This window comes from Aotus nancymaae, unplaced genomic scaffold, assembly GCF_030222135.1.
Source record: "Aotus nancymaae isolate 86718 unplaced genomic scaffold, 86718_ANA_hifiasm-v0.15.2.pri h1tg000016l, whole genome shotgun sequence".
Classification (NCBI taxonomy): Eukaryota; Metazoa; Chordata; class Mammalia; order Primates; family Aotidae; genus Aotus; species Aotus nancymaae.
This window is the reverse complement of record NW_026988428.1, coordinates 29,028,477-29,083,634: the sequence shown is the minus strand read 5'-3', so window position 1 is coordinate 29,083,634 and position 55,158 is coordinate 29,028,477. Positions and strand designations below refer to the sequence as shown.

The following is a 55,158-nucleotide window of genomic DNA, read 5'->3' as shown; positions in this document are numbered from 1 at the left end:
CCAGACTGGAGTGCAGTGGCATACTCTCAGCTCACTGCAACATCTGCTTTCTGGGTTCAAGCAATTCTCCTGCCTCAGCCTCCTGAGTACCTGAGACTACAGGCTTGTGCCACTATGCCTGGCTAATTTTTGCATATTTAGTCGAGATGGTGTTTGACCATGTTGGCTAGGTGTAGGGAACCAGCCCTATATCACCCATGGGTACCCCGAGTTTGGTGGCGACAAAGGAATGAGAAAAAGACAGATAAAGAGAGAAAGTAGGACCAGGGGGCTGTCACTTATCACTGGAGGAGACAGTGAAGGCCCTGAGCTCTGATCATGCACACTATTTATTGATTACTATCACTTTGATCTATAGGGTAGGGGTGGAGTGATGGTGGAGTGAATCAGTGAACCGGCACTGGTGTTGATAACAGGATTGATTACAGTGGCGGTTTGGGAGTTTCACAAAACAAGAACATGTGGTTATCTTTAGCTTATTATCTATGTACAGCTGGTGGAACACTGACCTTACAAGGAGCCTACAAGTCTGGCTACGTCATAGTGCTACGAAGGGGTTTTACGTCCTTGAGCACAATGTTTATGGTAACAGAGCCTAGGTCACCCTGCACCAGAACATGAGGCATGGAGAGGCCTTCTTCCTCAGAGGCCTCCTGCAGCCTTCCACAGTTTGTTGTTCCTTGTTTATGTGTTACTCATAACCAATTTGTGTAGGCATTCTGAAAGTCCTTTCTTCTTTGCTGCTTTTCCCAACAGCTAGGCTGGTCTCAAACCTACCTGCCCACCTCGGCCTCCCAAGTGCTGGGATTGCAGGTGTGAGCCACCCCACCTGGCTAAACATATATTTTTAACTGAATGAAAATGAAAATATGCCATGTTGAAATTTATGGATGCAACTAAAACAGTTCACTGAAAATGAGGTTTGAAAAATACTCCTGGGTATATGGAGCATTGTTAAATAAAATTTACTCAAAGCAGCTAGGTGCGGTGGCTCACACCTGTAATCCCAGCGCTTTGGGAGGACGAGGTGGGTGGATCACCTGAGGTCAGGAGTTCGAGACCAGCCTGGCCAACATGGTGAAACCCCGTCTCTAAAAAGAAAAAAAAAAGGAAAGAAATTGGAGAAAGAAAAGCAAATTAAACCCAAAGTAAGCAGGAAGCAGGAAATAATAAACAATAGAAATCCATGAAATTGAGAATTGTAAAATAGTGGAGAAAATCAATGAAACCAAAGTGGACTCTTAGAAAAATATTTAAAATTGATAAATCTCTAACTTGACTGACCAAGAAACTGAAAATACTTACTAGCTAATATCAAGAATAAAAGAGGGAAGATCTCTACAGACCCACAGACACTAAAGGATAATAAGGGAATGCTAAGAACAACTCTAATTAGGACCAGAAGTAGACTTGGGAAAGTCTGTAAAGGAGAAAGAGAGAGGAAGCTGAAGCCAGAGGAATACGGGACTGATAACCCTGAGAATGAAATTAATAGCTATGAATTTGTATTCATGCACAAAATTCAGGTGGCTTAGAAAATTGTTCCAGAAGTTCACTTGAAGGTTGGTGTTTTGTGATGATGCAGTGGAATTATAAGGATATAAGAAAATCAAATGTGTGCATAAGAGTTTAGATACTCAATGCGGAGTCTGAACCTGGTTGTGAAGAGTGTGGGAGTATGAGGCAGCTAGAAGTCAGGGGGATGGAGAGGGACCAAGAGAGGACTGGTGGATGGATTGGGGAGGGAGGCTGTGCTTGGAAGTTCAAGGAAATGGAAGTTTGTACATAAGCCAAAAAATATAGTGAAAATGAAGGTGTAAGAATAATACCTTTAGCCATTTATTTTGCATCTACTGTGTTCCAGTCATTATTCTACACATGGGATATAATGGTAAGCAAGATGAGCAGAGCTTGACGAGTGCAGGAACTTACAGCTTTAGTTCTGATAAATAAGTAATTATAATACTCAATAATACATGCTAGGAAGTACTTAGAAAGGGGTATAGAATAATGGAAAGATTTTGTTTTGTTTTAGAGACAAGGTCTTGCTCTGTCACTCAGGCTGGAGTGCAGTGGCATGATCATAGCTTACTGTGGCCTCAAACTCCTAAGCCCAACTCCCACCTAAACCTTGCAGGTAGTTGAGACTACAGTTGCTCACCTCCATGCCTAGCTGATTTTATTTTTTGTTAAATTTTTGGTAGAGATTGAGGGGGTCTCACTATGTTGCCCAGGCTGGTCTCAAACTCCTGGCCTTAAGTGATCCTCTTGCCTTGGCCTCCCAAAGTGTTGGGATTACAGTGTGAGCTACTGCACTTGGCCTAACAACAGCCAGATTTTAATTAAAACCTTTGCCAAGTAGGAATAAGTAACCAATAGGAGAAGACACTCGAATAAGTGGTACGGAATGCTATATTCTCAGTATATGCTAGTATTAATACTTAAAAACTTCCCATTCAACGGCTATCCCAAAGCTCTCCAATCTCAACATCACAAATCTGTAAGAATCCTCAGCCAAATTATTTTACCAGGGCAAAGCAATTTCTTTATTAAAGAGCATTTTAAAATTCTCTACACTGATTTATTTCTCAAGAAGATGGAAAAGTATAGTCATTTAGGCCCAGCTTAAATGGACAAATATCTCTAGAATTTCCAGTTTCATATGACTACTGGCATCTAGTTTTTTAAAATGGACATACTTCAGACTGACTCAGTGAGACTTACCATTCTGAACTGAAACTTTTTAGTAACTAAAAAATTGCTGTTACACATCCTATTACCAATCATCTCAAACATACACTTCCATCTGATATAATTAGGTAGGCTTCATGCCATGGTTATTTCAAAATACAGTTTCTAAAGGCAAAATAAAATACAAGTGGCCCACCATGTATGTGGATTCTGCACCTGTAGCTTCAACCAACTGAGGATAGAAAATATTCAAGAAAGTAAATGTCTGTACTCAGCATGTACAGACTTTTTTTCTTGTCATTATCCCCTAAACAATGCAGTATAACAACTATTTACATAGCATTTACAATGTATTAGGTATTATAAGTAATCTACATATGATTTAAAGTATACAGAAGGATGTGCATAGGTTATATGCAAATACTACACCATTTTATATAGTAGACTTGAGCATTCATGGATTTCGGTATCCTTGAGGAACTCTGGAACAAACACCCAGGAATACTAAGGAACAACTAACTGTACATATTTACAACTAAACAACATTTTTTGTTTCTTTACTTTCCCTCCCTTTTTGACTCTTGGGATTGTATATTTTTAGTAGAAACTGGTGAAAAGATCTGAGAATATGAATATTGGACTTAAATTCCTTCTTTGACAAACATATGTGAAGTTTCTTGGGAAACTTTTATTTAACGCTTAGGGAAAAATGGCTTGTGAACTATATCTTCTCCCCTCTTCCACCCAAGAGTCATAGAGTTTTGGAATATTCTTGTTTTCTACAACTCAGAAGAAAATCTCCCCATAGTTTCCTTCTTTTTAATGTTGAAGGACACCTAAATTTTGAATTACGCTGGCAGCTTTGAATACATGCTGGCCAACCTGGTAAATTTTATTGAGCTGCTAGTGCCCCTCTGTGGCCACTGACTACAATTACAGCTCAGTTTTTTTGTTCTTTTGTTGTTTTTTGTGTTTTTTTGCCAGTGAGAAGCATTTGAAAGATTGCTTCGGATGTACAAATAGCAGCTTTGGAAGCTGCAGAGGCCAGGCATGGTGGCGTTCACCTGTGATCCCAGCTACTCAGGAGGCTGAGGCAGGAGGATCACTTGAGCCCAGGAATTCTGGACCAGCCTGGACAATATAGTGAGACCCTCATCTCTACTGAAAAAAAAAAAAAAAAAAAAGCTGCAAAGAACCTAGGGGAATGAGACTAGAACTGACCCAAAGCTGTGGGGACCTGGGCTACACCAGGGAGGGTAGATATCTAAGCAGGGACTGGATTCTGTTTGAAAGGACAAAGGGGTGTGCACACTGGGTAGATATTAAACATGGTCACTACACATATCATAATTGTTTCTGTGTTGCCTCCCACACTAGAATATGAACTCCATGACAGCAGAGACATCTTGCCTGGCACTCAACAACAATAGTTGTTAAATGACTGAGCAATAAATAAATAAATTGGATTAATTCATAGAAATTACATATTAATTGATAGCTGTAATTTTTTTTTTTTTTTTTTGGAGACGGAGTCTCATTCTGTTGCCCAGGCTGGAGTGCAGTGGCTCGATCTTGGTTCACTGCAACCTCCATCCCTCAGTTCAAGCGATTTCTCCTGCCTCAGCCTCCCAAGTAGCTGGGATTACAGGCATGCGCCACCAGGCCTGGCGATTTTTGTATTTTTAGTAAAGCCAGGGTTTCACCATATTGGCCAGGCTGGTCTCGAACTCCTGACCAATATGTGATCTGCCCGCCTTGGCCTCCCAAAGAGTTGGAATTACAGGCGTGAGCCTCCGCACCCAGCCACTTTGAGTAAATTTTATTTAACAATGCTCCATATACCCAGGAGTATTTCTCAAACCTCATTTTCAATACACAGGATTTTATAAGCTTGGCTCTACTAATTCCTTTGTTTCAATTAACACTACATTCCAGGAACTAGAGATACAAAAATGTGACAGACACAGTTCTAGCCTGTATCAGACAAAATCCCCGCCTTACTGGCAAACCCCAAATCTCAGCTCCCTCCACTCTGGCAGCTGCAGGAATCATGTTTTGTTTTGTTTTTCTTCAGCTTCCTTTATCTCTCTTGTTGTACCTCTGTTTTTCTACACTTTAGCTCCTAATACTCAATTTATTCTTTTTTCAAATGATGCATATTACAGTGTATTAACCCAAATTTCTTGTACTTGTAGAAAAGTGATATTAAAAAAATGCATCTGTAAGTACTAGAATTTCTCTAAGTAGTTATAAAAGTGGTTTTGAATTCCCCTTTTGTCTCTGAGGAAAAAATCTAATTAGAATAAGAATATATTCTCTGTAACACTTGCTAAAAGGAACCAACGTTCAATGGAGGATTCAAAATGCCTTGGGGATACAAGATAATTCCACATGGAGAAATGAAGCTGAGAAAATACTTAAATTACTATGTGAAAGACATGCATTGATAGTAGTGGCAAAGTTGGAACTAGTTTCTTCGAGCTTTTGAGTTTCTTATTCTTTTACTACTTGTTCAGCCCTTCTCCCTGTTTGCCTCCATAACTTAATATAACCAATGGATTTATAATTATGATGGGCTGTAAAAATATACACACTTCATCAGGCTAACGTAGGGTTTCTTAACCTTGGCACCATTGACATTTTGGGCTGGGGCACTGTCCTGTGCATTGTCAAATGTGTAACTGCATCTCTAGCCTCATGCCACTAAATGTCAATAGGCAAAATATCACCAGACATTACCAAATGTTCCCTGAGGAGCAAAATTACCCCTGGTTAAGAACTAGTAGACTAAATCAACCATCTTTAGTTAAGTTTCTGAGCAAGTTTGTTTCAACTTCTACCACTCAGTTGAAACTGTTCAAATCAAAATTTCTAATTGCTCTCTTACAGCGAAACCAGTAGATATTTAAGACACATAAAGACCATACATATTTAACTTGACCTCTCCAAAACATGTCATGATTCCCTTTTTCTTAAAATGTTCTCTCTTCTTGACATTAACTTCTCCCAGTTTTCCTCTGATTTCTTTGTGGATCCCTTTGCAGCTCCTGTTCCTCTACCCATCTCTTAAAATTCACTGTTCTCAAGTGCTCTGTCCTAGGCCCTCTGACCCTCTCACTTTATACACTCTCCCTGGGTGATCTCCTCTACCCCTGTGGAAGCTATTTCTCTCTGTGCATTGATGATGTCCTTGTTGTTTTCTCAAGCCCAAATCTCTCTCCTAAGTTGTTGGTCCATATAGCCAATTGCCTACAAGATATTTATACTTGAGAATACCCCAGGCACTTCGAAATCAAAATGTACAAAACCAAAGAAGTACAATCAAAAAATGCTTTTTTCTTTCCTCCTGTGTTTTCTATTCCAGTGAAAGTCATCACCATTTACCAGTTGCTTAAATCAAAACTGCAGGATTCATCTTTGATTCCTCCCTATCTCTTTTTCACTTTTCATAACCATTGCTCCTCAAGTCTTGTTAACTCTACCTTCCAGGTTAGTGCTTTACAAACTTTACTATGAGTAAGAATCACAAGGAGGGCTTGTAAAAGAAAAGGTTCTTCTTGGATTCAGTTCCAGAAATTCTGAATTAATGGGGGTGGAGGGGATGGCAGAACTGTATTTCTAACAAGCTTCTAGCTGCTGCTGTTGCTCTGAAGACCATCTTTTATGTCACACTGTCCTAAAATAAACTCATTGTTCCTACAATAAAGCCCAAGCATGACTTTCAAGGTTCTATAGAATCTTATTTACCTCCTTACATTCATCTGTCACCACTCCTCTGACTTGCAATCTGTATTCCAGACTCACCTACTTTTAGTTCTCTCATCTCATCCCTGGTACTTGTCTGCCCTGAAATTTGAAAACCTATCACTTTGCTTGTCTGATTCCTCCTCCTCCTCCAATGTTCAGATCATTTTTTCAATTCTAATGGTCTAGAAATTCAAATATGTGAGTTTTTTTAAAGAAAAATATTTTACTTTCATAAAAATTAAACTTATTGTTTGGTTACTATTCTACTGGGTAATATAAACCAATGTGAGTAATCTTAATAAATTCCGTCTCTTCCACATTTTGCCTGGGTTTTATCTATGTTTGAGGTGACCTATGAAGTTTCAAGATACTAGGTAGTGGGATCTTAGTTATCATCATCCAAATATGCTGGCATCCACCTTCTATCCACAGTCTCATACTCACTTGGCCTTCAAGTGTTGCTGCATCCTTTTTGTCCCACCAGCGAAGTCCATTAACATAGGGTGACCAACCATCCTAGTTTGTCTAGGAATGAGGGTTTTCCTAGGATGTAGGAAATTCAATGTTTAAATCAGGAAAGTCTTGTTTGGCATGTAAGAAACATTTGAAGACTCTCTGTAGTGCTGGCATTGAGGAACTTGTGTAAGCCTATTTCAGGCTTTCTCTCTAGATATTCCATGCAGCCCTCTCTACTCTATGCCTCCTGATCCATATTAGACACAAATGAGCTTCACAAAGCTTGTTACCTTCTTAGACTTCGTTGAGGAAGGGAGAAATATGTTTCCTTTGGTCTTGGATTCCTCAAAACTACTTGAGATGCTATCATTATGAATCTATTGGGCTGCAAATAATAGACAACCCTCCTATAGTAAATTATTATATAAGTTAGGCATTTTCTCCAATACAAAATCTAGAGACAGGCAATGTAGGATTAAGAAGCCAACCCAAGACTATCTTTCTGCTCTACTGTCCTTAGCGTGTGATTTTTATTTCATAGTTGCAATGCAACTGCCATAATTCCAAGGTTATGAATGCAAGTTTTTTTTTTTTTTTTAATTTCTATGGTAGAGAAAGGTAAGGCCGAAGAGTTTGGAATGTTTGAGCAACATACAGTACCTTCCACAAGAACATTAGCGATGTCTAACTGTATTACTTTTCCTATAATTCTCTTTTACTAATACTTATCAGTCAAGTGATGACTCTGATGGCTTATGTATTTAAGTTTTATGTTTTTTTGGTTAAAAAAAAAGGTGGTTTGGGCTTTGGAAAATCAAAATCCAAAAACTAACAGCTAATATCCTATCAGAATCTCTCCCTCTCTTTTTATTTAGAGACAGAGAATTATAGCTCACTGTAACCTTAAACTCCTGGGCTCAAGCAATCCTCCTGCCCCAGCCTCCTGAATCATTGGGATTGCAGGCTTGAGCCACCATGCCTGGCCACAATCTCCCTTGATACATAGGATGCCTCATGGTACACAGATATATTAGGGGCAAATACCCACAGGTTAAAATCTCAAAATATTGTCCCACCACAATTCATGTAACAAAGTTCTTTTAAAAAAATTTGTAGGGTTAAGTTCTCGCTATGTTGCTCAGGCTTGTCTCAAACTCTTGGGCTGAAGCAATCCTCCTGCCTCAGTCTCCCAAAGTGCTACGATTACATGTGTAAACCACCATGCCTGGCCAACAACAAATGTTTATTGAGTGACCATGGTATGCTGGGCACAGTGCTAGGCCCTGAAGACTCAATAGCATACAAGATATCAAAGTATCTAATAGTGCTCATAAACATGCAAACAAATAAATCTTAGGTGTATGATAAAATATGAAGAAATCTAGGTCACTTTAGAAAGTATGCTCAGGGTAATCTCTTTGAGGAAGTGATATTCAAGGTAATATCTGAAGAATATTGAGATTGAGCTAGCCATAAGAAATGCTGAGGGTAGAACATTCCAGATAGAAGGAATCACACTTAGGAGCCCAGAGGTGGAAAAGGACTAGGCACATAAGAGAAACAGAATGGAGGCATGTAAGCCTGGAGCATAGTGATGAAAGGGAAGAGCAGTATGAGATAAAGGAGCAAAGTAGGCAACATCTTGATTATGTGGGGACTTCCTAGGTCATGGTAAGGAATGTGAGTTTTGTTTTTGCTTGTTTTTTCTTATCTCTCTGTCTACTGTTTAAGAGAATAGATTACAGTAGGTGGTGGGGCCAATTGGAGGCAGGGAGATAAGCTGGAAAGCTATTGGAGTAGCCCAGGAAAAAACCTGACAGTGGCTTGGACTAGAGTGGTGACGGAAATGGAGAGTTGAGTTGATGGATTCAAGATCTACTTTGAAAGTAGAATTGACTGGATGTGGGGACATGGTAATAGGATAAGATGTAAGGAATAAGAGAAAACAGGAGTCAAAATCAGTTTCAGTCAGCTAAAATCAGTATATCTGCAGGGCTGAACTCTCTCCAGAGGCTCTAGGGGCTCCTTGTCTTTTCTAGCTCTGGTGGCTGTCAGCATTCCTTGACCTGTGGCTACACTGCTCCATAATCTGCCTCTATGTTCACACTGCCTTCTCCTCTTCTGGGTGTGAAGCATCTCCTTCTGCCTCTCTCTTATAAGGATACCTGTGATTGCATTTAGGGTCCACCCATCTCAAGATCCTTAACTTAATAAAATAAAAAAGACCCGTGTCCCAAACAAGATAACATTTACAGGCTCTAGAGTCTAGGATCTGATATCTTCGGGGGCCATTATCAACCTACCACAATTTACATCTATATTTACCCACTTTGTGCTCAAAAGTATGCCAACCTACTTATTGTAATCCATGAAAACTGGCACTACCACCTTAAATCTCAATGTAAGCTAAATGTGAAAATTTATTTTAACTTCAAAAATTATTTTGGCTGAGTGTGGTGGCTTACACCTGTAATCTCAGCACTTTGGGAAGCTGAGGCTGGAGAATTGCTTGAGCCCAGGAGTTCAAGACCAGCCTGGGCAACATAGTGAAATACCGTCTCTACAAAAAAAAAAATGTTTAAAATTAATCAGGTGTGGTGGCACATACCTGTAGTCCCAGCTGCTCAGGAGGCTGGGGCAGGAGGATTGCTGGAGCCCAGGAGGTTGAGGTTGCAGTGAGCTGTGATTGTGGCACTGCATTTCTGGGCAGTCTGGGCAACAGAGCAAGATCTTCTCTCAAAAGAAATTATTTTGTTTTACAACAAAATTTTTTAATTGCTTTGATTTAGTGATAAATGCAAAGTAATGCATTTAGGTTCTAAGATGACCAAGCTGTTAAATGATCCAAAGCACACCATTTGAAAAGTGGTTGAAAGGACTGGCTGTGTTGAAAAGAAGAAAAGAGAAGGCTTAAAGGAAGAGCATACAGCTTTTTTCATATGTTTATAGAGAAAAGGGATTAGATATATGCTGTATAGATAGAAATAGAAATAATTAATTGCAGGTGAAGAGAGGCAGATTTCAATCCAATAGGAGGAAGTGCTCAGAAAGAACAATGGAAGGTGCCCCCTCAAAATGAAGTTCTTTCCTAGTTCTAGAAGTGTCTATAAATGTGCAACAGCCCTAAGAGGCGGGGAATATGGAGGGGAGAGGTAGAAAATGTATCTTTAGATACAATCATGAGGATATTTTATAAAACGTAAAAGTGTTTTTAATGGTTGGTTCTAAACAAATCTAAAATCTTTCTCCAATTCACTTTTCAAATTATAGCCAGAGTGGTCAAATCTGATTATGTCAGTCCTCTTATTAAAATCTTTCATTTGCTTAACGACCCTTTCAGTATTGATCCCCAGCTTCCTCGTGATCTCTTCTGGAGTTCTTTTTCTCCCTAAATCCTAATCACATTTACAGTTGCTCAACATTAGATGTTCCTTCCTATCTGAAGCTATTGAACACGCTGTTCTCTCTGCCTGCAAAGCTCTCCGGTCCTTCCTGCCTAGGTTACTCTTACCCAGAGATAACTTTCTCCAGGGAAAGCTTCTCTAGCATGCTAAATCAGTTGGGTTGCCGTGTATGTTTGCAAGATACTCTGAATTGTTTCATCAAAATTAAAGGACTTATTGTATAACTGACTATGTCTGTCTCCCCTGATAAACTGTAAGCTCTGTGAAGACAGACATTTTATCTTGTTCAGCACAGTGCCTGGCATATGGTGGGCACGTTTAAATATCTGTTGAATGAATGAACCTACTTTTTTTTTAACCTGGTTTGAAGTGTGGAAGACGTCTGATTTTAAAAAAATATATGTTTACTTGACACCAGGTTTCTAGTTACAAATTTTTCAGAAACACTAGTATGGTTTCTTGGAGGAATATGGTTTCTTGGAGGCAGGCCGGGCATGGTGGCTCACACCTGTAATACCAGCACTTTAGGAGGCCGAAGCAGGTGATCTCTTGAGGTCAGGAGTTCAAGACCAGCCTGGCCAACATGGTGAAACCTCGTCTCCACTAAAAGTACAAAAATTAGTGGGGCCTGGTGGCACGTCCCTGTAATCCCAGCTACTCAGGAGGCTAAGGCAGGAGAATCGCTTGAACCGGAAGGCAGAGGTTGCAGTGAGCCGAGATCACACCACTGCACTCAAGCCTGGGCGACAGAGCAAGACTCCGTCTCAAAAAAAAAAAAAAAAAAAAAATGGGGATGCAGATGAGAAAAAACAAGCAATCATCAAACAAGCCGCTTCAAGGTGGAGTCATCGTGGAATGTCAGAAGCTTCATGAAAGACAGAAAAATTGAAGAACACTTGGGGTTAGGAATTTAAAGGTGGGCAGATCTTATACAGACCTGGCCCTCAACAAACCTACAGCCTAATGAGAGTAGATAAACACTTAGCAAAGTATTAATAATTTCCAAGGAGTGTATAAGCCCTGGTAAAGGAGGTATATTGGTGTTATGAAATACCTAATTTTGTGGGGTGGGGAAATAGAAGGAGCGGAGAAGGATTGGGTGGTCAGAGAAGCGGTTTAAGGTAAGACTTGAAAGATGAGTAGTCGGAGAACTGGGAGAAGCTATGATTTGGGATCCCACAGAGCGAGAGATTCAAGAGCACCTCGGCAGATTTGGTTTACAGCGGCCCCTGGTGAGAGGTCATTAGCTTTGTGAACATCCCCTCGGCAAAAACGGTGAGGTTCTGCACTTCATTTCCCCAGAGCTGAGCTTGCCTCAAATTCCTGGTTCCTTATTCCCGTAGGCTCTCACCAACTGCCGAGCAGAGGTGGCTCGCTGGCGGCGGGGCTTGTAGGCGTTCGATTCACACCCAGCTCCACCCGGAGAGGCCTCAGAGGCCCCGCCCACGCCCTGGCACGTTCTTCTGGGCCAAGTCTCAAGGGCCGCCCGGGCCGCGGCGCTCACGTGACCCGAAGTGTGACGTAGGAGGAAGGAGACGCCATTAGAGGAGGCCGAGAGGCATCGTTTTTCGCCTTTCCTCCGGTTCCTGACGTGGGGGACTGGGCCCTTCATTCTCGGACTTTCTCTCGGCCCTGCCAGACCTCGTTCGAGGAGGGAGTGGGGACAGCGCCCGGGTCGGCGGGACCGGGGCGGTCGGGGCTGAGCCGGCAGTGGTTGTGAAGGCGCCGCCGCGGCTGTGGGGAGGGCGGCGCGACACTCGGGCTCGGGCGGCCGGGAAGCGACGGGATGGCTGCGGCCGGCGGCGGCGGGGCGGTGGCGGCGGCGGCGGGCCGAGCCTACTCGTTCAAGGTGGTGCTGCTGGGGGAAGGCTGCGTGGGGAAGACGTCGCTGGTGCTGCGCTACTGTGAGAACAAGTTTAACGACAAGCACATCACCACTCTCCAGGTGCGGACCTCGTGGAGCGGGAGGGGGCGCCTCGGGGCCCCTAACCCTCCGGGGCTGGGGGAACTTTGCCGCCCGGACTCCTTGATCTAGGCAGGCATATCTCAGGCCTGTCATCTGCGCCTTCGGGTTACCTTTCCGAATTCGCCCCGGGGACTCTCCAGGTCGGGGCCGTCTGTAGACGTGAGGACAGGCTGTTGGGAGGGAAGTGGAAGGGCCCTAAAAAGTCCCCAGTATCCCCCGTGGTGACTGCGCACGTTGTGGTCCCCATCCGTGGGCTAGTTTTTCCCTTTTGCGGCACTTCCGCCTGGGCCCTAGGTGTCTTTAGCGTTGCAGTCTCCAATGTTAGCTCCTTTTCTTTCTTTCGGAATTAGGAACTTAGCTGCGGATTTGATTTTGCGAACTAGGTGATTTGTAACTTCAGCGCTTACTGATGACTAAGTGTTTATGCAAGTTCCATTTTGTCCTGAGTAATAGGAATGGCAAAAGAGCCATCTCTGGAGGTTTTTTGAAATGACCGCTTGCCCAGGCGTGTTACGCAGTTTCATTGCAGCCTGCGTGGGTCTGACTTGTGGGTCAGTCATATTCTGCGAGGTCGATTGACCCACGTTGAAACACCATGTGAATACTGGCCAACAATTGTTCCCCAGACTTTTAAAAGCCGCTGCTGTTAACTGGTTTTCTTTACCTGGAATAAAAGGCCGGCTTTCTTCTGCATGTACATTGGAAAGGTGTTAAAATGTGATCATTTATTGAGAATAAAGCCAGGCCTTTAAGAGAGTTGTACTCACCCCACTCTCCCAAAGAATTCAGTTTTCATGTATTAGAAGAAATTTATCCTACTAATTTGACCTATCAATTTGGTCAAAGGCAGTAAAATCTAGTAGACTTTTGAGCCTGATTGTCCAGGTGCATATCTCACCTCCATCCATTTAGCTAGCTGTGTGATACTGGATAAGTTACTTAACCTGTCTGTGCCTAAGTTTCTTCTGTTAAAATGGCCATAATAGTAGTATCTAGCTCATAGGGTTGTTAGGATAAATATACAGAATATTTTATCCTGGTCCAGTGGACGCTATCTTTAATTACTGTCCCAGTTTGCACAATAGGTCTTAATTAGTAAATGTGTAGTACGTGAGAACATCGATACTACTTAATAGAATGCATAATCTCCTAATTGTTGTGACATTGGATGTTTGATGCTATTATTAAACTACTGAGTCTAGAATTTACAAGATGCTCTGGCTCTGATTCCATGTTCTATTTTTACTCCTCTGTTTTTACTCCTGTGTAAAGCATATCTGAAAAAGTGAGTGTCAGGAAACTGCATTTTAAAACAATCATTGAACCAGAGTACTAACGAAGTTTTAATAGTGGATTGTTATTGTTCAGTGTCATTAGTGAGAGCCTTGTGTTTTAGATCAAAAAAATTCACTGGACAAATACGTACGATCGTTTGGAAGTTTAGAGATTTACTTAGGTAAAGTAGTAAAAATAGCTAACATTTAGTAAGTTCTTACTGTGCTGATTCTTTTGCTTGCTTTCTGTCATTTAATCCTTGTCACACCCTATGAAGTGGATAGTTTAGTGGATAGCCCCATTTTACAGGTGAGGAAACAGGTTTAGTTGAGTAATTTGTTGGCAGTAATATTACCACAAGTCAATAGTGCAGAAGTATCCAAGCTCGAATTTGAACCCCTGTCTGACTTCAGATTTTGAGCAATTAAATCACACTACCTCTGGATATTGGTAAACAACCTATTTAGTGTTTTCCTTTATGCATAGATCTAAGATAAAAGAAAACTGTTGTAATTGAGGTCTTAATGTTTTCTTCAAAAGATAATTTGAGTCTCGTCCTGTCACCCAGGCTGAAGTGCAGTGATCTCCAGTCACTGAAATCTCTACCTCCTGGATTCAAGTGATTCTCTTACATCAGCCTCCCAAGTAACAGGTGTGCACCACCAGGCCTGGCTAATTTTTTTGTGTTTTTTGTAGAGACGGGGTTTCACCATGTTGGCCAGGCAGGTCTCGAGCTGCTGACCTCAGGTGATTTGCCCGCCTTGGCCTCCCAAAGTGCTGAAATTACAGGCGTGAGCCACTGCGCCTGGCCATACCCCTTCAACTTAAAAATTATACTTCCGTTATAAATTTCTCAAACATTCTTGAAGCTAAAAACGGAGTAAAGATTTTTAACTATATGAAAAGCCACTACACTCCTACACAGGGGAGGATGAAGTTACAGAAGATATCCAGTATTAATATCTGAATTATAGAATTTAGGATTTTGTTGTACACCAATTTATATAAACAGCAATGTGTCTAATCTCTTTCAGAGTTATCAGTTCACCTCATCTTAACAGTTTTTCAGAGGAGTTTGATTTATATGATTTGTAAGACACAGCTTTGTATCCTTTTAATTTGCGAATGGAGAAGAAATCATTCCAGAACAGGAGAGGAAGAGTTTACCTTCTTTCTTGTCAACAGACTACCTGTCTCTCTAAACTACTTTGTATTTTATAAAGGGCATTCTTACACATTTCAAAGAATTGCAGGAATTTAAGATAGTTTATGTATGGTTCACTATTTGGGGTTTTTAATAGTTAAATCATGTGATTGTCAATTTTTTTTTAACATCTTGGAAGTGAAATGAACTGGTATTATGGAAAGTGGAAAGGTCACTATGTTCTAAGGTGGCCCATTTCATTTTTTTTTTTTTCTTTTTGAGACGGAGTCTCACTGTCACCCAAACTGGAGTACAGTGGTGTGATCTCAGCTTACTGCAACCTCTGCCTCCTGGATTCAAGTGATTCTGCTGCCTCAGCCTCCTAAGTAGCTGGGCGTATGCCACCATGTCTGGCTAATTTTTGTATGTTTAGTAGAGTTGGGGTTTCGCCATGTTGGCTAGGCTGGTCTTGAACTCTTGACCTCAGGTGATCCACCCACCTCGGCCTCACAAAATGCTGGGATTACAAGGTGTGAGCCACCGCGCCTGGTCCCATTTCACTTATAGATAGGTCTAACTTCTAATAAATTTTTCTGTATATAAAGCCAAAATCTGTTTCCCTGTAGTTTCCAGTCCTAATTCTGCCCTCTGGATCTTGGTGTCTTATATGACATCCCTTTTGATAGTTGAAGATAGCTATCTTGTCTTCTCTTGGGTAAACAGCTCTAGTTCCCTTAACTGGATCTCCAGTGACTGTGACATCATTTTAAATCCTTTCACTTTGTTTTTTTTCTTTTTTTGGAGGCACAGTCTTCTCTTTCTCAGGCTGGAGTGCAGTGGCACTATCATAGCTCCCTGCAACCTCAAACTCCTGGGCTCAAGTAATCCTTCCACCTCAGCCTCCAAGCAGCTGGGACCACAGGTGTGTGCCACCATGCCTGGCTAATTTTTTTTAATTTTTAGTAGAGTTGAGGTTTTGCTATGGTGCCCAGGCTGGTCTAGAACTTCTTAGCTCAAGCAGTCTTCCCGCCTTGGCCTCCTGAAATGCTGGAATTACAGATGTGAGCTACTGTGCCTGGCCCCTGTACTATTTTGATATCTCTTCTAGATACTATTTAATCATTGCCCTTATTAAAGAATGATGCCTTCAGCTGTAGAAATAATTCCAGGTGTGGTGGTTTGAACTGAACAGAGACGTGCAGGCTATTACCTCACCTGTTGAGAATTCTTTTCCAACACTGAAGTAGAAAATTCTGTGAGCTTTCGGGGAAGCTCTCACTTTGATAAATATTGAATTTGCTGTCAACTGAAACATCTTAGTCTTATAAAGCTTCACAGAAAGGGTCATTATTTGTATCTCTCAAATTCTCTTTTCTTTGGTTTGGTAGTTAAGCGTTTTCTTTTGTTTCTAATGTACTTGACCCATTAAAGTTGGCTTTGGTAGATTTGCTTCAGTAGTTAAGCCTGTTAATGTCCTTTTGAATTTTGATTCTGTATTTCATGAAACACTGGACTCCTGTGGGCCAGGCACTGGCTTGGGTCCTGGACATGAAAAGTATAAGGTGTGGAATCTACTCTCTGGATTAGCTACTTTTTAACTTTGTCATCTGAAGGTTTGGTAACAATGCCTTTAATGTTCTCAACAGGTCATTAATAAAGACTGAAAGAAAGCAGGGAGAGAGAAGGCCAAGTACAGAGCTCTGCAGCAAGTCTTCCTGTAGTCCAGTGATGCATGACCAGAAGTGCAATTTTCTGTAGACATATAGAATCTTAGGGAGGGACTTTTTTGGGTCCATGCATGGGCCACAGGCTATCCCCTCCTCCTTCCCTTGAGTGAGAAACAGTTATTAATGGAGTACTGTACATATTAATGATAATGGAAGACTGACCACTATGAACTACTAGTGGACACAAATCCCTTCATACAGTATAAACAGTTACTCCAGCATTGAAGTTCGCCTTTTTGCCCAGGCCACATCTGTCTTGCCCACAAGGTTATCATGAGATGCTTTGTCAAATTCTTGCAGAAGACAAGATATGCTGTGTTTCTGCCATACTCAGAACTATTAGGAGGCCATATAATGTGGTGAAAAGAGAAAGGACTTTGAAGTTAGTCTGGGGTTTGAATTCTAACTCCCACTTCATAGCCATTATGATACTGACAGAATATTCTAATGCCTGTAAGCGAGCTCCTTTACTATAAAATGTGAGTGCCTTACTCGTAGGACTTTATGTGGATTACACAGACAGCCATCATAGGTAAAGCTCCTAGCACAGACCCTGGCACATATTTGTTTAATAAACGTTTGCTGTTAAATGAATAGATGGTGCTGGATTTATGTTTTTCTTTCATGGTAATTCAGTCAAAAAGTAATGGGATTTTCACATGAATTATTTTGAGAGCTCATGCTGTCTCTGAAGGGTCATTACCTTTTAAAATTGCTTATAGATTAGATAAATGTTTTAAAAATAAAACATCCACACTTTTTGTTTTTTTAAATTGTGACATTTGCCATACTTTGGTGTTTTATTATGGCTTTTTCCAGAGCTGCTCCAAGGTTACTGATAGTTATAGAGTAATTCTGTAGGTAAGCTGTCTGAACTTGTATAGAATCCCCAAGCTCCCTCGTGTGATTTCCTCACCGATTTGAGACTTTGATGAACTTGGCAGAAATACGAAAGACAATTGGAGTGAGGGAGTTACTACTGTTTCTCTGGAATTCTGAAGGCAACACTGTTGAATCTATGCAGTTAAATTCAGGAAACATTTATTTTATACTTGGTATATGTCAAACATTGTATTAGCTGGGGAATATAAAGATGAGCAAGGCACTTTATCAGTTACCTTTCTTGACTTTATTCTTAAAGGATTGTGCCATTTTGGTTGTAACCACTTCCTCAATGTGGTGTGTCCTCTTTATATCTGTGCTTCTGGGTTAGGTAACCCTTTTTTTCCCTTATTGAAGGTGCTTATTGAAGATTATACATTCTAATTTAAGTGCCTTATACCACTTTTGACTAATTTCCTCTGTAAAAAGTAACATTGTTTATGATCAGGACCAACAGTTCTCTTTCTTTTTAGAGCCCCCAACTATAGAATTCTGCCTGCCTTCTGAAGTCTAGGATGGGTGACTGGGTGATTATGATTAGCAAAGTAGTGCTGTAAGGTTGGCTGGGCAGGTAGTATCCTGACAGTTTGGGAAATGAGGAAACTAAGACTTGGATTTGGCTGGGTGTGGTGGCTCACACCTATATCCCATGCTTTGTTGGATGAGGTGGAAGGATCACTTGAGGTCACAAGTTCAAGACCAGCATGGGTAACATAGCAAGACTCCATCTCTAGTTAAAAAAAAAAAAAAAATTAGCTGGGCATGGTGATATACACTCATATTCCTAGGTACTCAGGAGGCTGAGGCTGGTGGATCACTTGAGCCTTAGAGGTTGAGGCTGCAGTGAGCTATGATTGTGCCACTGCACTCCAGCTAGGTGACAGACCCTGTCTCCTAAAAAATAGAAAAGCCTTGAATTAAATTTCCAAGGTCCCACAAATAGAAATGGTGTGCCAGGCTGGGCATAGTGGCTCACACCTGTAATCCCAGCACTTTGAGAGATATAGGTGGGAGGATCTTAAGAGTAGGAGGTTAAGACCAACCTGGGCAACATAGTGAGACCTTGTCTTTAAAAAATAAAAATAAAAGGGCCAGGCATGATGACTCACACCTGTAATCAAAGCACTTTGGGAGGCTGAGGTGGGTGGATCACCTGAGATCGGGAGTTCAAGACCAGCCTGGTCAACATGGTGAAATCCCGTCTCTACAAAAACACAAAAATTAACTGGGCGTGATGGTGGGTACCTGAAATCCCAGCTATTCGGGAGGTTAAGGGAGGAGAATCACTTGAACCCAGGAGGCAGAAGTTGCAGTGAACTAATGTGCCATTGCACTCCAGCCTGGGTGAGGCTCTGTCTCAAAAAAGTAAAATAATAAAAAATAAATAAATTTTAAAAATTGAAATGGTGTACCATATTTTTCTTTAGTCTACTACTTTTTAAAAGTAAATTTATTTTATTTTTGTTTTGAGACACTCAGCTTTTACTTATGTTTTAAACACACTTTAACCTGAGCAACACTTGGCATTCAGGTTCTAGAAGTGTTTTTACACTTTGTGTCATAGTCTTAGTCTAGGAATCTTGGTTTCTTTGTACAAAGAATATTTTGAATGTTCAAAATGTTTTCTAAGTATCCTGAAAGCCACATCACTATTGATTTAGGCAATTTATTATAATATCTTTATAATCAATAAAATGATTTATTTTTGAAGTTCTTTTTAGAAATCTTTTCCCCATTCTATATATGTGTATATATTTTTTTGACACAGTCTTAGTCTTGTCACCCAGGCTGGAGAGCAATGGCGCAATCTTGGCTTACTGCAACCTCCATCTTCTGGGTTCAAGTGATTCTCTTGCTTCAGCCTCCTGAGTAGCTGGGATTACAGGTGCCTACCACCATGCCTGGCTAATTTTTTTTGTATTTTTGGTAGAGATGGAGTTTCACCATATTGGCCAGTCTGGTCTCAAACTCCTAACCTGTTGTGAGCCACCATGCCTGGCCTAGCTTAGTTTTCCGATAGCTAATTTTTTGCTAGAGAGGGCTAATTTTATAAATTAACCTGCCTGAATGCTGTCATGTCGTAAATCTGGAAGTGGTAATGCTTTATTCATTTATTTTTTATTTTATTTTAAAAATTGACAAATAATTGTACATTATTCTTTAAATACTTGAGTCTGCACCAGTGTTAGCAACTAGCAAGAATATTTATTTTGCATTCTCTCTCTCTCTCTCTCTCACACACATACACTCCCCCACACCAGGCCCCCAATTAATGAAGTCTTTTGAATTTACTAGATACCAGATTAAGCCAGGAAAGTATTTGTTCACAATGTAGTTACTATGTTGCTTTCAACAGATACCTTATAATTGTAAAATACTACTTTAGGTGGTTTGCTTTGCCAGGAGATTAGTTAGCAAGCACAGCAAATGATTTGGCTAACAAAGAACCAAAAAATTGATTAAACTAGTTATGAAAAGAATTTGACAGATACATTTTTCCCTAATATTTCTTTCTTACAATCCTATTTTGCTTTTTTTAAAAAATTCATTTTTAATTTCTTTCCTCTTCCCTGTGATTACCTGGAGTTTTTTTTTAATAGCGTTTTCTTTTTTTTATTATCCACTATGATTTCCGGTAAGATGTTGGTTAAACAAGAATCAACGTACAAATTACAGATGAGAACCTGAGCTAGTAAGACTGTTAATTTTTTAATACCACTAAAGCATAGAAGATGAAACAATTGGGATTAAAAGAAGTACTCATGCAATAACTCAGGATTTGAAGGACGTGGGGTGGAAAATGTGCCATTACTTAGTGAGATCCTTGCTACTAACACTTTGTGCTTACCCTGAGAATATTTGGAGAGGTTAGGGTCCAGGAACGCTTACTGTCCAAGTGGAGGAGTGCCAAGTTAAGAAATATGTGTATGTTCTAGAATAGTAGCTTTGTGCAATGGAAAAAGCGTTGTGGAGTCAGACAGGCTTCCACCCACTGCAGCACCCAGTTGAGTTGTCTGACCTTCCGTGAGTCACTGTATTTTTTTTTTTTTTTTAAATCAGGTTCACAGCTGTAAAGTAAGACTAATTATCTACTTCACAGTGTTGTTGAAACATTCATTGAAAAAGCCCAAGCACAGTGCTTAGCACATGTGGTGTTTTTCTTACCCCTTCCTATAGTCCTGGAACCTTTTGAATTGCTATCGTTTAATGTCACTCTCCCTCCTTCCCTTTTTAGACTGGGGGTTCTTTACGGAGAAGTTGCCAAGCATTTATAAATCTCTTGGAAGTGCGTGGGAATTGTTTTTAGTATGTACATATGAGCAGTTTTTGGAGGAATGAGTAGGTTCATGGCTTTCTTCATATTCTTAAAGAAGTTTGTAGTTCTCCCATTCTCACTACCATGTAATAGAATTAAGAACCACTGCTCCAGAGTAATTATCATAACTACAGTGGTATCTCAGTAGTCCAGCCAAATTAAGTGTGCCTGGTAGAGGTGATTTAAAAAGACAAATTTCAGCCTTTTGATTGTTTGCTGCTATCTTTTATATAAATTTTTATTTTTATTTCAATAGTTTTTGGGGGACAGGTGGTTTTTTGTTAACATGGATAATTTCTTTAGTGGTGATTTCTAAGATTTTGGTGCACCCATCACCCGAGCTATGTATACCGTATTCAATATGTAAGGCTTTTATCTCATACCCAGCTCCAAACCTTCTTACTCTAGTGCCCAAAGTTGATGATATCATTCTTGTTTTTTTGTTTTTTTTTTTTTTTTTTTTTGAGACGGAGTTTCGCTCTTGATACCCAGGCTGGAGCGCAATGGCGCGATCTCGGCTCACCGCAATCTCCGCCTCCTGGGTTCAGGCAATTCTCCTGCCTCAGCCTCCTGAGTAGCTGGGATTACAGGCACGCGCCACCGTGCCCAGCTAATTTTTTGTATTAGTAGAGACGGGGTTTCACCATGTTGACCAGGACGGTCTCGATCTCTTGACCTCGTGATCCACCCGCCTCGGCCTCCCAAAGTGCTGGGATTACAGGCTTGAGCCACCGCGCCCGGCCTTGTTTTTTTTTTTTTTTTAAACAGAGTCTTGCTCTGTTGCCCAGGCTGGAGTGCGGTGGCACGATTTCTCCTCACTGCAACCTCTGCCTCCTGGGTTCAGGCAATTCTCCTGCCTCAGCCTCCTGAGTAGCTGGGATTACAGGCGCATGCCCCCATGCTGAGCTAATTTTTGTATCTTTTTAGTAGAGATGGGGTTTCACCATGTTGGCCAGGCTGGTCTTGAACTCCTGACTTTGTGATCTGCCCACCGTGGCCTCCCAAAATGCTGGGATTACAGGTATGAGCCACCATGCCTGGCCATTGTATTATTATATATTCCTCATAGCTTAGCTCTTACTTATAACTGAGAACGTATATTTGGTTTTCCGTTCCTGAGCTACTTCACTTAGAAAAATGGCCTCCAGTTCCATCCAAGTTGCTGTAAAAGACATTATTTCATTCCTTTTTATGACTGAGTAGTATTCTATGGTATATATATACCACATTTTCTTTATTCACTTCTTGGTTGATAGACACTCAGGTTGGCTCCATATCTTTGCAGTTGTGAATTGTGCTGCAATAAACATACGTGTGCATGTGTCTTTTTCATATGACTACTTCTTTTCTTTTGGGTAGATACTCAGTAGTGGGATTGCTGGATCAAATGATAGTTCTGTAATACTTTTAATTCTTTAAGTAATCTCCGTACTATTTTTCTTAGTGGTTGTTCTAGTTTATATTCCCACTATTAGTGTAAAAGTGTTCCCCTTTTATCACATCCACACCAACATCTATTATTTTGGCTTTTTAATTTTGGCCATTCTTGCAGGAGTAAAGGGTATCTCATTGTGATTTTAATTTGCATTTCCCTGATAATTAGTCATGTTGAGCATTTTTTCATATGTTTGTTGGCTGTTTGTATATCTTCTTTTGAGAATTGTCTTTTCATATCCTTTGCCCACTTTTTAATGGGATTGTTTATTTTTTTTCTTGCTAATATGTTTGAGTTCCTTGTAGGTTCTGGATATTAGTCTTTTGTTGGATGCTTAGTTTGCAAACATTTTCTCCCACTCTGTGGGTTGTGTATTTACTCTGCTGATTATTTCTTTTGCTGTGCAGAAGCTTTTTAGTTTAATTAGGTCTCATTTATTCATTTTTGTTTTTGTTGCATTTGCTTTTGGGGTATTAGTCATGAATTCTTTGCCTAAGCCAGTGTCCAGAAGAGTTTTTCCAATGTTATCTTCTAAAATTTTTATGGTTTCAGGTCTTAGATTTAAGTCTTTGATCCATCTTGAGTTGATTTTTGTATAAGGTAAGAGATGAGGATTCAGTTTCATTCTTCTACATGTGGCTTGCCAGTTTTCCCAGCATTTATTAAATAGGCCATCTTTTCCCAAATTTCTGTTTTATTTGCTTTGTCAAAGATCAGGTGGGTGTAAGTATTTGGCTTTTTTTCTGGGTTCTCTCTTTTGTTTCATTGGTGTATTATTTTTTTAATTGCACTATTTTTATACCTGTTTGCTGCTTTCTTGATGTTTCAGCTTTCTTCTTAAATATATCAATAATTTTATTCTTTAAAAAATAGTTTTCTAAAGGTTTTTTAAAAACAAAATATTAAAATATTTAATATTTCTTTTTAAAAAGAAAGAATATTAAAGAATATTAAAAATATTAAACAAAAAATATTTTAAAAAAATTAAAAACTTAGAATTCATATAAAATGAGATCATTTACAAAACAGAAGAAATCTTTCCATAGAGCAGGGCTTAAGGTTTTCATTATAAAGGAAAAAAATATTTACTAGAGATCCTTTGATAAGCTTTACTAGTGCATAATATCTCTGAGTTAAAATAATTTGATTAATAAGGAAACTTAGGAGTATATCTCCTACTAAATTGAGTTATACCTGCATTGATTTACCTGGGCACATTGTAGATGTGTTTATCTATAATAACAGCATTTGACTGTCTATTGTGGGCAGGGTACTATGACTTTCCCCTTTTCTTCCACAAGAGAAAAGGTGTTAGAGAGCTCAGATCTCAGTCAGGGAAGTATGGCAGCATAATGGCTGTGATTAATGTCTGGAGCCAAACTGCCTGGAATTTCAAGTGGCACTATATCACTTACTGTGTGACCTTGGGCAAGATATTTACCCTCCTTATGCCTCATTTTCCACATCTGTAATACATGGGTAATAATGATGTCTGACTCATAGAGTGTTATTGGCACCTGAGAATTAAATGAATTAATATTTGAGAAGCTCTTAGAACACTACCCATTTCATTGTAAGCACTGTGAAAACGTTAAATACAAATATATAATCTAGTTAACAGAATACTTATACCCATGAGGAGATAATTTATGCTATAAGATAGTATAAGCTGCAGTAAATGGAGAGTCAATTCCCTAAAATTCTTCACGACAGAAAGATTTAGTGTGCATTGCATGCATGAATATAAGAGAACATGAAAATTCAAGGAAAAAGAGCTGTATTTAGATAGGTAGAATTCAGATAGAGAACAAAGATCAGGCCCAAATTTGAGGGGAATTTTATGAACAGAAGAATTAAATAGGATGTAAAAAAAAGCCAAATAAGATGGAGAATAAGTAAATAAATATTGGAAGCTATCCTAGAAGGTAGATGAGGACGCATTGTGGAAGTCTCTGGATATAAAGATAAGGCTTTGAGACTTTTAATTGTAGATGGGGGCTCCCCAACTTTATAAAGAAGAAGCTTATGAATGATTTTGTGAAAAGTGCGTAGCACAGTACTTGGCAGAAAATAAGCATTTAATAAATGTTAGCTAGTATTAGCAAGAGTAATAGAAATGACTATGTAGTGTTTTACTGCATGGATGGGCTATTTTTTGAATTTTTAACTAATTACCCATTAATGAACACAGATAATTTCATTGATTTTGTTTTTCCATATAATGAATGTTGTGATGTGTACCCTTTCTGTAAAAGTGTTTTTTGTATCCGTGGTTCCTTAGGGGAGACTTAATTCTGTCCTTTAAACTTGCCATGGGAGGGTGTTGGGAAATTTCAGAGGGGATGATAGAAAAGAAATGAGGGAGCTTTACCAGCTGTGATGCACTCCCTTTTGCTGAGAAATCTCTGCAACACTCGTGACATAAAGGTTATGATATTAGCTGTCAGCAGGGATGTTTAAGGATGCTTATTAAAAATGATAACCTATTAGGGAACCCTTCTCTCAGTTAGAAGTTTTGTTTTGTTTTTAACTAGGGAAGCTTTGGGAAGATAATGGCATGCAGAGCAGAGTGTGAGGTGAACCAGAGGTATTTATTTTATGACATAATAAGAAACTGGTGGTCATATACCCCAGAGGAAATATGAAGACAAGGCTTGGTGGAATTTGAAGGTATATGAACTGACAAGGGCTTAAGAAGATACTTCTAAGGTTCTAAACTTCAATGAGAAGGTGAATGTGATCAGAATACTAAAGTCTGATTGAAATCAGAATGAAAATCCAATTTTGGGGAGAAGTTTGGTTCAGTCTTACATGTGTTTGAAAAAGAGGCATTTAAGTTGACCTACCCATTAAATATTTGGATAGGATTCAGATTTACGTTTTTTTTTCCTTATGGCATTGATACTGAAACCATGAAAATGACTGAGTTCAAATAAATTACATAGCTAGTATGTGGCAAAGCTGAGATTCAGATCCACAGGTTCTGCTCCAAAGTTCATATTCTTAGCTCCTATGCTGGCATGAATGGGAGAAGTAATTTATTCTCATAACCTATATTTGCTCTTCTCATTTTTCAGGTTACTTTGCTGTTTCGGCATTTAATTTATTTTTCTCCCTTTCTGTGTAATTTTTATTTACTGCAATATCGTGAGGATAGCTTGGGCCTTGAAGGCCGACATACATGGGTTTGGAACCCAGCTCTGCCATTTATATTTATCTGTGGACGTCTTAGTTAATCACTACATCCAGTGGCCTTTTCTTAGTTGCTAATTTTCCATGGCGTGTCCATAGCAAAAAGACCTTCCTGAAATCTAGGTTTCTTATCCTTCAGTAATTTACCATCCTGGCCTTTTATCTGTTTCACCTTTTCTGCACTTTCTTCTATATAAATACACCTAAATGTGACTGTCTCTACATAAGTCTGAACTCAGCTCCCTATTTCTTTTTTTTTTAAAACATGTCAGCTGACTCTGGATTCTGGATATATTTCCTCTTCGATATGGTCTTAGCTCAGACCTCCTCCCTGCCTTCCCCTACCCCCAATTTTGTAATAGCATTCTTTCTACCTATCTTTTCTAGTCCAACCTCCCTTGCCTATCCCAGGGTCATTCTCTTAAAATGTAGATTTGTTTCCCCATTGCTTGAAACCATTCAGTGATTCTCCATTGTCAGTAGTCCTGTTTTTTTGCACAGTTATTCTTTAGGATGAATTAGGTGTTTTTCCGGGGAAAAAAGGTTCAGTGCTATACAGAAGAAACTCGGGAAAAAAGAGTTAAGTGAATTTGGGAAGTGCTTGTATAAATGCAGTCAGCTAGCCTTCCTTTTGGCAGCATCCTAATGCACTAATTGTGCATTGTTAGTGTACAAAGATCAATAAATAGCATTTCCCAAGTATACCTGGTGTGTGTGTGTGTGTGTCTAAATTCATGTCTGGTGTCTTAAAACAGGTTTTATTGAGACCCACAAGGTAAAGTCCATCTATGTAGTCTCATCTCTGTCTTGACCATACCCACTTGGAATTCTCCTTGGGATGCAGTCATGTGTTTGAGGCTTCAGTGGCTTCACTCATCTATCAGGAAAAACCGCTACTGCTCTAAAAGGGTGATCATTACCTTCTCTCTGAAACCTTCTTTGACTCATTCAGACAGCTGTTACACTTTCTTTCTCAGTACTATCTTTACAGTGTGCTTGGCAAGACCCTCCATTTTAGCACTTATCACATGGAATCGTAATTCTCTTAATTTCTCTAATAGAGTATAAGTTCCTTGAGGGCTAGAACCATGTCCTTTCATTTATCTGACATTAATACTTAGGATAATTATTGAATATATGTTAAACAGTTGAGTTATGAAGTAATTGTGGAACCATTTTGAATAGTATTGATATTTGTACAGTAAGTAAATCACCAGTAAACATTTATCTTATCTTACAAATCTTAGACTCCGGCCAGGCGTGGTGGCTCACACCTGTAATCCAAGCACTTTGGAGGCCAAGGCTTGCGGATCACCTGAGGTCGGGAGTTCAAGACAAATCTTAGACTCTTTCTTTCTATGAGTAGTTAAGGTGGCATCAAATTAAATGCTCTAGGAAAAATTGTGTTTCACATAGATAAGGAAAAACATTAAGAAAAAAAGTACTTATTTTTTGTGTATTTTTTTATAACCTATATTCAGAAAACACGATTTTTTTAGATTAAAATGTAAATAATGTCTTATCTTTAATGAAACAGTTTTGATCATTAAAGCTCAGTGATTACTTTTCCTTTCAGAAAACTTTTACATTGAGATGATTCAGTCATCTGTAGTTGTTAGGATAAAGAACATTATTTTATATGATACATTGTGTAACATATATTTCTCTTCTTAGGCATCATTCTTAACAAAGAAGTTAAATATTGGTGGGAAAAGAGTAAACCTTGCCATATGGGTAAGTGAACTTTTCCAACTATTGTGCATAGAGGCGTCTTCCTTTCTTTCTTTTTTTTTTTTTTAAGTTAATTGGAGATTAGCCAAAACTTTTTCTTTTCTTTTTTTTATATATATATATATATTTTTTTTTTTCTTTTTAAAGACGGGGTTTTACCATGTTGGTCAGGCTGGTCTTGAACTCCCAACCTCAGGTGATCCTCCCGCCTTGGCCTCCAAAGTGCTTGGATTACAGGCGTGAGCCACCATGCTAGGCAGCCAAAACTTTTTCAAAAAAATTTTTTAAAATCTTAAAATCTGGTTGAGAATTGTATCTAGACTATAATTGTATATTTGAATATTACTGTCATAACTTTTCATCTGGAGAAGGGTCAATTCAGAAGAGTTCCACTTCAGAGAGAGGACAAGATGGGTGGACAGCGTGCCTGGCCTTTTTTTCCCCACTCTGCTCCGTATTCCAGCCTTCTAAGGGAATGGCTGGTAGAGAGTAGGGTGAGGATAATGCAGTAGGGTACTTGCTGACTGGTGGTCTTGATGCATGTGCTGTTTTCCTATCTCTCCCAGTGTGGGAAATTAAATTTAGGGTAGAGCCTATTCCTGGCTTATAATGCTGTGTTGGCTGTTTTGACCCCCTCTCAACTGAACTGGTTTTTTAAATAGAGGTGAGGTAGTTGCTGAGGAGGAGGAAGGTTGGGAGGGATAAAGTAACTTTTGTATATCAGTAAAACATTACATATTGGTTATAACTTGACTTAAAATTTTTTTGTATGACCTGTTTTGCCATTTTGTTTCTGTTAGTAGGGTTTCGGGGTTGCCTGTGACTTTATGCCCTATTTTCCAATTAATCAAAAGTTCATTGTGGTTGCAATTGTAAATTTGTATTTTTCTTCTAATCTAATAAGCATTTGTTGCTCTATTTAGGATACAGCAGGTCAAGAGAGATTCCATGCGTTGGGTCCAATTTACTACAGAGATTCAAATGGAGCTATTTTAGTTTATGACATAACAGATGAAGATTCTTTTCAGAAGGTATTCTATTTACTTTATGAGTAGATGTCTTAGAAGAGCAACAGTAATTTTTCAAGTTTCCATTAATATACCTTTGTTCACTAATGTGATTAGTTTTGTTTTTAAAAATAAAGTATATAATTTGTGCGTAACTGGTGACCACTTACATTTTCTTCTCTTTTTCTTTTCACCTACAACATGCAGGTATACTCATATGTTTAATGAATACACATGAATTAATTTATGTTAGAATAATTAATGGCTTATTACATGGCTTTCTCAAATATTAGGAGAGGGAAATATTTGAAGTTGAGCTTCAGAAAAATATGGGGGCTTTTGTTTCTCCCTCTTAAGGAGAAATCACACATATTTCCTTAATTCCATACGTACTGGGACTTGAAAACTTAGTGTGGCTGCACAGATTCCTTTATGTGAAAAGAAAAAAGGAGCAAAATCACATTTAAGCTTTCTCCTTGCCAAATATAATACAAGTTTTAAAAGGAGAATCTTAAAGTTCTCTGATTAGTTTATTCCCCTTCAAATATATACCACATATGTACAACTCTTAAAGTTGTCGGGGACCAAAAATGAGTTACCATTTAATTTACCTCTGAATTCTGATCACAATCAGATGGGTTACTTATTTGACCTTTCCTCCTAAAGCTGTTCTTGGAATAAATTTGTCAACAATGTTTAACCACAGGGAGTAATGCCAAGGAAGAAGCTTTTCTAGCTTTGAGTTACAGGCTTGTACTTGGTGAAATTACTTACCTTGTTGTTTTGTTTTTTTCTCTTTATTTTTTTCCCAGTTAAATCTGATAGAGCAGATATACAAGTTAGCCCTTGGGTTATTAATGATGTATGGAAAAACTTAGTCCAAGAAGTAGAAAATGAAACGATAGGTACCTTGCAGATTTAACAATTTTTAAAAGTTATTTTGGTGGTGCTGTTTGTTATCCCCTTCTAGCTTTTTGCATGAAAAGAAATAGTTTAAGTATTTTATTAAGGGAAGATCGAGGCCAGGCGCAATGGCTCACGCCTGTAATCCCAGCACTTTGGGAGGTTGAGGCAGACAGATTACTTGAGGTCAGGAGTTTGAGACCAGCCCAGACAACATGGTGAAACCCGTCTCTACTAAAAATACAAAAAAATTAGCTGGGCCCTGTGGCACGTACCTGTAATCCCAGCTACTCAGGAGGCTCAGGCAGGAGAATCGCTTAAACCCGAGAGGCAGAGGTTGCAGTGAGCCAAGATTGTGCCACTGCACTCCAACCCGGGTGACAGAGCGAGACTCCATCTCAAAAAAAAAAAAAAAGAGCAGATAGTCATTTATATTGAAAATTGACCAGTTATCTATTGCTAAACCCCCAAAATTTGTCGGCTTAAAATAATGATTTATTATTTCTCATGATTCTGTGGGTTGACCAGGCAGGTCCACTGCTGTTTTTGATGTCACTGGAGTCACTCATACAGCTGCACTGAACTGGGGAGTTTGGCTAGGGTTGGAATATCCAAGAAGGCCTAGTTTCAATCTGACCTCTCACTACATCTGGTGTCTTTATCATCCAGTTTACTCTCTCTATGTGCTCTCTCATTATTCTGTATTCGAGCTTAAGCTTTTTTTATATGACAACTGGATCCCAAGAGTTAAAAGTAGAAGCTACCAGGCCTTCTTAAGGCTTAAGTCTGGGACTGGCACAGCATTACTTCTGCCACATTTTCTTGTCAAAACAAGTTATAAGGCCAGCCCAAATTCAGAGGGTGAGGAATTTGACTCTATCACTTGATAGGAGGATTGACAAAGAATTTGTGACCATCTCTACCTTACCAAAAATGTATGGGGGTAAGGAATAGATAGAGTGCCTTTGAGGGGGTATCTGATGGGAAATGACTAACAAATTTTTTTTAAAAATTGGTTAGATTAGGCCGGGCGCGGTGGCTCAAGCCTGTAATCCCAGCACTTTGGGAGGCCGAGGCGGGTGGATCACGAGGTCAAGAGATCGAGACCATCCTGGTTAACATGGTGAAACCCCGTCTCTACTAAAAATACATAAAATTAGCTGGGCACGGTGGTGCGTGCCTGTAATCCCAGCTACTCAGGAGGCTGAGGCAGGAGAATTGCCTGAACCCAGGAGGCGGAGGTTGCGGTGAGCTGAGATCGCGCCATTGCACTCCAGCCTGGGTAATGAGCGAAACTCCGTCTCAAAAAAAAAAAAAAAATTGGTTAGATTAGTAGGTTGTGATACTGTATGCACATGGAAGAGAGTAATACATAATTGGATTCTGGTGTGTTTCTTTTGAGGTGATGAAGATGTACATTTTATGCCAGTACAGTCAAATTTTTCTTATGTGAAATCAATAAAGAGTGGAAGTTAAATGCTTCGAAAACTTTATACATACATGTGAATGAAACAAAAAGGGTGGGGCTATACTAAGAAAATTCGTTTAGCGCTGTTATAAAGATGACATGGTGATGATAATTACTTTTGCTTTTATAAGGATTTTAGATTTGCTAAAGATAGTTCCTCTGCATTCTTGCAGAGAATAGGAATGTGGAAGTGTTATATTTGTGCACTGTAAGACCAGATGCATAGTAAGTGGTTACCACGTATCTAATGCCATTTTTGGAATTTACAGATATATGTGTATTTTTTCAGGAAATTATATAAGTTCAGTGTGATTTGTTTACATCCAGATTAAATTTCATTGCAAAGAATGAAGGCAGCTGTCCAAGTTTGCCTTTTATTCTGTTATTATAATCAACATATTTAAAATTGTGAGTTGAAACGATTAATCTACTTAATTCCAGCTTACTGCCAACAGTGCCTGCTGCTAGGTTTCATTCATATTGGAGAATCAATTCATAGCAGGAGTTATTGTATATCATTGTTTATCTACCAGAGGATGACGATGCCTGGAGACATCCTTGGTTATCACAACTGGAGTATGCCACTAGAAGTGGGTGGGAAGTCAGGGATGCTGCTGAATATCATACATTGCATAGGACAGTGTCCCACAACAAGGAATCATCTGTACTAAAATGTTAGTATTGCCAAGGTTTCAAAACCCTGTCATACACTGAATGATGAAATTATTTTAGCGCTCTTACTTTTTTTGGTGCTTATATACTTTTTTTTGTCTTCAAGGGTGTGACACTGAAGCGCCTATGCCCTCTATTTAGGAATTAATTAGTGTATAAAAGACTGTTTTAAACCCATGTGTTCCTAAGTCTAAAGTGACAGACACTGTTATCTGTATTGTAAAGCATCTATTATCAGAAGCTGGTGTTGATATGCTTTTGCTCTAGTGAATAGCTTTGCTTGGATCTGTGGAAGGCTGATGCAAATTTGTGATTAGAGTTGCTGCTGTATATCCTTCTATTGTACGTTCATATGTATATGGTTAGCAATATAACCTGGCAATAAATGATTCTTCAGTGAATCATTTCTAGTAATAACTAAATAAATAGACTCTTAAACAAAATTCTGAGGTATTTTGACAGTGTTGAGTTTTTTGGGTGTTGTGATAGTGGTAATTCTAACAGGATTCGTTTTAATATGTGCTCTTTTGTATATACAGGTAAAAAACTGGGTCAAAGAATTACGGAAAATGTTGGGAAATGAAATCTGTTTATGTATAGTTGGTAAGCATCATTACTTTTTTTTTTTTTAAGACTCCTTTGTTTCCTTACTGTTTCATTAAAAACATTGTAAACAAGTAATTTTTGTTTTCAAGTTACATGAGAAAAGAAGAAGAGTGACATATCAATGTAAATATTTTAGAATAATTTAGGATTTAGCCGGATGTAGTAGTTCACACTTGTAATCCTAGCACCTTGGGAGGCCGAAGCAGGTGGATCACCTGAGGTCAGGACTTCGGGACCAGCCTGGCCAACATGGCGAAACCCTGTCTCTACAAAAAAAAAAAATTAGCCAGACGTGGTGGTGCATGCCTGTAGTCCCAGCTACTTGGAGGCTGAGGCAGGAGAATTGCTTGAATCCGGACAGTGGAGGGTGCAGTGAGCCAAGGTCTCACCATTGCACTTCAGCCTGGGAGATGGAGTGAGACTCCATCTCAGGGGGAAAGAAAAAAAGAATAATAATAATTTAGGATTTAGAAATAATTTTCCAGGAGATTCAAACTCTAAGGAATGCCTTGGGGAGCAAATCGGAAATTAAACACTTGGGGCTTCAGATTTCCTAGCCTTGCTTCAATTTAACCTTTACTTTTTTACTGTATGATTTTGCTTAGGAAAAAAAGCTTAGTAACTACTTTAAAATAAAATTAAGGAAATGGCTTAAGCCAGTCTTCTTGTTCTACACATTTAACTACACATTTTTGAGTAATGGGCAAATTTGACCGCAAGGATACAAGTAGATCGTGATCCCAGGGTGGAGGAATATTCCTAATGTTGTGTATAAAGGAACTCTACAAACTCACCTTTGGACTTCTGGAATTTCTCTTTGGTTCCTTTTTCTTTAGATTATTATTTCTTCTTTTTTTTTTAATAGAGACGGGGTTTCACCATGTTGGCCAGGCTGGTCTCGAACTCCTGACCTCAGATGATCCGCCCACCTTGGCCTCCCAAAGTGCTGGGATTACAGGCTTGAGCCACCACACCCAGCCAGATTATTATTTCTATGATATCACAATTAATTATTGAACAATAAAAGTGAATAGTGAGTGCACAGCATGGGTTTCTGCTTTCACAGTGTGCTGTGCACTCACAGACATTATCTCATCTAATCTTCATAATCCTATAAAGGTTTAATAGAGGAGGCTGAGTCCTGGAGATAATAACTTGCCCAGTGTCAGGCAGCTTTCAGAGATCAGATTTGAAATGAAGTCATTCTGACTCTTATGTTACTAATCCTTATGATGTATAGCCTCATGCTGTTTTCTCTCTCTATTTCTACATACCTGATGATAAGAACAATGCAGGAGAAGCCAGGATAGGATCATTTTAGTGGAAGACAAAGGTAGTATTTGGGGAAATGAAAGAACAGAATAGTCATTGTGGGGAAATTCTGCTTTTAGCCTTAAGAATTTTTTTTTAACTTGAGTTTACATTTCTTATCTCTTGTCACCATTAGATTGGTAGCTTTATAGTCCCAGATCAGGGGCAAATCTTGGGAAAAAGAGCAAGGAGTTGATTTCTCCTGTGTTTTGGTCTAGATGCTGAATGTTAGGCTAGGCAGGAATATTTCAGACTGGAACACTGAAGTAGTAGGCTACTTGGAGGTTTGGAGCTGAAGCTACAGCTAATCATTACTGAGTTTTGTGTAGCTTTGTGTGGTATATGGACTTACTAGCAGTGGAAGTGGCTACAGTAGATGAATGACTGAAGATTTAATATTTTGGGATTCTGATCATCTCTCCGAAGATAGAAAGAAATTACTAACATATACCATGAAGTCAAGGAAACCCCAAGAGCTTGTTACTTGTCCAAGGTCACAAAGTAACATTAAAAAAAAAATCGCCTAAGTTAAATAAGCTCACGAATAGTTTATTTAAAGTGTATTTTTTTTTTTTAATGTTCAACAAAGTACCTTTTATATGGCCCCTGTATAAAAGTTGAAGGCAAAACATTAAATTGAACCTCAGGGAAAATACTTTTACTGGAGCATCGGAGGGAGTGGTTGCCAGATACTGAATTGCTTTATTTAAAAATGTTAATATATAAAGTGCATATTTTTAATGTTCGTATTATGAGAAGTCTCAGGAATATTGGATCTGGTAGCCTACTGCCTCAAGCAGGGTCAGATACTCCATTTAATATTATATAATGTTTATTAATGATTAGTGTGAAATATAAAAAGCTCTCACTTTCTTCTGTTGACAAGTATGACATGGAATTTTGCTTGGAATTCAGGTTTGGGAGAATTCTGAGAGCTCAGAGACTGATTTGAGTAATAGTAAAACTCCAGTCTCCCATTAAAAAAAAAAAGAATTCTGAGAGCTTATTTACCACTTTTCCCAAACTTAGAGAATTAAAAAAAATAAAATAAAGTTTCTTGGGCCTCATTACAGATATACTAAATCAGGATCTCTATGGATTGAGCTAAGAATTAATTCCCTTTTTTCACCCCACCTTTCTTCCTTCCACAAATATATTTGAGTGGCTTTTTTGTACCAGGCATTGTGTGCTGTTAATTCTGATTTAGTGTACATACACACTGGTGTTAGAGAGCAACTTATTTTTTCTGACACAGTGCAAGAAACGAATTTTTCTTCACATTTAGCTGAGATCATAATCCCTGTAACCTTTTCTTAAGTGATTTTTAAAGTGAACTTTTTATTGTATGTACAGAAAATTATACAAATGTTCAATAACATAATTTTCACAAAATGAAAATCTCACAATGTAAGCATTACCTAAGGACCCTGAGTTGTGTTGCTTTTTCATCCCAACACTCAAGAGTTGTTTTCCCTTCACCATTCCCTACTCCCCCATCACTATCCTGGCTTTTTATTATGTGAATTATTTTCATTTTGAATTTTATGTAAATGGAATCATATAATATTAACTCTTTTTGTGTCTGGCTTTTTTGGCTTTACATTACGTTTCTAAGATTTCTCTATGTTGTATATAGTTGTCGTTCATTTTATTCTGTTTGCTGTCTAATACTTTATGAATACTCCACAGTTTATCCATTTTGCTATTGATGGACGTTTGCATTATTTTTCCCACTTCTTGATTTTTATTATCTGTAGTAGTAGTTCACTGTTTATTGTCTCTTCTGTTTTATTAGTTAACTTTGAAATAATAATATTACCTCTCAGGGTTATGATGATTATATAATGATTTGATGTCTATCTCTCTTGGCATAGAGATAGACATTTGACAAGAATTTATTCTTTACTCTACATAAGATAACTCTTAAAGCATTTGAAGACTACTTAAACAGTTCACTGTAAGTCTTCAATTCTCTAGATTTCAGCTGTTTTTTCGGTGGCCTACCTTCTAGACATTCTGATTATCCTGCTCATTTTGTCTCCTAGGTTTATTTCACTATTATCAGTATGTCTCCCACACTTGGAGATAAATGATAGAATCCAAATGTTGTTGAGTCAGTATGTACTTACAGGTCCTGTCTCTCTCCTCACACTGGCCTTCTATCAGGATTGCCCGAGATTGCTTAAACTTTTTAGCAGACATGTCAACTAGTCTCTTACATAGATTATAGTTATCCAAAATCCTAAGTCCTTTTTTTAAAAGTATTGCTATTCAGTCAGGTTTTTTCCAGCTTGTTCTCGTGTAATTATTTAAAGCTAAGTAGAAATTTCAGCTTGTCATATGTTTTTGAATCTTTATGTTTGATACACAGTCTACTAGCATTTTCATGTGTAAATTAAATACTTAACCTCCTAAGTCCTTATCTTAGCCACTGATACTCATGTGCTAAGCAGTAATAGAGAACCCCGTGTTTCAATAGCAGAGGCTTTTCCCTCTAGGTTGTCATTAGTCCATTGATAGGCACCCTTGGCTATGGTTGATAGTATTTTGCATATGGTCTATCCTTAACATTTGTGTATTTCTTGAACAAATACTATTATTAATCATAGTCACCATTTATTGAGTGCCAGGCCCTGTTTTAAGAACTACACATTTTTTATTTCACTTCCTGACAATGCTACAGGAAGACCATTTCATTTTACATATGAAAAAATGTGCTTAGAGAGCTTGAAACTTCCCAAAGTCACATAGCTTGTTAGAAGTAGACCTGGGATTTTACCTCAGATCTGCCTGCCACTTCAAGCCCATATCCTTAAAATCCTTAATAAACACTTCATTGCTTACTGTGTGCCAGGCTTTGGGAATAGTGTAGTGAATAAGTAAACAAAATAGATACGGTTCTTGTCCTCTCAGAGTTTCTTGTGTAAAAAGAGAGAGGAAAACAAGCTACTATAATACATTGTAATAAATGCTATGAAAGGAAAATGCGGAGTGGAGTGCTATGAGAGCCCAAAAGCAAACCAACTAGATTTGGGTCACGAGGGGAGATAAGGGAGAATTTCCTAGCCCAAGTGTTGAATAAACTAAGTTAGTTAGATGAAGCCAGTAGGGATGGTGGTAGAAAGTGTGTTACCAGCCGGGCGCAGTGGCTCATGCCTGTTATCCCAGTACTTTGGGAGGCCAAGACGAGCAGATCATTTAAGGTCAGGAGTTTGAGACCAACGTGACCACCGTGGTGAAACTCTGTCTCTAAAATCCAAAAAAAATAGCCGGGCGTGATGGTGCATGCCTGTAGTCCCAGCTACTTAGGAGGCTGAGGCCAGGACAATCACTTGAACCTGGGAGGTGGAGGTTGCAGTGAGCTGAGATCACATCATGGCATTTCAGTCTGGGCAAGAGATCAAGGCTTCATCTAAAAAAAAAAAAAGTGGACATTAATTCTCTCATAACAATATTGATTTTCCATTTGATCATTCATTGTGATGAATGTCATTAATATTAATAACTGTTCTTTACTGAGCATGTACTATGCTAGGTCTTTTACAAACATCTTATTTTCACATCAACCCTGCATGGTTTGTTAGCAACACATGCACAAAGTAAGATTAACTAATTTGCCCAAAGCATTACAGTTATGGCCAGGTGTGGTGACTCTCGTTTTTAATCCCAGCACTTTGGGAAGCCAAGGTCGGAAGATTGCTTGAGTTCAGGAGTTTAAGACCAACCTGGGCAACATGGCAAAACCCCATCTCTACAAAAAAACATATATATACAAAAAATTAGCCAGGTGTGGCTATAGAGAGCCATGTTCACACCACTGCACTCTAGCCTGAGTGACAGAGCAAGACCCTGTCTGAGAAAAAAGAAAAAGAAAAAGAAATTACAGTTATGGAGTAAACAAGGACTTAAAAACAAGTTTTATTACATTTAAAAGTTTTTGAAAGCTTCTTTCCACTACGCCCTACAGCCATCCAGTCTAAGCATAATATGATTCTAGTTCTTTATCATTTGCCCTTAGCAGTGGGCATACCCCTTCTAGCTTCTTAACTCAAATATGTATTTTTAAGGAAGATGAAGTTTTGCTCTGCTTAACTTAGAGGGTAGTTTTTCCCTCCTTTTCCAATAGTCTCAGCCTGTTTATTTATTTATTTTTTCATTCTTTATAGTACTATACTTTTAAGTAGGTGCTTACTTTGGTTATTGTCCTTGTTTTCAGGTGTTTTAAGCCTATCAGAAAGTTCCTTATATAGCTGCACAGTGGTATTGAAGCAGATATGAGTCTCAAAGCCTTACTCCTTAGCTGTCTTGCTTTTAAAAAAATATAGAAACTAAAAAGGTTTTTCAGCTTTGGAAAGAGGTCAGTCACTAGCAAGTCGGTTTTCTGCAGTGTATTCTGTGCTATCAATCCGTTGTGAACACTGATTATTCAAAGAAATAATAGGTAAATTTAAAATGTTTTAAGTTTAATAGGTTATTAAGATAGATAGCTATTTTATTAATGGCCTGATTTATTACAATTAGTCATTTAAAATATTATTAAATAATAAAGCAGTGTCTGAATAATTTCTCCTAAATGTTCATTTGAGGCAGTAAAGTGATTGTCTATTTTTCCTGTCTTCACTCTTTTTATAGGTATTGATGAAATTGATGGAATTTGGAAAATGAGGCATTAAAGACCTAGAAAAATAATTGCATAGGGTTTTAGGCAATTGGAACAAAATTCATATTGCTGTGTTTAGTAGGAAGCTATCTTATTTTACCTTTATAAGGCAAAATCTTGTTCCTGTTTGCTGGAGCCACTGGCCACCAGGTGGTGCTTTTTGCCTTCTTTGCAGAATAAAACGACTTGGCTTTTTCTCTGGTTACTGTCAGACAGTGACCATCATATTTAGCAAATTAAAATTTTCAATGACAAATATAATGTAGCAAGTTAGAGCTAATAGGAAATTTCTTGCTGTGGTAGATAGCAGCTCAAAGAAGGAAGAGTTTATTACTGAATTTGTTGGTATCCACTGAGCTTTATTATTGTCTACTTCCCTCTCTCTCATTCTTATGCTATGGTGGCAAATAGTTTCTTGCAGTTGCCAACAACTAAGTTCTCAGATTATTTGAGGTCCTCAGTATACAGAACCTTTGGAATTACCCACCTCAGTGCTAAACATTGTATCTTTTATTGGATGCTTATTTCAATGCCTTATCTGAAATTGTCTCCTAGAATCTATATGGTTCCACAAAAAAAAGTAACCTTATTTGTAAGATTTCTCTTTTCTCCCTAAAAGTCATAATAGAAGAATAAAAATACTTTTTTGAAGTCTCCTTCCATAGGGTGTTTTTCCCTATCGTTATCTACTGTTTTTATTACTTTTAGCACTCTGTGTGTCCAGCCAACTCATCTTAACTTCAGGGAATCAGTCTTTTGCAGTCTCTTCATTTTTGTTTTGGTGGCTTTTTAAAAAAGCGTTCAGCTTGGTTCCATTGTTTAAGGAGAGCTAACCTTATTTATAATAATTTTAAATCTGCATGGTGTACATATACTAAGTTCTAATAACTCACTGAAATTGTTTTTTAAACAAATAATACAGTTTTTTCCCTTATGATTATGGAGTACTTAAACATCTGTACACTTTAATTTTTACTTTAACCAGCTTATATTATCCAAGAAACCAAAATACTTGTAGGATCCAAGAGGCTAGCTTAATGTATTTTAGTAAACACTAAGATAGCAATACTTTATATTGACTGGCTCTAAGTTAATGGGAACTGTAGAAAATTTTGCTCTTACTTTTGATCATTTATACTTGGTTAAGAATCATAGTCATCTCTGTCAGAGGCTGCAGATTCAGGAAAGGTATGAATTGAGCCATTTGAAGGAAGATGAGGCATGATCAGCCCTCAGATCACAGGGCTTAACTTCATAATTTCAAAACATTTAAAAGTCTGGTGGGAATTTGTAGTATTTTTGCTGGTAGTTAAAATGGCCATTTTATATTTAGAATTGGCTTAATTTTATTATAGAAATAAATCAGCATAAAGATAAATATTTACTTTTTTCAAAATAGGTAATAAAATAGACTTGGAAAAGGAGAGACATGTTTCCATTCAAGAAGCAGAATCGTAAGTACTGTGACCCTCCCATTCCCCATTACTCCCCAGTAGAAGTCTTCCTCTTTGTACATTTTGCTTTACTATTTAGATATTATTCAAATCTCTTAACATACATTGAGGTATTAGATTCAGTGAGGTATGTTTACGTGGTAATTTCTGGACTTGTGGCAATAAAAATATTCTGCTCTTACTTCCTTTTTTGACTTCAGCAAAAAATACATATGATCAAACAGTAAGACAAAAACTTTTAAAGTATTTGAGTTCCAAATTAATCTATAAAAATTTCAAGTCTTGTTATACTTGTGTTAGTTAAATTTTGGTTTAATGTATAGGGAAGTTAAATAGCTATATAAACTTAATTTCACTAAACTTGAGTAAATTAATGTCACTAAAACTGTTGCTATAAAAAGTTTCAAAAAGCAGTTAAGACAAAATCATGAACAATATTTCACATCAATCACTGATGTTAATTTTTTTTAAGGTATGCAGAATCTGTGGGAGCAAAACATTATCATACTTCAGCCAAACAGAACAAAGGAATTGAGGAACTCTTTCTTGACCTTTGTAAAAGTAAGGATATTCAGATTTAGTTTGTTTAGGAATGGTTTTTATTTTTTACTTTTTAAAAAATAATCTATCTGTTTTATACCAGTGTTACTTTTTGAAGAATTGGTTCTTTTTAAACTATTGACTATTGGTAGAATTTCTAAAGTGCTGTAACTATTTTGTTAAAGCTTAAATACCTACTTTAGCCCTATTTCAAGCAATAATTATGGTTAAGAAATCATATCTATGGTATGGGCCAAACATATAGGCATAACTATTAAAAGTAGAAGGGGAATTACTTTTTAAAACATATTTAAGGTCTATAACAACCTGTTGCAGTGAATGGACCTTATTTGGACACTGATTTGTCAAACTAATGAACAAGAATGTGAAATAAGATATTTGATGATATTAAGGTATTATTAATTTTTAGGTATGATTATGGTATTGTGGTTATGCTTTATAAAAGGAGTTTTTATCTTTTAAAGACACATTAAAATAAGGAATAAAATTATGGGTCTGAGATTTGGTTCAAAATAATAGTAGGGAAGCTTAGGGTTATGAATGAAATTGGGTGGTGGATTTTCATTATGCTGTATTAATACTTTATGTTTGAAAGTTTCCATATTAAAAAGTTTATAGTTTTAAAGAAAAAAGAAAATAATCCCTTTTCTCATATTACCAATATAATGCATATCTGAGTTTATGGACCTTAGACTCTTGAGAATTTGATGAAATCATGGTTTTCTCTCTAGAAGAGAATATTGATGTGTGTGTGTGTGTGTGTGTGTGTGTGTGTACGTACACACGCACTCACACACTTTGGAATAAATTAGTTTTATGAAACCCTCAAGTCATTCATAGTTCTTCTAGAATAGTGATTATCTAACTGATATCCCTGATCAGCAGCATCAATATCACTTGAGAATGTGTCAGAAATGCAAATTCTTGGGCTCTCCAAGCCTACCGAATCAGAATTTCTAGGGATGGTGCCCAGAATCTGTGTTTTAATAAACTCTTCATATGATTCCAATTAACAGTAAAATATAAGAACCAATGCGGTAAATAACCACTTGAGGACCAAATGCATATTTTGATTTAGTAGGTCTGGGATAGATTGAGGTCCTCATTTCTACAAGCACCCAAGTGGTAGTGATGCTAGTCCTCAGGATATCCTCCCTTCCTTCCTTCCTCCCTTCCTCCCTCCCTCCCTCCCTCCCTTCCTTCCTTCTTTCCGTCTGTCCATTCATCCATCTGTCCGTCCATCCTGCAATTCACTGGGTCAGTGGCTTCCAAATGTTATAAATGTCACATCTTCAAAACAATTTTTGCAAGTTTATTTAGAAATTATATAACATGTACAAGTACTAATATGTACATTTAAAAACGTACCTAAAAAATAGAAATTTTGAAAAGTTGAGAAAAATAAGTACATATAGAATTTGTAATGTTTTCTTATTTCATCTTGGTAGATTGTCGTACATACCTCAACTTGGAAACCACTGATCAAGAGCAGTCTCTAAACCCAAATTTAAGAACTCTTGTTCTATTTTAAGGACCCTCTTTTCTTCTTTCATCTAGTCAAATTTGTGTTTTGAAAATATTTAGTCCCAGTCTGTGTCTTGTATTCCCATTTTTCTTAACTATGTGTCTTAAAGAGCAATTTTAAGTTTCAGTGAGGTCCAGTTTATCTATTTTTCTTTTATGATTCATGTTTTATATCCTACATGAGAACTCTGTGTAAGCCAAAGTCACAAAGATTTTTCTCCTGTGTTTTCTTCTAGACATTTTGTTTCACATTTTACACTTAACTGTGTAATTCGTTTTTCATTGGTTTTTTTGCATAAGGTGTTAAGGTATGGGTTAAGTTTTTTTTTTTTAAACTATAGATATCCAGTTCTCTTAATAGTGCTGTTTCTTGAAAATACTATTCTTTCTTTGTTTAATAATCTTGGCAAACATGTCAAAAATCAAGAGACCATATCTACAGGGGTCTACTTTTGGACTCTATTTTTTTGTTCCACTGATCTCTGTATTTCTCCTATCATCATCTCAATGTTTTGATTAGTGTGGCTTTATACTAGTTCTTGAAATCAGATAGTGTGAGTCTTCCAACTGTGTTCTTCAAAGTTCCTTCATCTTAAACTCCATTATTCTTCAAATATCACTGTGGTTGGGGACAGTGGCTTGCATCTATAAGCCCAGTGCTTTGTGAGGCCAAGGCAGTAGGATTGCTTGAGCCCAGGAGTTTGAGACCAGCCTGTGCAACATAGTGAGACCCCCATCTCTATCAAAAAAAAAAAAAAATCAGCCAGGCATGGTGGTGCATACCTGTAATTCCAGCTAATCAAGAGACTGATGCAGGAGGATCACTTGAACCCAGGAGTTAGGGACTGCAGTGAGCGATGATCACACCACTGCACATCCAGCCTGGGCATAAAGTGAGATCCTGTCTCTAAAAACTAAAAATAAAAATAAAAAAACGACTTACTTAAAAGTATTACATTTCTAGTTGAAGAATAAATCCTGCACCCTAAATATTACTTGGAGCAACTTGAATTTCTTTGACATATTTCTAAGAACACTTGGAAAATCTTAAGAATTACACTTGTATGCAGACATTTGTTCAGGGCAAAAAAAAAATTTTTTTCTTTATTGATGTCACTGTGGCCATTATACCACTGGATAAATAAGCTTACTACTTGATACTAGTTTTTGACACTGTTTTTTAAAACATGCAGGTGAAGCTATTTTAGTGAGCTGACACAGTGTTCATTATATTTAGTTTATTTGTTGGTCAAAAGTCAGAAATAGCTATTATAGTGTTAACTGAAATTTTAGAAAGAGAAAACACAAAGATTGTGGTCCTAATCATGTTTGCTTTCTCTCTCTCTTAGGGATGATAGAAACAGCACAAGTGGATGAGAGAGCGAAAGGCAATGGCTCTAGTCAACCAGGAACTGCAAGGCGAGGTGTACAGATAATTGATGATGAACCTCAAGCCCAGACCAGTGGTGGAGGGTGCTGTTCTTCTGGATAACTGTTCACACCTAAGAAATTAAAAGACAGAATATAACTGTGGATCATTGCCCTCAACATGAAGACTGCCATATTCCAAGTCACATTATTTTACCAATGGAATTATAGAATTAACAGTATTTTAAATTACGTTTATAACACTGCAGAGACCTTAAGTGCTAAACTTAGTGGAGTTTGTGACCAGAGAATTGGCATTTTCTACAAATATTAACAAAGCAATTACCAATGGCCTTTTTACATATTTTTTTCTTTAATGAGGAATAATATGCATGTAGAAAAGACCTACTTAAAGGCTTCCTTTATATTCTTTCAAATCAAATCTTTATTTAATAACTTATATATGTTGTTGGAATGGTTACATTTTTGCAGCCCTTTGTATTTTGTGGTAGTTTGAACTGTATCACTTCTAAACAGCAAACTGTTTCTGTTTCTGTTTTTGTTTTTAATTAGCAGATATCTGAAGTACTATTTTTGCAGGGTTTGCACAGGCCCATAACTGTCTACTACTTTGATATAATCTGTATACATCCTGTATGCTGAGCTGGTAAAATACATTGTAAATTACATATTAAATATTTTATCTGCTTTTACAAACGCAAGGTGCAAAAATATGTACAATAGTCTCACTGATGACTGTAAAGTGAATTAACTTTTGGTGATGATGCCTAAGCTTTTTTGACTCTAAAGATCATAGCTCCCCTTCACTTCTGTCTTAACTTGAACGTGGCGTGTTTAAATTTTTATACATACTTTACTTGAATTATTTGCTGTTGTCATATATTTTTGCCTCTGTGAGTTCATCTGATGATTGAGCAGTAGCATTTGCCTTTTGGTTTTTTGTTTGTTTTTATAGAAGAGGCCGGGCGCGGTGGCTCAAGCCTGTAATCCCAGCACTTTGGGAGGCCGAGGCGGGTGGATCACGAGGTCAAGAGATCGAGACCATCCTGGTCAACATGGTGAAACCCCGTCTCTACTAATACAAAAAATTAGCTGGGCACGGTGGCGCGTGCCTGTAATCCCAGCTACTCAGGAGGCTGAGGCAGGAGAATTGCCTGAACCCAGGAGGCGGAGATTGCGGTGAGCCGAGATCGCGCCATTGCGCTCCAGCCTGGGTATCAAGAGCGAAACTCCGTCTCAAAAAAAAAAAAAAAAAAAAAAAAAAAGAAGAGATGACTTCTGCTGATTTTGCTTTCGAATAGTTACCTTGGAAGAATTTGGGTGGCTCATGTTGAATTTCACTTCTGCAATAGCTTTAGTTTTCTCATAGGCTTTATATGAGATGGTTTCAGTGGTATGAGCAAAAGGAAGATATCCCAGATAGTAGCCAGTCACCAAGACTCATTCAGATAGCGTGTATTTTATGTTCCTGAGGCAGCACTTTTAGATCCTTTGTGAGCAAGTTCTGTTTGTTCATTGCTTGCCAGAGATCAACACAGAATGTTCTGTTTCATTTTATAAGAACTATCCTGAGTTTCTATGGATGGAAACATGACCTGTAATACAGTTATAGTGAACACTGGAAAGATTTATTGAAGAATTATATTTGTGTATACTTTATAAATTAGTCCCTCATTAGATTTTTTTCTTAAGCCTAAGATTGAACTTAAATGTGTTAATTTTAGTAGAATCAGGCACTGCTCACAGAAGGAACACAGATTGTGGAAATTAACATAAATTGTTCTTGTTCTAATATATATATTTTTTCATTTCTGTCATGCTTGGAAAACTAGTAAATGTTATGTCTAAGATAAAATGGAATGGTCCCTGGATTTACTTCTTATAAGAAGCAGTAGTATGTAATAAAGCTGTTAGCAATTAAGAGGCTATAAAGAGATTATAGTTACAAAAGAAATACTGCCATGTTTTTAAGTTAATAACTTAAACCTTCCCAAATGGGTTAAAAGTGGAATGAACTGACACCCTGATGTTATGATGTTAGAATTTTAACTTTTAACTAGAAGGTGTTCAGTGAGCCTTCACTTTACCTTTAATTATTGTCCTTGGTAAACTCAACACAGACCTTTCTGTTAAGTGTTTTTGAGGAAGTTGGGGTGGGAAGAGTCAGGGAGATAAGCTGAAATTGTCTTCTTTCATGGGGTAATTGTACTCTGTAGTCTGTTGGTTTCCTGTGAAGTTAGTATTTATGTGGGGGTGGGGGAAGGCAACAAAAATCGTGAGTATTGTTTTTGCCCTCCTGGCTCTTTCAGACAGAGTAAAGACAGCTTTTCCATCCTGTAGGCCCAGCTACTTGGGAGACTGAGGCAGGAGGGTCACTTGAGCCCAGGATCTCAAATCCAGCCTAGGTAACACTGAGACCTCCATCTCTAAAAGACACAAAAACTAGTTAGAGATGAAATTGAGCTTCATTTTAAAAAACGTTCTAAAGCCTAATAATTGGAGAGCTACACTTCAGCTTTTCAACCTAATTTAATGATACAATAGCTAGGTAGGAACCTCTGCTCCAGAATTGCCAGATCATTATTAATAGGGTATAACTATTCTCCATATTTTGTTTTTCATTTTTCTCCTTTGGTTTCTGGGTTATCTTTCTTAACCTCACGTATTTCATCCTGTTTAGTGGGGACCTGTAATTCAGGCTAATTCAATAGCAACAATAGACAACATGTTATGGCTGCTGTCACTTTAAAACCCAAAAGGTCTTTGGGAAGGAATAGGGTAATGAAAGAGGACCAATCAACTTTATATATACAAAGGAAAGACGAAGAGATGATAAACCAAGGCTGAGGAAATTTTCCTGACACTTCTTCATCTCTCTAATACATCTTTTGCGTTCCTGTTCTGCTAATTGTGTTATTAGGAGGAAGACATGAGTTATCACGTTGTGTATTAAAAGTAGTAGGTAGGTTGAGCCAGTGTTTTTTGAACTAGTAAGCACATACAGTTAACTTATATAATTAAAAATTGGTTTAAGATAGGTGATTTTAAAAACCTGAATATTATGTTAAAAGTATACGTTGTTTCTGTAATGAAGATGGGTAGTCTGCTTCTTGTTTTTCATTGTAATTACAGGGGAAGATTGTTTTTAAAAATGTATATTGCCGTGCTTTTGGGGTAAGCAGTAATATGAAAAGAAAAAAGCATTATGTTATTGTGTGAAATATAAGTGTTCAAATTTGTTTTGTCTGGGATGTTGCCTAAGAATACCCTAAAGCTATGACTGTTACTACATTGAAATCTTTTTTTTTTTTAAATAGTAGCCATATGTTATTAAAGTAAGGAAGAAGAGTAATACTTCACTTTTAGATTTTTAGTAATAAAAGATAAAATTGGAAAAATAGGAAAGGAGCATAGGGAGGAATAGAATGGAAGTCAAGTAAATAAAAAACTACAACCTGACAATTTTTAAAATCACTTTGAAAAGTACATTACTTTTATCAAAGAGTTTCTAATTAAGGCAAACTATACATTATGCCAAATATTAAGAACATTTTAAAATGGACCATGATATTGTTTATTTCTTTTATTCTATAATTTGCAGTGTTCTATATTATAAGTGCTACCAGGATTCTAGATCATTGATCATCCATATTCTTCAGATAATACAGTTTGCTCTTATAATTACCACTTACATTATCTCTGAAAGTAGTTTGATCTGTGCCTTTAACATTAAGAATTTATCTTTTGACTTGTTTGCCATTGTAGAGTTTTCAGTTTTCTCTGTAGATACAGTGTAACAAAGAGGGAATACATAATTTGTGACCATTTAAGATGCTGAGATTTTCTAGGAAAGGATGTAGATAGTAGTGACCAGCAGGAGCCTCACAATAATGTCAAAAGATACAAAGACTGAGTAGATCCCTAACTACTAAGTTAAAAAATACATTACCTAGGCTTTAGTAGTTAAAAGCTGGGATTCACTGAACCGCATCTACTTGATTTCATCATTTGCATTGATTTTAGTATGTTGCTGTTCTGTTATCTGTAATTGACTATAACAGAGTAATATATTTGGTGTTCTGGACCAAAATTCATGCTACACATATGTCTGACTTTGATGGCCTTTACCTTTTCAAGAAACCAGTTGCAATTTTGAGCAACATTTTCCTAGTTGTAATATTTTAATAGTGTCATGTAATGGAAAAAAATTAGAAATACTCCGAAGAGAGTTTTCAATTTCAAGCAGAAATGCTTCTCTTCTAAATAAATACCACTTTAATTGATAGATCTTTAGCATTGCTTGTGCTATCTAGGATTTATACATTTTTGCTTTTCTGGAAAACTGCTTTTGCGGGCTAACCTTTCTACTGCAACATTTTCTCTTCAATAGATGAGTAAACATGGTGAGTTAATGTTACACAGCATACATACCCAGTTAGGACTCTTACTCTTAAAACACCTTACTCTATTTAGAAGTCTGCACATATTTTCAAATGCATCACATTAAAGCCACAAGTCAAGAGGTGGGGTTGCCTACTTCAGTGGCCTTTAATCCCACCATAACACTTCTCACTCTTGATTTTGATACTTCCTGGCAACTGTATCATCTCTTTAATATCAAGTAGTTAAGAAAAAGCTAAGATGATTTCCTTAAATTTGAACATGTGTAGAGCAATGGAGAAAGGTGAGGGATAGCAAGGATAAAGTATGATAATGCTAAAAAAAAAAGTGGTGGTATTTGCTGAACTAGCTCTAGTAGCAAGCTATTTTAAGGAAATCATATGTAGTACTTCCTAGAAATGTAAAAGTTCCTCATTTTGTATTTAATTATGTAAGAAATGTTCTAGGAAAAGAATAAAAAACATATACTGTCAAAGTGCACTTTGGTAGTGATCCCAAATGGTAGTAACTATTGGTCTCTAATATACTCCTCAAATACCTTTTTGCTATGTATTGATATATATGTTTCTGTATAGAAATACATGTGGGTTTTAAATTTTCACATAAATTATGTCTTAGCATATGTTTTGCCATTTGCCTTTTCTCTTGCCAACATGTCTAGGAGCTCCTTGGTAAATACAGACTTTTTCATTTCCTCCCACATCTCTATAGAGGTGTCTTTTTTTTTTTTTTTTTTTTTTTTTTTTTTTTTTAAGAAACCTCTGACTCCATGAAACCTGAAAAGGAATATGTTGTGTTAGGTAGATTTCATTCGTATTTGAATTTATTTATTTTATTTTATTTTATTTTATTTTATTTTTGAGACAGTGTCTTGCTCTGTCACCCAGGCTGAATGCCATGGCTCAATGATCACTGCATCCTTGAACTCCTGGACTCAAGCAATCCTCTTGCCTCAGCCTTCTGAGTAGCTGGAACTACATGTGTGAGCCACCATGCCTGGCTATTTTATTTATTTTTTATTTTTAGTAGAGATTGGTGGTCTTGTTGTGTTGCCCAGACTGGTCTTGAACTCCTGGCTCAACCAGTCTTCACACTTCAGCCTCCCAAAGTGCTGAGATTATGGATATGAGCCACCATGCCCAGTCAGTATCATAGAATTTAAGTGCAAGCCAATGCTTAGACAGAATCAGGGTCTGCTTTAAGCATGTGAATCAGGAAACTAGAAGGCATCTTACAGTTCATTTGAAGTTCATTACTTTTGGCTTATGATTGACTGATTAGTATATAAAATCTAGGAGTTGACTTTAGCAGATTCTTTACTCAATATGTTTTTACTGGAAGGAAGAAGGAAAAGGAGGAAAGGTATAGTTGATGGGGAAAAGGACAAGATAAACTAAAATGTCTTTATATAACTCTGACAGTAACTCCCATAACACAGGCATGATGCTACCAAAAATTCAAACTTGTGTTTGATCTGTGCCTTTAATATAGAGTAAAAACAAAAGTCCCTTTTTAGATCTCCCTTCTCTTACCATCCCACATCCCTTTTTAGAGGTAACCATTGTTAACAGTTTGGTCTGTGTCTTTACAGTTTTACATTTATATTGGGCTTTTGTAAATTTTCCATTCCCTGAATGGAACTTCTACCCTGTATCAAGTTCCACCCTCAACTGACAACTTACTAAGGCAAATTAGAATCATACTTAGTTTTCTAGAACTTTTTTTTGAAACAGGGTCTTGCATTGTCACACAGACTAGAATGCAGTCGCATGATCTTAGCTCATTGCAGCCTCAAACTCCTGGGCTTCAGCAATCCTCCTGTCTCAGACTTCCTAATAGCTGGGATTACAGGTGTATACCACCACCACACCTAGCTAACTTTGCTTGTTTTCTGGAGACGCTCTCACTTTTTGCCCAGGCTGGTTTTGAACTAGTTGTAAAACAAGCCTCCTGCCTTGGCCTCTCAGTGCCAGGATTACAGTCATGAGCCACCATGCCCACCCTAGAATCATACTTTTCTAAAGCAAGTTAAATCAGCAGTGATAGTTCTGGAACTAGAAGTTAACTATTTACCGGACTTTTAAGATGGAAGTTTATCATACCTCAAGCTTAAAGAAAAACTGTAGCAATCTGGGAAAGTAAAATCAAACTCTTGAATGCTATCCTCTGTGGAAACAGGATTGGGAAAGAGCAACGTGCAAGTCCAAGCTCCTTAATACACATATAACTCTGGGTTGGGCTCATCCTCTTGGTGTATTTTCCTACTTGGGGAGCATTGCAGTGTCCAACAATTTATAGGAGCTTCTCTGCACTGTCAGGGCTATAGCTTAGCATATGTGTGCTATGACAAGGTTAAGTGCATGCCCCAGAACAAACACATTTATTCATGTTTGACTTTAAAATTCGGAAGGCAGGTTAAGCACATATGTGAGCTTAATAATTGTTTCTGTATTGTCTTTTAAAAATTTAAAAACACTCAGCTTTTTATGACTTCGATCAGTTTCACTCCTTTGTTGAGTGGTGCCCGGTGCACAAACTGTTGTGTGCCTAGTGTACATACATGGGAGAACCAGATAACCAAAGGCCTTTATAGTTGGAACCTAAAGATGAGGAGGTGATATCTGTTACTTATAGTCCAAGACATAAGTAATTTATCTGGAGATATAACATCACCTGTGCACCCATGCTCACATTCTGTATTTGATCAGATAGGTACCAGCCAAACTTTTGGAGTGAGGTAATAAGAATGACAGTAGTTGAAGCTGACAGTGAATTTGAGGTAAAGCTGGAAAGAATGTTTTTGAATCTTGCAAATAATACATTTTCAAGCCAGATTAAAATTGAGTAACTTATTTTCTAACTTCAAGGGGATAATTAAGTGATCCTCTAACCCAAATTGCTTTTCCAAATTCTGTGGTAGCAGTGAATAAGATGCCTTTTGCTTATTTAGACAACTGCCATTTTTGTTTGATTTGGTTTGGTTTTGTGGTGATTTTTTTAACCTAGAAAAAATACAATTTAAAAAGCAATCATACTGTTTTCTTTGCCTTTGACAGATGTGGCCTTGTCACCACACAGTAAGCCAGAACACAATCCATTCCTGAGTCGTAGTAGGATAGTTTGTATGATTCTAAATGCACTCTCCAATTTGAGAGTAGGGGTCCTTTTTATCCTACCTGAAATTGAAGATATAGGTCAGAAAGGTAGCCAAATGAATATGAACTTTCTAAACATCTTTTCAGTGTCTTTTAAGGATATTTTTGATAGTGCAGTATAATAAAGTTAAATCATCTAGTCCTCCTGGACCTTCTGGGGAGAAAATAGAGCAAAACCATATATGTGTGTGTGTGTGTGTATATATACGCACACACACACACACATACACACACAGAAATATATGTATATATATATATATATATTTTAACTATCCCATTAGTTGGTTATAGACAAGTAACTTTACTTGAATTTGTATTAGTTCACAAAAGGTGAGTAAATATAGTGATTCAATGAGTTCTTCAAAATGTAAAAGTCCTGTAAAGGAAAAGCTAGAGGATGTGACACAAGTTAATTCCTCCCCATCAAAAGATTTTAGTCAATAGTAATGGCATAAGAAATTTATTGATGTGAAAGATACAATTTTGGGTGAACTTTGTTGAAGATGGTCAGATAGTGCATTGTTAAAGGAAGGAGATGGTAGATTTGGGGTTCTAGGTTCTAGGCTAATAAATAATTTACTAAATACTTATCTTTAGTATGTTGCCTTGAGGCTGACATTTGACAGTTCTTATTCTTCAACATTTGGTTTTCTGCTCTGCCAAGACTAAAGCTGGGCCTTTCCAATCAAAAATGTTAAAAGCTAGCCAGGCGCCATGGCTCATGCCTGTAATCCCAGCATTTTGGGAGGTTGAGGTGGGTGGATGGATCCCTTAAACTTAGGAGTTCAAGACCAGCATGGACAACACGGTGAAACCCCATCTCTATAAAAAAATATATACAAAAATTAGCCAGGTGTGGTGTGGTGTGTGCCTGTAGTCTCAGCTACTCAGGAGGCTGAGATGGGAGGATTGCTTGAGCCTGGGAGTTAGAGGATGCAATGAGCCGAGGTCACACCGCTGAACTCCAGCCTGGACAACAGAGTGAGACCCTCTCTCAAAATAAAAGTTGTGGCCGGGCGTGGTGGCTCACATCTGTAATCCTAGCACTTTGGGAGGCTGAGGCAGGCAGATCACCTGAGGTCAGGAGTTAGAGGTCAGCCTGGCAAACATGGTGAAACCCTGTCTCTACTAAAAATTGTTTTTTAAAAAATTAGCTGGCCATGGTGGTGGGCACCTGTAATCCCAGCTACTTGGGAGGCTGAGGCAGGAGAATTGCTTGAACCCAGGAGACGGAGGTTGCAGTGAGCCAATACAGTGCCACTGCACTTCAGTCTGGGCAACAGAGTGAGACTCTGTCTCAAAAAAAAAAAGTTAAAAGTTGTTAACTGGATGTAGAATTATTTGCAAAGTAATCACCATGTGTAAGCAATTCTTATCTGTGGAATGTTTGACAGGAATAAGATTATTAAAATTGGGTGGAATTTTCTTAAATATGGAACTAACAGCTAAAGCTTAAGAATTCAGTGTTGATTGAGACCACCAATCTGGCAGGTGTCTTTTATTTGTCCTTTTCTATTGATAATGAATCCTAGGAATCTGGATAGATTTCATTAGAGAAATAAAAATGGGTAAGATTTGTGATTCAGAATATTAAAAGTTAAGAATCCATAAATAGCCACTTAAAAAATATTGTCAAAGCATCATGGTATTTGTAGTAGTGCTTAAAAAAAGGCAACAGCAGCTGTTCTAAGCCAAGCACCGCTTGAAAACAAAACAAAACCTTGTATTTAATCAAATGGAGAAATTTGGGGATGTCTCCAGCATAAAATGCCTTCTACTGACATTATTTAAAGTCAGTTTAAACATCATTAGGGATGGTTAGGATTGTTTCTATGACCTCTAGTCACTAATTTAACTAATTTAAAGTTAACTAATACCTCTTTCAGAGTTGGCCAAAAGAAAAAAAAAGGCTTTATCCACAATCAGTAAATTATAAATTATACAGAAGCTTCCAGCAACCTGGTATTTGTATGAAGAATTCTAATTTTTCACATGCCATAATTTTTAGTAATGCTGTCCTTGAATTCACTTACATCTCTGCTCCGGTTTTTTGAAGCTCATTAGGATGATGCCTGTCATCTTTTGGAAACCCTGGAACTGGAGAACTGGAGCTGTTCACCACAATTTTTTGCTACACTGTTGAAAACTGAGTAGAATTTAGTGTCCAAAAATCCTTAGTCTCTGATGGAATATTTTTTAATATATGTGAAGTTTTTTGCTTCTTCGGTTTTTCCAGATAATTTTGCTGTTTTTGCTTTTTATTTATTTGCAATTGAAATTGCATGTGCCAGTTATTTAATTTAATACATCTAATGGGAGATTCAAAGCAAATCATTAAAACTATGATATAAACTCAAATGAAATTTTATGACATTTTAATATACATGCTTACCAAGAAATGCTGAAAAGAGCCTCTCTGCAAATGCCTGATGCGGCACTCTGAGAATTAAACAGGAAATGAACAGGAAAAGAGACAAAGCATAGAATAGCTGTGTGGTATACACACAGACAATATAAAATCCAAGAAAGATAAGGTCCAAGGAAGAAAAGGCTATTGAAGTAGAGAAAGAACCTCATCATGAGATTTGAGAATAGCTTTAGAGTTACTCTTGGGATAGTGTCTCGTGTCCCTGTAAGGGAACTCTACAAATTTTATACATTTTGCTGGAAAGTTTTAAGAGCTACCCTTTGTCTGTACTTTACTTAATTTTCATCTTATTTCTAGCTTTTGCTTCATCTTATGAAAGATTAATTTAGAGATTAGGATTTTTACATTTGCAAATAGCCTGAGGAAGAAACACATGCTTTATCAAAGTGGAACTTCTGATTTTCTGTAATATTAAGATGGACATGTGACTGGCTTATCCTTCTTATCTAGGAAACTGGTGTCATTTGGAGATATGTTAACATAAGATCCCTGACTATAAAGTAAGACTTATTTTCTTGTATAGTTTGTAGCATTTAATCTTCTATTTGAATGGTTGGTTTGGATCTACTTGATTTTAAGCTTTACTGGTCATTTGTCCCCCTCATGTTGTACCTAATATGTGTGTAGTTTTTAAGTGAAATCAAACATAATTTCAAGATAACTGCTAGAGACAATGTATGACTATCACCAAGAACATTTAAACCTGATGACTAAAAACTTTAATTTGGTTTACAATTTCATACGTAAATCCAAGAACAAAATTTTAAAGCTAACAGGCCTGTTTTGTTTGGAAAAAAGTATGTGACATGTTAAAGATTTGTGAGAGGAAGAAAGCATTAGATGCTAGAAAGGGACAGAATTGATTAATCTCTTTTTAGAAGAAAATTAGTTTTAATTTCATTTGTGGGTGGTATTGCCAAAAGTGGTATAAATAAATAAATAAATTGAGCAGATTCGGAATTTAATAGGCACTCTGTGTTTCCATTTCCATAATAGGGGTTAGTCATAAACCATTCTATAAGGAGCATTTTACAGGGGCTCTGAAAGGTATATAAAATGTACTACTATGATTAATGTCCTCAAGGAACTTAAAAACATGGGGAAGATTTATTTAACAGATGTGAGAGAATTTAGAGGCATTAAAAATGGAGGAAGAGGTAAAATTAGTATTTGTAGATGATAATGCAAAGCTTAAAAGAGTCAACTGAAAGTCTCTTAAAACTAATAAAGTCACTGGGTATAAAATTCATCACAGAAATAAAAAGCTTTAATTTATAAAAACAACAGCCAGTTAGAAGACATAATGGAAGAAAAGGCCCTATTTAAAGTAAGACCAAAGGAGAGAAGATACCTAGGAATAAACAAAATATGTGCAAGACCACAAAAACAAAACTTTGTATTTCACCTGAAAAGAAATTCAAACACATGGAGATGCATAACATATTCCTATCATATTGGATAGGAAGATATCATACATATTCCAGTTCTCTAAATTGAATGTAATCCCAACAAATATATAAGGATTAAAAAATAACTAGATAGCTAATTCCAAAGTTTCTATGAACAAAAAGCAAGACTAGCCAGGAAAACTGAAAAAAAAAAACAATGAGGGAAGACTGGCCTTATAAAATATTTAAACAAGAGAGCTCCAATAATTAAAACAGTTTGGAACTGGCATATGACTAGACAGATCATTCAAGCAGAAGGAAAAGGTCAAAAATGAACCCATATATGGGAATTTAGTGGATGAGAAAGTTGACATTTCAACTTAGTGGGGAAAATATGGTTTATTCATTAAAGGTAGTAGGATCCCTGGGTAGCTATAGAGAACAAAGCTGGATTCATACCTCATATACCAAAATGAATTCCAGTTTAAATATGAAAACTGAAATGTTTAAAGTACCTGAAGAGGTTTTCAGAGAATTTTTAAAGATTTTAGAGTGGTAAAGGCTTTCCTGAATTTGATGTAAAATCTGGAATAAAATTCACAATAAGAAATGATAGTTTTCAGTATAAATTTATAACAATAAATTATGATTATTATTATTATCATTGAGACAGTCTCCTTCTGTCACCCAGGCTAGAGGGCAATGACATGATCTCGGCTCACTGCAACCTTGCCTCCCAGGTTCGAGCAATTACTACTACCTCAGTCTCCTGAGTAGCTGGGACTGCAGGTGTGCACCAGCACACTTGGCTAATTTTTATATTTTTAGTAGAGATGGGGTTTCACAATGTTGGGCAGACTGGTCTTGAACTCCTGACCTCAAGTGATCTGCCTACCTCGGCCTCCCAAAGTGCTGGGATTATAGATGTAAGCCACTACACCCAACCTATAACAATAAATTATATCACTATATAAAATAAATTGCTCATGCCAAAAAAACCACCATAAGCATAAAGAAAAATGACAAATTTGGAAAAAATATTTTCAAATCATATCATGCATTGCTTAATATATAAAGAACACCTAGAAGTGAAAAAGTCCAACAATCCAAAAAGAAAAAGATCCAAAATTGTAAACAGTTTTCACAGAAAAGAATAAAATGACTTGAACCGGAAATAAAAGTTCAACTTTACTATTAAGAGAAGTATAGATAAAACTATACTGAGATACCAGTTTTTTAACCTATTAGATCAATAAAGACTTTTT

The 55,158-nt window shown here is 37.5% G+C and overlaps 1 protein-coding gene and 1 long non-coding RNA gene across 2 annotated transcripts; both read left to right on the top strand.

Annotated features, from left to right (window-relative positions):
• Window positions 1-12,084: 12,084 nt before the first annotated feature.
• Window positions 12,085-42,876, top strand: RAB21 (RAB21, member RAS oncogene family). The gene is made up of 7 exons (XM_012441410.3): window positions 12,085-12,243; window positions 26,910-26,969; window positions 27,890-27,997; window positions 31,556-31,619; window positions 38,993-39,047; window positions 39,520-39,608; window positions 42,482-42,876. Exons 1-7 carry the CDS (start codon window positions 12,085-12,087, stop codon window positions 42,622-42,624), a joined length of 678 nt encoding a protein of 225 aa, XP_012296833.1. The 3' UTR covers window positions 42,625-42,876.
• A 142-nt stretch (window positions 42,877-43,018) lies between these two features.
• LOC135275376 (uncharacterized) lies at window positions 43,019-47,544 on the top strand. Its single transcript, XR_010342970.1, has 2 exons — window positions 43,019-43,481; window positions 43,793-47,544. It is a non-coding gene; the product is annotated as an uncharacterized LOC135275376 (long non-coding RNA).
• Window positions 47,545-55,158: the final 7,614 nt, after the last annotated feature.

Excerpts from the sequence above, each read along its gene's own strand:
- RAB21 (XM_012441410.3), top strand. The coding sequence starts at position 12,085 with ATGGCTGCGGCCGGCGGCGGCGGGGCGGTGGCGGCGGCGGCGGGCCGA. Across the intron at positions 39,048-39,519 it reads TCCATTCAAGAAGCAGAATC|GTATGCAGAATCTGTGGGAG; the intron begins GTAAGTACTGTG and ends ATTTTTTTTAAG. Across the intron at positions 39,609-42,481 it reads CTTTCTTGACCTTTGTAAAA|GGATGATAGAAACAGCACAA; the intron begins GTAAGGATATTC and ends TCTCTCTCTTAG.